Raw genomic sequence first — 59,500 nt, 5'->3', positions numbered from 1 at the left:
TGGCGCATCGGCGATGGCATGCACGCAACGGAAAATCGGGGAGCGTGGCCGAACGAAAACCCGACGGATTCGGAAAAACTGCCGCATTTAAAAAAAAAATGTGTTGCGAAAATTGCACTTACCTTCACTCAGCCCGGCTCGGTGTATTCCAGTGCGTTCCGATGCTCTTCAGCGCAGCAGCATCACCTGGTGGACGGTGGAGGAACTGCCTTAATAAATCCCGGCCGGACCCGAATCCACCGCAGAGAACGTGCCGCTGGATCGCGAATGGACCGGGTAAGTAAATCTGCCCCACTGTCCGGAACTCCCGCTGACCGTGTCAGGCATTCTTGCGCCTGTGCTGTCAGCATGTTTTGTGCTATGAGCACGGACATGCGCAGATTTAGCGGTGGCGGCTGCAAGGTCCCCATTCATCTGTGCATGCGCCACACTAAGTTGCCGACTCAGAGGCGCTTCCCGGCGCTGTCTTCATAGCTACTCCAAGTCGGCAACGTAGTGTGGCGCATGCGCAAATGAATGTGGGGACCACATTTCATTTTGATTAAAATCAGGTTGACGGGTTTGATACCCAGCAACCCCATCAGTTAGCTGTAGGAGACCACAACATTTGAATGAAGGCTGAAGCCTGGTCCCATTAAGTTATCCCCTATCAATCCCCGATAAAATTTATTGCAATTGCTAGGAAATAATTTCCCAATCCACTAACTCCATGACTTCCCTTCCCTCCGGTACCCCACCCTGTTCGCTCTCTTCCTATGAGCCAGTCTCATAGGAACAAGTGTCCAGGCTCCTTTCCTCTCCTCACCCCACCACCTGCATCAGTGACCCCGTCCCCTCACATCCCCACACAGAGCCTCTCTCCTACAGTCACTTCTCACCTCACTTCAATCTCTCTTCTGGTGTCTTTCCCTCTTCTTTCAAGCATGCTGATATTACCCTGTTACTAAAGAAACCTTCTCTGGACCCATCCAATGCTACCGACCAGTCTCTAATCTCTCTTTTATCTCCAAACTCCTGGAACACCTGATCTATTCTCGATTTTCCCATTTTCTCTTAGTTAACTCCCTACTTGACCCCCTACAATCTGGTTTCCGCTCTATGCACTCTACTGAAACTGCTCTTTGCAAAGTCTCCAATGACCTGCTTACTGCTAAATACAGATCTTAAAGTAATGATGGCCACTCCTTTTTCTTTACTAAATTGCTTTTTTCTAGTGATAATACAAATTCTAAAGGTCTATTCAGTGGGACTATCTGCTGTGTATCCATCTGACTTCTGCACAACACAACTGATGGTCCCAACCCCATTTATAAGGCGAGAAATCCCACTTATTAAACCTGGCAGGGCAATCCTGTGATGTGAACACCTTTTCTGGTGACTTCCTCTTGAAACTCACCAAGAGAATACCAAGAGTGTGTAAAGGTGGCTACTTTGAATAACCTAGAATATAAGACATATAAGTATATAATTCCACTTGTGTTAATTCATAGCTTTGATCCACAATTTTTAAAGTCATGAAAATACAGAAAGGTGTGTCCAAACTTTTGGTCTCGAGTTGTAAAGTGCTATGGAATACAATGACGATATATAAATAAATGTTATTATTATCAACAGCATGTAGATGATAACCTGCTGATCATTGAGGATCCAAATGTTGGGACCCCCATAGATCAAGAAAACTAAGATCTGCACATGCTCTGCCACAACATTTATTGACCATGAAGTAGTTGAATACTGAACTCGGGCATCTCTGTCAGCCCTCCTGCACACAATACTTTTTTTTCCTATTGGCTATGGCATGCAACAGTCAACCAGTGTATCTCTTGCTGAGCCACAAACACAGACAGAAATAAGACCTGCTCCTAGTTTTGTGGTTCGGGCAGTCGGCTAATACAAAGCCATGGAAACCACGGCAATTTTCATGTTTCATGTGCAACACCCCTGCCAATACATAGGCAGGCTGGTAGTTGCAAATAGCACCCTCTCCAGGTCAGAAGCTGTTAGGGGGAGTCACAAACCCTCTATGAAGGTTCTAGAACCTGGCCATTGTGTAATAGCAGCTGTAGACTCTACCTGGAAAGGCAATAGTTAAATGGGTGTTAGATGTTATACAATCAGTTGGTTGTATTGTAAACTGGAGTGTGATTGAAGAGGTGCTACCACTTGACCAGGGGGAGTATAAAACCCCTGTGCAGGGGGAGCACATGGTCTTAGTCTTACCACAGAGCAGAGGGTAAGACCTGCTGTCAGAATGAAGAGGGAGAGTTAGGAGCACACCTTTAGTGCTGTCAGATACCAATCCCAGGAGCTGAGTCTGGAGACTCTAATCCAGAGCTGCAGTTTCCAAAGTTTGGACACAGCTGCATCTCAATTATCCAAGCCTGCATATACCATCAGGCTGGCGCATTATTCCTGTGGACCACTCTCCACGACCACTCCACTACCAGAATATGAATCTGCTGTTTGACATTTGGTCCATTGCCTGCTACCTGTTGTTCAATAAAGAACCCTGAGTTGATTTGCACAACATTGCCTCCATCTGATTCCTGGATACAGCTGTCTACCAACATGGGCTTCCCATTCAATTACACAGGGACTTATCTTATGGACACTCAGGGGTTGCCCAGGGAGAAACAAGTACTTCAGCCTCTCCCTGCTTATTTCTTGCACACACCACCTGCTGGAAACCATCAATGAAGCCAGTAAGATCTTGTCATGTATCATGAGTGGTATGGACTCTCGGGATAGGGATTTAATATTACCACTGTACAAGGCATTGGTTCGGCCTCACCTGAAATATGCCATCCAGTTTTGGCATCAGTCCATAAAAAGGATGCCCTGAAGCTGGAGAGGGTTCAACGAAGAGCCACAAAAATGATAAGAGGTAAGGAGGGTCTCAGTTATGAGGAAAAATTAAAACAACTAGATTTATTTAGTCTGGAAAAGAGACAACTGCGAGGGGACATGATTAATTTATATAAATATATGTATGGTCCATAAAAAAATATGGTGGTAAGTTGTTTCAGATTAAATCAAATCAAAAGACGAGGGGGCACTGAGTGCGCCTGGAGAAAACAAGGTTTAATCACCAGAGGCGAAAGGGCTTTTTTACTGTGAGAACTGTCAATCTGTGGAATAGCCTGCCTCAGGCGCTGATCACAGCGGGGACAGCAGAGAGCTTGCAGAGAGACAGCAGAGGGACATGCACATGGTCAATTAGTCCAGTGCCAGAGGCAGCAAAGCAATCCCAAAACATCAGGGAACCTCCGCCATGTTTGACTGTAGGGACCGTGTTTTTTTTTTCTCCTGTAAACTCTTATGTTGATGCCTTTTCCCAAAAAGGTCCACTTAGGTCTCATCTGACCAGAGAACATTCTCCCAAAACGTTTTAGGCTTTCTCAGGTAAGTTTTGGCAAACTCCAGCCTGGCTTTTTTATGTTTCTGTGTAAGAAGTGGGGTCTTCCTGGGTATCCTACCATACAGTCCCTTTTCATTCAGAAGCCGACGGATAGTACGGGTTGACACTGTTGTACCCTCGGGCTGTATGAACTTGTTTGGATGTTAGTTGAGGTTCTTTATCCACCATCCACACAATCGTGTGTTGAAATCTCAGCAATTTTTCTTTTCCGTCCACAATTTAGGGAGGGTTAGCCACAGTGCCAGGGTCTTTACACTTCTTGATGACACTGCGAAACGGTAAGCACAGGAACATTCAGATCTTTGGAGATAGATTTGTAGCCTTGAGATTGCTGATGCTTCCTCACAAAGTTCTCAGACAGTTCTCTGGTCTTCTTTCTTTTCTTTTCATGCTCAAGGACACAGGACAGAGGTTGAATCAACTTTAATCCATTTACTAGCTGCAAGTGTGATTTAGTTATTGCCACCACCTGTTAGGTGCCACAGGTAAGTTACAGGTTCTGTTAATAACACAAATTAGAGAAGCATCACATGATTTTTCCAACAGTACCAATACTTTTGTCCATCCCCTTTTTATGTTTAGTGTGGCATTATATTAAATGTGGCTTTTTGACAATTCTTTTTGTGGTTTTCCATTGAAGACAAATTAAATGATGATAATAATACCAAAGAATTTCTGATTGCAATCATTTTTTGGAAAAAACTGAGTATTATATGACAGAATTGCAGGGGTGCCAATACTTTTGGCCACCACTGCATCTGAGGGCTGGATATGGTGGCGTTGGCATGATACAATATTGATAGTAAAATAAAAATGAATCGATTGTAGAAGGCATTGATGACAAACACAGACAACCTTGGTTATTAAAGGGGTTGGCTACTTATAGAAAACCCTAACACCTATATTATATACTTACCCCAATAAAGTTTCCTGGTCTCTTCTGAGAACTGTGGGTCACGTGATGATTGGGACTGGGCACATATCTTGATGTCCCATGTCTTGATTGCTCCGGTGGATGTAAACAGCCATGCATTCATTGCTGTCTGCATGCCTCCTCTCTCATAACTAGTTCCATATCAGGGGCGCTCCAAATCTTGTTGCCTGGGTCACATAACACCCACCGTCACACTGGAAACCATATCTGGGTAAGTATAATAAGGGTGCCCCTATTAGGGTCTTATAATTACTCTGTTAAAGTTTTTCTATGAGTGGCCAACCCCAGGTGTAAAACAGGTGGAGTAAGGGGATAAACAGAGTTTTTCAGTGCCTTTTGTCTTTGCCTATGCAAATTTTTATTATGAAAACATCTGAAAAAACACAATACCCAGAAAATGCTATAAAATCAAAGAGGGAAAAAATGCTTGATTGACAAAGATATATGCTGCTAAAGATAGAGGTCACTTGATGACGGTGGTGGGCACTGTGGAGCAGTACAGGGTATAGAGGTAGAAGTATTGAGCTTGTTCTTTATGCTGGGCTCTGTTTTGCATTTAAAAATGTATTATAATAGTATTTTATATGGAAACTGCTGTGGCTAGCTATGTTATGACAACTAAACTGTTGCACAATTGTCTAATTTCCTTAACATTTTATTAGATTAAAAATATAATGCAGCTCTTAGTTCTGTATCTTGGTTATAGGGAGTATGGAGGCGGAAATACCACAAAATTTACAACTGTTCTAAGTTTTCCACCACTGAGGCTTATGTTATGCCATGCAGTGCATTGCCGTAACAGCAGTATCAATCAGTATTACCTTCATCTAAAAAACAGATGAAATCCAGGGCTCCATTAAAAAGATGAAACCCAGGGTTGTTTATTGAGAATACAGCATACCCTACCACCCGACACGTTTCCATATTAAGAAACTGGTATTAAAACAACCTTGAAATTTTACTAGGCCATTTTACCATGCATACAAAGCCATACCTGACTACTTTTCTGATGAAGAAAGAGGGACAAAAGTTTTTATGCCATGGCCTCTCTTCCACCCCTAGGATTCTTTTCCTGTCCTCCTTAATAGTTTCTATTAATAGTATATTATTATTCATTATTATTCATGATATATTATTAACAATTATTCATTATTCATTCTCGATTCATAGTATATTGCACCCTTCCTGTGAAGCCCCACAACACATTGTCACTGCTGGTCCCGCGACCTATACCTCACCCGGGCCTCTCAGCCCACGCCAGCGCGCCGCAGGCGCAACTCACGGACCCCGGCCGGATCTTTGTGCTTAGTGCCCTAGAGAAAGCTTGTTTATGCCGTGTGCTATTTCTGTGTATTCCCGTTGTGACCCCGGTTTGACTTTGCTCCTTTGCCGCCTGCCTTGACCTATTGCTACGTCTCTGACTCCGATCCTGTGCTGCCTGTCCTGACCTCCAGCCTGTCCCTGACTACGAGACTGCCTGCCGTTTCTGTACCTCGACCTTGGCTGCCACTGCGGACAAGTCACGTCTGTGGAACCACCTGGTGGTACCACGCCGCAGCTTGTCTAACCCGCTTTGCGGCGGGCTCTGGTGAAAACCGGGTACCACTTAGACTCCGGTCCCAGGTAGTGGCTTGTGTCATCGTCCGCAGTGGTCCAGAGGATCCACAACCTTGAAGCCTGACACACATAGGGGCACATTTACTTACCCGGCCCATTCGCGATCCAGCGGCGCGTTCTCTGCACAGGATTCGGGTCCGGCTGGGATTTAAGATGGTAGTTCCTCCGCCGTCCACCAGGTGGCGCTGCAGCGCCGAAAATAATCTTAACGCCCCGGAATGCACCATCCCATAGAAGGTGAAGGTGAGCGCTCCCCAAGCGACACATTTTCGGTTTTTAAATGCGGCGGTTTTTCCGAATACGTCGGGTTTTCGTTCGGCCACGCCCCCCGATTTCTGTCGCGCGCATGCCGGCCCCGATGCGCCACAATCCGATCGCGTGCGCCAAAAACCCGGGGCAATTCATGTACAAGCGGCGCAAATCGGAAATATTCGGGTAACACGTCGGGAAAACGCGAATCGGGCCCTTAGTAAATGACCCCCATAGAGTCTGTCACGGGCGCACCCGTGTCCCTCCGTTTTCCCCCCGCTCTGATCGATGCCTCGGACTCACCTGTCCCGGCTCCAGTCTCCCTGCAGAATTCCGTGCATGTGCATCCCCGCCTCTTAGGGCGCACGCCGCTGTAGGAAATTTTTTGTATTAACTTTTTTATTAAAGTATTTCAGATTACAATCATAAGGGCAAACATTAGTATTAAAATTAACTTCTTGCTCTTATAGCAAATACTAAGCTATGTAGGCCAAGCGACGTGAGATTACGTCGAAGCCTTTTCAAATTTGAAGAAGTCCAGAGATGTTAGTGATAGATCATTCTGCCTCTGGATCTATAGTCCGGATCAGGTTCATATATTGTTGTGGGACTTCTTCATTTATGTTTGCCATTTCTCTTTCCAAGAAGATGGTATAATCAAAGAGATAAGAAATATAAACCAAGATAACAATACAACTAATATAACACAAGTAAAACAAAAAATTAACAACCTGTGAAAGTGGGTTGCCTGTTCCTTTCTTTAGTGGTAAATATGAGGGGAATATGTCTTCTCTGTTCCCAACCTCATGATTTGGCATGCATGTAATTATGTCTGGCATTTATATGTTGCATTAATTGGGCTATCAAGCTAGCACTTCCAAGAGTGGCTGTAGGAAATTTAAAGGGCTAGCGCACCGCTGATTGATGCGCTGGTTGAACGTTCTCCTTATAATCTGGCACCTCCCTTCCTGCCTCGCTGGATCTTTGTGTGCCTACGCCATTGTGAAAACTTCCCTGCGATTTTCCAGCTTTCCAGTGTTTTCCTCCTTCCATGTTCCAGTGTTGCTGTGTTCCTGTGTTACCAGAATCCCTCCATATTCCTGTGTTACCAGAGTCCCTCCATATTCCTATGTTACTAGAGTTCCTTTGTGTTGCTGTGTTCCTGCGTTGCTGTGTTCCTGTGTCCCGTGTGCCTGTGCCCCCGTTCCCATCTGCCTGGACCTCCCGCTGCTGACCCTGGATTTGGACTTGACCTTGCATCTTTGCCGCCTGCCCTGACCTTCTGCCTGGACCTGACCACGAGATTGTCATCCACTAAGGTACCTCGATCTCGGCTGCCACCGCGGACTAGTCGCACCTGTGGAACGACCTGGTGGTACCCTGTTGCAGCAAGTCCATCCCGCTTTGCGGCGGCTCTGGTGAAGACCAGGTGCCATTTAGACTCCGGTCCCAGGTGTCGGCTAGTACCAGCTCCCCCAGTGGTCCAGTGGATCCACGCATCCCAAATCCTGACAATGTCCCCTTTACTGTGGCCCTCCAACACTATATCATAAGATACCCACACACTTTATAATGCTTCCTTCCTGTGTCTGCTTTCATGGACCTCCTTCCTAAAAAACTTTCTCATTGAATTCCCCTCTTCATTTGAGTCCCCCCTTTTTTAAGACTAATGATATCCCCTTTTCTTTACGCCCCAGACATACAATGCCCCCTTTAATTTTGGTTCCTCAATTATAGTGAATCCTTTACTTTATCCCTCCCACCCCCTATTTAGAATGCCCTCCCCTCACATTATACCTCCCCACTAACACATCAAAACAAATACTCACCATTCCCCCACAGCAGCCCTGCTTCCACAGATAGATGCTGGGACATACCTCCTAAGGCAGTGGGATGAATCCTGAAATCTGGGAATTTCCTACTGGATCCATTTTGGTTGGGTGGTCTGTTTATCCAGCTTTCCCAATGGAAAAAATTAATGCAACTAAACTTAATGAAATTACAAACATCATATGTCATAAAAACACAGCGAAATCCTTATATGAAAAGCTGTTAGATTAAAAGCTGTAAAGATTTTGTCATTTATAGAAGAGGATATGAGAAAAAAATCTGAACAGTCCCTGATAAGTCCCTGTATCTCTTCATTACCTGACTTGAACCTCAGCAAAAGGAAGGTTCCTTTTAAAACATCCTGCACCTCATTTCTACTTAATCTCCTGACTTAATCTCCTGACTAGCCATGGCTCGTTGTTAGGGGCATCAATTTGCCGGACTGGCTGTTCAACCACCAATTCGGTAATAGGTCCAGGTCTTGCGCCAGAACCTGAACCCTTAACCAGAATGGGAACATCGGGTCTGTTCATCTATGTGGCATCACTATGTGTATTATTTCTGTACTGTGACATCACTGAGTGCATTAGCACTGTTTTGCTAATAGTGTCATGTAGTAGTGGGGGCCCCATACCAAGTTTTTCTGTTGTTATATGATTAAATCAGCCCTGACCTAAAGTAGTAATTGATGTTCACTACCATTTAGGTACATATGGCAACTAAAATGTTGGGGTGAAGTTGGAAAGTAAAAGGTTAATTGAACATTTGAACAGGCCCATTGTAACCACCTAACTCCCTCGCACATTTTGCCCTTCCCATCTCACATTGTGCCCTCCCTCACATTTTGAGTCCTCTCCTCCACATATTGAGGGGTATGTAACAGGGCTTTTATGCCAAGTCAGTGGTGTAGAAGCCCTGAAATAATTGCAAATGCTAGCTTATTGCTAGTACTTTTGCGATTATTTTGCGCCTTCATGCCAGGAGGCCATGGAGGGGCGTTAAGGGGCTTTCCAGAGCCCACGACTGCATATTCGCTGCAGCCGGTGAATTTTCGCATGTAAATATTCGCCGGGTGCATTTAGTTCTAGAGATAGACACTGCGCAGGCCCCAGACAGATACATCAAGAGGCCGGAGCCTGCTCCAGAGCAGCATCAGGGCTATCATACGCTGGTGCATGGAGCGCCGGCATATGATAAATAACCCCCATCGTGCTCAGTTTGTAACTGGAGTTGGCAAGCACAGTTCTAGTTTTGTCTACTACAAATGGACCCTTTAGATGTGAAGTTTGTGGCAACTGTTTTCTAAGGGTTAAAGAAAAAAATATGTGTATTCTTTTATAGATCTCTTCTCTGGAGACTGCAATAGAAATGTCTTCCACCCACAAGCTTAGCTGACAGAATCTGCTCAATTAATTGTGGCAACAAATTGTGGTATTTGCTGATTTTTGGGCCCTTTTTATTGCTTTACACATTTAAGAAAATATTTAAAGTTCTAAAATCATTTGTAATATTTACCAATGTCCAACTGCTGAATTTCAGTTGAACAGGAACTATGATAGTGTAGTGCTTCCAACACAGATTTGTCTGAACTGTTACAGGTATCTGTAGTGATCAGCAGCAACCAGATCAGCACTGCACCATGAACTCTGTTCTCTGTTTTCAAAATTTGTCCTCCTTGGTTTAGGGCAGTGATGGCGAACCTATGACACGTGTGTCAGTGCTGACACACGTAGCCATTTTCATTGACACGTGCCCGCCCGAGAGTTAAGTTTCATCCTCGGCTCCTACACAGCCAGGTGCAGTAGCCGGGAGGCTGAGAGATTCTCATGCACTGAGCTCCCAGCACTTCCTCCTCCTCCCCCGGGCTGGCCCGGTCCCCTGTGTGAGCTGTGCCTCGTGTCTCCACTCAGCCCAGGTATCAGCACCGGGCGCAGCCGGAGACGTGACCCGGCCATACACCGAGACTCCTCTGCAGCTCCTGATAGTTGTGGGTGGGGGGAGGGTGGCAGCACAGACAGAGGCTACATCACTGCTGCCTTGTGTGATGTCCCAGCAGCTGCCACCTCTACACTGACCATCTCCACAGCAGGGACCAGGGAGGACAACCACTCTCATCATACAGTGAGTAAGGTCAGTGACTGTATGATAGATATACATCTATGTGTGTCAGTTTTGTGACATACAAGCCCTGAAATAATCGCAACGCCTTGCAAATCGCCAGACATTGCTATTATTTTGCTCCTCATGAAGGATATGTAGACAGCGGCGCTTGCTCCCTTGCTATAACCTGTGAACTTTCATGATTGAAAGTTCACAGGTTACTAAGCATTTCCACACGTGTCTGATTGTAACCGATCTATTACAATGTGCGATTTGTACACAGTAATAGATGATGTGGAAAATCCCCACTGTAGTATGACAGTACATGGTAGGATCAATCAGACAACCTAGGGTTAAAGTACCCTAGAAGTTAAATAATTATACATATTTGTTATTTAAACTATAAATGTCACAAAATTCAGATTTTTTTGTCAAGGTGACACACCACCTGAGTTATGCTCGGTTTTTTGGCAAATTTTAACACACCAAGCTCAAAAGGTTGCCCATCACTGGTTTAGGGGAACAAGAGCAGGCACTCACCTCTCCCTTAGTTCCTTTACCTAAGACAAGTCACATGTTCTATGCTTTCTGTACATTAATGATGCTCCCTCTAGTGGCCATCAGTGGTATATGTAAAATGATTATATACCCTAAAAATATAATTTTCACGTTTTCCGAACCAGGGTAAAAATAAAATGCCCCCAAAATCCATGAATTAATAGATAGTACTGTAATTTTCATTAATACACTTTTTAAATATTGTTTTAAGATACAAAATAATTAAAGCAGTACCCTTGTCAGTTTACAGCCTTCTCTGCAGGAATAATTGAATGAAGTATAGTCTCCTTTGTCCTAATGTGCAAATCTGCTGCCCTTATTATCAGGATAGGAGATACCCCACTTGATCCTTATGTCAAAAATGTAGATGGAGCACTTACATTTTGATCAGAATTGAAAATATAATTTGGTCTTTAGTTTCTACAGTATTAGGGGTCTTGTAACCAGTTGGACTCTTGAAAACAAAGATATTTTCTTTAAGAAGAGAGAAGCTCAATTAGATAAGCAATGACTTTCTGGGATAAAGCAGAGAGCCTGTAAGAACGTAGATAAGAGTTCTACAGCCTCTCCCTTTCAATGTCAAAAGTTGTAAGATCTGTTAACAAAAATTAGTCTAGAGTTGTTTGAGTTTTAGGATACATAGCAAATCTAAAATCTAGATTATGACCCTTCTCATCGCTGTCACATTACCCTTTGTTCCTTTTCCCCTTCCTCCCTCCCATTTTCATTTGCTATGGGCATAATGTAGTTAACTTAGTGGTATGCGCATTCTCTGAAGGTGGGACTCCTGGTCGTTGAAATGCGGCGTAACACGGTTCCTTGTTCCTACATTTTGATGAAATATGTTGCATCATCATTAGTTTGCATCAGAGTGACATTCTTTGTGCAGTCATGGCCATAAGAGAATGAGAATGACAAATATTGTATTTTCACATGATCTGTTGCCTTCTGGTTTTTATGTGTTTGTCAGATGTTTTTATCACATACAGAAATATTATTCATATACTCATATATGAGTTAGAATGAGTTAAAGGGAACCTGTCACCAGGGACCTCATTTTCACTGAAGACAGATTGTAAAAGCCCATGACACCTGCAGTGCAGATATGCCTCTCTGCCTTTTCTAAGCATTTGCATTACAATATAAATGTGTGTTATAACTTACTCTTGCATCCTGACAAAATCCTGGGGTAGTCACAGGGGCTGGACTTTGGTTTGCATGCATTTCAAAAAAACAACATGTGACTTGTCTGAGCTGCAGGCTGTCTCCATTTTTGTTGCTCCTGTACAGCTTGTCCCTCCCCCACTGATGTCAGGTTGACCAGGCTGTGACCTCTGAGAAGAAGCAGGAGGTGGAGCTGTGTACAGGAGCACAAAGGTGGGGGCTAAGCTCTGAGGAGTGAGTAACACAGACAAGCCACATGTTGTTTTTTTGAAATGCATCCGAACCAAAGTCCATCCCCTGTGACTACCCCAGGATTTTGTCAGGGAGCAAGGTAAGTTATAACACACAATTATATTGTAATGCAAATGCTTAGAAAAGGCAGAAAGGCATATTTGCACTGCTGGTGTGAAGGGCTTCTGCAATGTGTCTTTAGTGAAAATGAGGTGACAGGTTCCCTTTAATGCAGCAAGTCAATATTTGCAGTGTTGACCCTTCTTCTTCAGGACCTCTGCAATTCTCCCTGGCAGCTCTCAATCAACTTCTGGACCAAATCCTGACTGATAGCCGTCCATTCTTGCATAATCAATGCTTGCATTTTGTCACAATTTGTTGGTTTTTGTTTGTCCACCCGTTTTTGATGATTGACCACAAGTTCTCAATGGGATTAAGATCTGGGGAGTTTCCAGGCCATGGGCCCAAAATCTCTATGTTTTGTTCCCTGAGCCATTTAGTTATCACCTTCGCTTTATGGCAAGCTGCTCCATCATGCTGGAAAAGGCATTGTTGATCACCAAACTGCTCTTGGACGGTTGGGAGAAGTTGCTCTTGTAGGACATTCTGGCACCATTCTTTATTCATGGATGTGTTTTTAGGCAAAACTGAGAGAACCGATTCCCTCGGCTGAGAAGCAACCCCACACATGAATGGTTGCAGGATGCTTTACAGTTGACATGAGACAAGACTGGTATCGCTCACCTTGTCTTCTCCGGACAAGCTGTTTTCCAGATGTTCCAAACAATCGGAAAGGGGATTCATCAGAGAAAATGACTTTACCCCAGTCCTCAGCAGTCCACTCCTTGTACCTTTTGCAGAATATCAGTCTGTCCCTGATGTTTTTTCTGGAGAGAAGTGGCTTCTTTGCTGCCCTCCTTGACACCAGGCCTTGCTCCAAGAGTCTGTACCTCACAGTTCGTGCAGATGCCCTCACACCTGCCTGCTGCCATTCCTGAGCAAGCTCTGCACTGCTGGTAGCCAGATCCCAAAGCTGAAACACTTTTAAGAGACAGTGCTGGCGCTTGCTGGTCCTTTGTAAAAATTAACATTTGTATAATTCTCAAAACTTATGGCCATGACTGTATGTATTTATTGTACTCGTAACACCACAGCTCTTTGTATTGAAGTATCAGGGCATATAAGAATGGAGGAAGACCAGGGTATAGTCTGATCTCATCACAGAACCTATTTGAACAGAAGCTAGCATATGCAAGGCTGCAATATGTCCATAGAAATAGTCAATACATATATGGGTACCATGAAGTGAAGAATACCATGATACAAGGAGTGATGCATCAATACTTGTGTATCTGTTTGCAACTGTTTCTATCCTGAGAAGCATGTAATAGTCTGTATGAGATGCAAAGCTGATCCATAGGAGTAGGCAGTTCAGCTTAAGCCAAGCAAATTTAATTTTTTTTTTACCGGCAGGAACTATAGCTGAAATCTTTGCCAGGTCAGACCTGGTCATTGAGCAGAGATACAGCTGTGAACGCTCACAGCAAAGTTTACGTTACGGGCGGGCGTAATGTCACGTGTTTCTCCTGTCTGTGGGCCACCCAGGAAAGACAGCAAGGAGAAGAAGAAAGAAGATGGAGAAGAAGCTGACGGATCGCCAATCAAGAACGGGACAACGCTGGCGAATTCCTAATAAAGTTAAGTTAGAACAATGTTGATAATCCTGCCCCCCTCCATGCTTCATTTTTATATTAAAGTGGCCAACCCCTTTAACAACATCTAGTAAAAATTTCATGTCCAATGGCACCTTTAGAAATGTATTTTGTAAAAAATTGGAGATTTATTCATTAATGATTTTACCTGCTGTCTTCTTCTTCACTAAAGTTGAAAACGTAATAGGGTTTAGGTTCGGTCCACTTGGCTTCTGTGTATGTATTGATTATAATGCATATTTAACCCTATTTGTTGTACATGTAAATTTTATTTATTGGAAATAACATAAATGTGATACTGTATTTGCTTTCCAATGCTTGATTTGTATTGAACTTATTGCTTTCTGATTTGCATAAATAAACTTTCTTTAATGTTGAAAATAAATGTGATATTTGACTGAACGTACAGTATGTTAGCAAGTGATAACTATTGTTGAAGGAGAGGGATGCCTAGAATCACCTTTGCACTAACTTTTGTCAGGGGATGGTAGTCAGGGGTTAAAAACTGGAACCAATAGCCAGTTCTGTTCTGCATTATCTCAGTAGATTTCATTTTGATACATCTGGCCACCATGCCTTAAAATGTCACAAAACTGCAGTATATTAACAAAGAGCCAGTATAAAACACATTTCAATGCTGCAGTGATCCGAAAATAGTTCTCTACCTGGTAGAACATTCCTGTAGTGTTAAAGATGCCGTAGGAAAATCAATCCAAAAAGCAGAAAAGGGCATTAGACTGGTTTGTTTGTTTTTATTAGAATCAGATTTCATTTTGCAGGGGGAAATATTAGAACCATGTCAAATCAATTTATTTTTGCTACATCGTTGAGCAATGTTTTAGAATTAAAATTAAACTTTAATACACACAATAAAAACCAGGCCAAATTTTGCTTATCCGGATATACTGTATCAGAGAACCATTCATTTTCACAGGTGCAAATCACTAAATCCTTTTCTTGATAGTAAGGTCCATGGTCATAGGACTGTCTTATTAAACATCATCTGCGAATAGAACAAAATGGAATAATTCTTGTATAATATCCCTTCATGCAGTCACACGGAGAAAATAAAAATGAAGAATGTGTCTTACTGTCATGGCAATTCAAAGGAATTTTTGTACGCCCCTCCTGTTACGGCAGAAACAACAAGAGGCCTATGTCTAGAGTTGCCCCGCCTCTTGGCAAAACAACACCAGGCCCGATTTAGCATAGTTTTGCGTAAAATCCTGCAAACATGACATAGTGGTGGCATGGCGGCAAAAATAATTGCAATACTGCACAAGAAATTGTGATTATTTTAGTGCTTTTATGCCTGAAATGCCCCCCATAATATCCGTCCTTGTTTTCCTATTCTGATCTAATAAGATCAGAATGAAAAAATAAAACTAAAGTTTTTCTAGCTTGTAATATACTTTAAAGGGGTTGGCCACTTATTTTGAACTTTAACAGGGTAAGTATAAAACCCTAAAAGGGTCACCCATATTATACTTAAAGGGGTATTTTCGTCTGGGCATTTACATTCAATTTCATTATTCGGCCATATATATACATTTCTTCAATTAGATTAGATTATTTAAAAAATGTTACCGGTGTGAAGATAATTTCTCATATATGTAGTCATATGGTCCCTTAGAAACAAGACTGTGTCCTTGGATACAGCCACCTCTGCTGGAGTGATTGCACAAAGATGCAAAATGTTTTTGTATATGAAATGTCCTGGAGTTACTGCAGGTCCCACAGCCGTCCTGTGGTTATGGTCGCAGAATCCGGGTGGTCAGGCAGGGCTCTATAGTGCATGTCTTGCCACTGCTACCAGAGTGCAGAGGTGGTCGTATCCAAGGAAGCTATCTGGTTTCTAAGGGACAATATGGCTACATTTATGAGAAATTATCTTCACACAGGAACTTTTTTTTTAATAACATCCAATTGAAGAAATGGAAAATGAATAAAATGAATAAATGTGAATGCCCATATGGGAATACCCCTTTAACCAGTTAGGGTACTTTTCCCAGATAGGGCCTTCTCAATGCTGCAGCCAAACATAGGCTTCAGCAGTGACCTTTGCACATGATTTCTGGTCACTACTGACTGATGACTTTTTTGTATTACTGTGCTCAGATGCAGCGTAAAGGTGGTGACTGATTACTTTTATATTGCCACCATTATCAGTACAATACTAGACATATCATGGTACAGTTATGACCATACTTGAAGACTTGTTATCATATTGTACACCTACCTGTTCTCCTCTCCATCCAGGATAGAGTGATATGCTGAGATTTCCTTCTCTAGTTGTATCTTGTGAGACAATAAATGTTCCCGGTCTCGTTGGTGCTGCTCTGTTTCACTTTTTATCTCCTCCAACTCTGCCTCCAGCTTAGTGATCACAGAACCCAAATTCTGCAGCTCAATGTCGTGCCAGTGTTTAGCATCATGCAGAGAGTTCTCCAGACCTCTTCTCTGCACACACAAAAGAATCTTCAATCTAAACATACTGTCCCATAGTCTGTAAGATCTCTACTCTAACACCTTGATTAGGACCACCTTATGTGAGCCAGGTTTGAGAGCCGTTTTGGTGTACCTGGGACATCTATGCATTGCATGGATGGCCAAGGATATGTCTAGCTTGTATTTTTCTTCTCATCCCATTACTGTAGACTTAGAGGATCACGGCCATTAGACAAGGATCAAGTGTTTACTCGCAACAGGGCGGTAGCTAATGAAGGTAACTTATGATAATATACTGGTCCCGGCTTGACTCTTGACCCCCATTGTTGGCTTTTATTCTGCCTTTATTTCCCAGTATACATATATGATATTATTGAACTATTTATTGGTTGTAAACCTATGGACCTACCAGTGTCCTTAGGGACTCAGTCTCAGCCTGCAGGCTCTGAATTTTGCAGGCTGTATCTTGGTACTCTTCTCTTAGACTCTCCACCACTTCTTCCTCTTGGCTCTGTAACGCTGGCAGTGCTGTTGATTGCTGTTTGACAAAATAGGTAGATAACTATAAGTATCATAAAAACCTGCAAGTACACACAGTTCTGTGATGATTGAATTTGTAATCATCTGTCCAAAAATTATTATAAATTATTATATCTAAAGGATATTTAACAATCTGTATGATGCTAAAAATCCCTTCATGCTCACAGGTTAAAACTCATCAACAGTTGGAATTGGGAAAGAGAATAAGTATTAAAAGAGTTGAATTAAGTTTGCAAGTTATCCCCTTTCCACAGCATAGGACACTGATGGCGAACCTTTTAGAGATCGAGTGCCCAATCTATATCCAAAATCCACTTATTTACAGCAAAATGCCAACATTGCATTTTAAGCAGTAACTTAGTGCTACCTGTTCTTCAACATCTTTCAATCCTATCGGCCCTCTGAGGCCAGCAATATAGTTGAAAAAAGGATGGCACGTTCAGGCAATCATTGTAGCCTCTCACCAGGGTCTCTCTGTACAGTAATAATGAAGGGTCCAGTAGGATGACCTCCACAGATAATGCAGTTCTATCAACACCTTCTCACTTTTCACGTAGTTCCAAACAGCCAATGAAGTGTCGCCTGACAGCAGAATATCTTATATTGCCTCAGACTGCAGAAAAATTTGGTGAAATTGGTCCTGTTTGGTGAACACTGTCTTGAGGTCGATGGCCTGAGTGCCCACAGAAAGGGCTCTGAGTGCCACCTCTGGCACCTATGACTCCTGGTACCCCCACGATCACGAGAACGGGGTCCTCTTCTCACTTAGGGGTGGATCAGCAGGATGAACGTGTGTCTTGTCACTCCATTCAGTGGTATGGAAGAAATAGCAGAGCAACTGGGAGCCGTTCTCGTGATCTATTGGAGTCCGAGCCGTTGTACTATTACTGATCAGTTTGTTATCCCCTATTCTGTTGCACAATTAAAATCTGTCCATTCCTTTCATAGAGCAGAGCTGCAATAAATAGGAGTTAGAGAGAGATAACCTTGCCATTTCGCCTATCTAGGCCTTCAGCAATACAATGCATCTACTATTAATCCCCTGTCCTCTCTTGACCCTGTCCTAGCCTATTTAACATAACTGACATGTGGACATCAGAAAACAGGGAATGCCTGTGTATTTTGATGGTCTAAAGCAGTGGTGGCCCTATGGCACGGGTGCCGGAGGTGGCACTCGGAGCCCTCTCTGTGGGCACCCAGGCCATCACCAGAGAGGACTCCAGGTATCTTCCTGCAGTCCCAGACAGCCCAGGACCTGCTGGGCATAGAGCTATTTTAAAGTGACAATGCTACCTTGGACTACTCGAGGAGTGGGAAGGTGTTGTGACTGAGCAGGGAGTATAAATAATAATAAAATTAAAATTTCTGTGTTGGCACTTTGCGATAAATAAGTGGGTCTTGGTTGTAGTTTGGGCACCCGGTCTCTAAAAGGTTCGCCATCACTGGTCTAAAGACTATCACAGCTTTAAGTAAACTCTATACATTATATGGAACAATTGTGTTTGAGACATTGGAGGTCATTTACTAAGGGCCCATTTGCGTTTTCCTGACGTGTTACCCAAATATTTCCGATTTGCGCCGATTTTTCCTGAATTGCCCCGGGATTTCGGTGCACGCAATCAGATTGTGGCGCATCGGCGCTGGCATGCACGAGACGAAAATCGGGGGGCATGGCCGTAAAAAACCCAGACGGATTCAGAAAAAACTCAGCATTTAAAAAAAGAAAGTGGCGCTCGACATGCACTTACCTTCGCCCACGATGGCTCGGTGAACTTCAGTGCATACCGATGGTCTTCAGTGCAGCAGCGACACCTGGTGGACGTCGGAGGAACTGCCTTAGTGAATCCCGGCCGGACCCGAATCCACCGCAGAGAACGCGCCGCTGGATCGCGGATGGACCGGGTAAGTAAATCTGCCCCATTTTTTTAGACTAAATTTGTAAATTTACCCTAAGAGTATATGTAGATGTCACAAATGAGTCACAATTAAACATTGATTTAAAGGGGTATTCCCATGAAGACAAGATTCTTAAATACTCAGGATAACAAAAGAACACATTCTGTACTTCACTGTTAATAACAAAAATACAGCTAAGATAATTTGAACCTGTCTCTATTAGTTCTGGTGTATACAGACCGGATTCTTCTCATGAATAGCTTATCCTGTCTGCAAGATGCAGTGTGATCTCTGCCCCTCCGCTCTCCATTACAAGATGAACTTACACACAGACACTTCCTGCCAACAAGCAGCTTGCACAGACTTACTCTACAAGCTACAGGCAACATAAAATCTTTATAGCAGGGGAAGGGGGCATATACAGTAGTAGAGCTAACAGTGTGTGTTATTGCTGAGATAGAGTATAGGTGATGGAGTGTGTTATAGGTGACTTAGCAGGGTGTCATTGTGTGCTATACCCCTCTCATGGAATTCTCATGGATTTCAACATCTCGCATCTCTCTTTTTCTATGTGTCAGATACTAGTGAACTAGTGTTGATAAACCCTGGACCCTGATAATCTAAGCACAAAGGGATTATAATGTGTCTGCTTAGAGAGTCCCTGCCCACACTTTGGAATTTTACAATAACCATCACTGAGTTATAGGAACTAAAACAGCAATAAAACTGAGTAAAATAGTAAAGTAAAAGGTTAATAATGATCTTTATTGTGTAAACATCTCTAGGGGATTACTATTTGACAACTTTCTTTAATGGTCAAATCCCTTTAACAGCATTCATGAACTTATCTTAAATGTGAAAGAAATAAACACAGAAATAGCATGGGTTCAAAAGCACATTGGTTATTTTTCACTTTAAATGAAAAAAAAATAGCAAAAAAAAAGTGCACTTTAAATCTAATGACCTATTAAAGGGGTTGTCCGAGAGTTATGGAAATACAGAAGGTGGCCGGCAGGGGCTGCTTAATACTATAAAGATGTACTTACCTTCCGACGCCCTCCTCGTGTCACATTCTGCTGTTGCTCCGGTCCGCGCACCATGTAAACAAACATGCTACTTGTGCTAGCCGCGCGAGATCTGGGCAGGTGCATGCACGGTGCTCATCATCCCCTGTCACGCCATCACATGCTATGCTAATATGCACACAAGACTTACACAGGTGAGTTCACCTCTCGGTATTTACTTTTTTGCATAAATAACATCTAGCACCATCACAACATATACTCCTGAGGAAGCCAACAGAGGCGGAACGCGTGGGGCATGACATCCCTTCCCCTAAATAATACTCAGTGATATCATTTCTTTGTTATACTGACAATATGTGATTGATTGTTTATGGCTTTGGATGCACATTCATCTCACCATGGGCACATGCCCCTTTATTTACAGATTAGCCATTGACATTGTATATAGATTAAGTAAGTACAGGATTTATCCATTCATCAGCATACACCGGTATAGGTCACATTTTGACCAACAGGGGGCTGGTTGCATAATGCGTTTATTGGACGTTTTCGTGTATTTTGGCTTGGCGCATGTTGCCATATGTTTTTAAATGTTTTTATTGTTAGTGCTACGTGCAATCAATAAGGTAAGATATATTTTTATACATTCATTGTAATCTTGTGTGGCAAATTTAGTCTTGTCATAAGGTTTACAATGTAAACAAACAAGGGCGCTGGAGCAGTTCTGGATTCAGCTTCCGGTCGGACCCGACAACCATCCGGCCCGCATACACAGTGCTGTGAATAGGGATGGGTGCAGGTGGCCGGCAACGGCCGGCTGGAAGCTGAATCAAGCACTGCTCCGGCGCCCATGTTTGTTTACATGGCAGGCGGACTGCAGCGACAGCAGAATGGGACATGAGGAGGGCATCGGAAGGTAAGTACATCTTTATTTTTTTAAGCAGCGCCCCTCCTTGAAAAAAAACGTTTGTTTTTTTCATAACTCTCGGACAACCTCTTGTCTAATATTACCTGATTCATGTGTTCCATTGCTAAATCCCTAGATGACGTGGCTACAGCTAATGCTTAGTTGTTGTAATGTGATATGCTGTTTGATGGTAGGTCACCGCAGTAGCCAATCACTGTCCAGAGTGATAACATAACACATAGGCTGTCACTGAATGATCTTGTCACTGCTAAGGCCTTTGATTGGCTGCAGTGGTGACCTGTCCTCCAATAGTATAGAGCTAGAGCTATGTGAAGTTAGCGCTGAAACAGATCAGGTGGGTGTATTTTACTTATTATTAACTTCTTTTGTATTTTACTTGTTAAAGGAAACCTATCATGAGGAATCTACTATCAAATGTAGATTCTGTAGATTCTGATGGTAGACTCCTCCTGCCGGCCTCTGCCCTAATCTGTAATTTAATAATCCTAACCTAAATTGCTAAAAACTTCATTTTAGTAGTATATAAATAAACTGCAGAGGCTACTGGAGCATATACAAACCTGGCCAGGCACTGGGAGCTAATGCTAGGACACACCCCAGTAGCCTCTGCAGTTAATTTACATATTACTAAAATAAAGTTTTTAACAAGTTAGGTTATGTTCCAGGATTATTAAATTACAGATTAGGGCAGAGGCAAACAGGAGGAACCTACCATCAGATCTACTTCTCATGGTAGATTCCTCATGGTGGGTTTCCTTTAAGGAATCTTTACTTTTGAGTTATACTGGCTCTTTTTTGATAAATCAGGAGGTAACAATACAGTGATATCAATAACTATCTACATGTTAAAAGCTGTAAATTATGTTTATTACTAAGAAAGTTGTTGCATTTTGAAGAAAGTTAGATATTGAGGGATTTAGAAAATAAATTCTACATGATTACATTCAAAGATTAGCTTCATGTGATTTCTAATTTCATGCCCAAGGCCCTAGAGATTAGGCATCTGAGAGTATTTCTTGGAACACCACCCACATTACTCCCACATGCTGAGTTATAATCACTCCATTGAATTAACAACAAATAATGTATTCCTATTAGGAGGATATATTAGAGGGTGGGACAAAAATGATGCAAAGTTCACTTACTTTAGCTTGAAGAAGAGCACCAGATTCGGCTCTGTTTTTCTCAATGTCTTTCTCCCAGTGAATTCTGATGGTTTCCAATATATCATCGAGTCCTGTGCCGATTGGAGCATCTATTTCTTCTAGCTGAGATCCTGCCAGCTGCTTGTATAGCATCTTCACATCCTGGAAAGTTACTTGATCATTTTAGAACATTTTAGATGACATATTGCTCCAAACTTTATATACCCTTCTTTGGTAGTTATACTAAGTACAGTCCTTCTATACCATATTCTTTTCAAAGGGAACCTGTCACCAGGGACCTAATTTTCACTAAAGACAGGTTGCAGAAGCTCATTACACCTGCAGTGCAAATCTGCCTTTCTGGCTTTTCTAAGCATTTACATTACACTATAATTGTGTGTTATAACTTACCTTGTACCCTGAAAAAATCCTGGGGTAGATATAGGAATGAGGTGGAGAGACAAGAGGAGACGGAGAGCGCTCCTATGGTGTATTACCCTTGATAATATGGATATCAGTGTTGTGGTATTCCACTCACCTCTGAGAGTTGTGCATCAAGGGCACAACTCCTTTTGATGCCTGTACCAATGCTCTAAGCCGCTGCACGGTCCCGATGTTCGCTCTCTTGTAAACAGTATACAGTATACAAGAGCATCCGAATGGGGTGCGTTGATGTTCTCCTCAAGTTTTGGGACATGAGACAGACGCTGACTTACTTGGAAGCTTTTCCTTAAAAAGGCTTTTTTTTATTTAAGCCATAAATGGCGATAAAACAATAAAAGGTTCTCACAATTAAAAATTGGAATCAAGTAAGTCAGCGCCTGTCTCATGTCCCAAAACTTGAGGAGAACATCAACGCACCCCATTCGGATGCTCTTAAATAAAATCCTGGGGTAGTCACAGGGGCTGGGCTTTGGTTTGGATCCATTTAAAAAAACAACATGTGCCTTGTCAGTATTACTCACTCCTCAGATCTTAGCCCCACCTTTGTGCTCCTGTACAGCTCCTCCTCCTGCTCCTTCTCAGATGTCACAGCCTGGTGAGATGACATCAGTGGGGGAGGGACAAGCTGTATAGGAGCACGAAGATGGAGGCAGCCTGCAGCCTAGACAAGTTACATGTTGTTGTTTTTTTTAAATGGATCCAAACCAAAGCCCAGCCCCTGTGACTACCCCAGGATTTTCTCAGGATGCCAGAGTAAGTTATAACACACACTTATATTATAATGCAAATGCTTATAAAAGGCAGAGAGGCATTTTTGCACTGCAGGTGTCATGGGCTTTTACAATCTGTCTTTAATGAAAATGAGGTCCCTTCAAATGGAACCTGTTACCAGGGACCTCATTTTCACTAAAGACAGGTTGCAAAAGCCCATTAAAGCTGTAAGCAAATATCCCTTTCTGCTTTTTCATTGCTGCATATTGCAGGAAAGCCTTACTGGTGACACCTGCGATCGCTGCCGGCAAAGCTGCCGGGGCCTTTAAAAAGACCTTGACAAGGATTGTCGCTCCCCGTGACGTCAGGAAGCGGTGATCCGTTGCCATGACCCGAGGCTGACTCGTGTTAACCCTATTATGACAATGTGCTATCAGCACCTTGTAATGAGTGAGGAGGAAAATGCCCATATACTTCCATACTGTAGTATGGCAGTTTATGTTAGGATCGATCAGACAATCTGGTTAAAGTACCCTATGGGGTCTGAAAAATAGTAAATATAAAAAAAGTTTTAAAAACATTATAATATAAAAAACCTAAAAATTCAAATCACCCCCCTTTCCCTAGAACTGATATAAATACTGTATAAATAAACAGTAAAAATCATAAAAATGCCCCTTCTATCAAAACATAATAATGGTTTTTCACTGCGTTTAACTCCGTAATGGAAAATAGCGCCCAAAGTCATCATCAAAAGTGCACAGTGAAAGCTGTAAAATCCAAGCCCACAAGAAAATGGTGCAAATTCACCATTTCCACTGCATTTGGAATTTATTTCCTGCTTCCCAGTACACGGCATTGAATATTAAATACTATCACTATAAAGTGTATTTGTTACGCAGAAAATAAGCCATCACAGAGCTCTTTACCTGTAAAAATCAAAAAAGTCATATATTTATGTAGGTGGGGAGTGAAAAATAGAATTGAAAAAACAAAAAAAGGCCAAGTAGTTAAGGGGTTAATTTCCTCCATTGGCTTACTGGTTATAGTCTACACTATAGCAAAGAGTTGCATTTACAGTTTTAATCATTGAGTGAATACCATACAATCTCTGTTGATTCTGCAGTGACCTTGTTATGAAGACTTGCATTCTGGAAATGGTGGTCCTAACAACAGGCACTGAGAAATAACGGAACCCCCATACATATGTTACAAATCCAGCGGTTAGAGCTGTGACAATATATCCAGAAGAATTGTAAGTACTGTACTCTAAATCTCAGGGGATCATCTGATCAGGGGTGTAGCTTTTATGGAAAGGGGTGCAGCTTGAAGTGCCACCATTTGTACTCGAAAACCATATTGCACTAGAAATTTAATGCAAATAAAGCTTTACACATTTTAGTATTTTTACCTCCTCATGATTTTTGGACAGTAAGGCAAGCTCCTCTTTCATGCTCTCTATCTGACTTTCCAAATCCATTTTTGTCAAGTTTGCATCATCAATCACTTTGTACAAAGAGCGTATTTCCTCCTCCACAGCTTTTCTAAAAGGTTGTTCATTCTCATATCTGCAAATTAGAAAACCCATTTACATCAGATAATCTTTAGTGTGGGAGGTAAAGAGTCACATTATGTTCTTAAAATAAGTTTTCTTTTTTTTTCCTGGAATACACAAGGAGAAAACAAACGAGTAACGGGTTAGGAGTCACCTCGCTGGGCTGCCATCATGCAAGAAAGTGTTTCTTTTAAAATCTTTTAAATAAAACTTGATTAAAGGGCATTTGGAGAAACAATGTACACAAGGGGCACAGTACATAGATGGTGGTCTCGCAGGACCCCGCATAAAGGAGAAGAAAATAAAGCCGGGAACAGCGTACAATTATACAGTATACATACTTGGTCTGCTACTATAAACGGATCGTCTCCATAGCAAAGAAAAAGAAAAGAACATACAGAGACATCCAGCATTGTCATAGTCATACATGTGCAGAGTGTGACATACAACAATGGGTTCAAATGAAGTGTCGCTCATGCCCTTATAACAAAAGTCAAATTTGAAACACAGTCTTCTAATGGTATGTCAAGATTAGGGCGAGAGAGACTCATGTCAACAACACAGAACGCTTTGAGTTTGAATCAACCTTATATACAGAAGCCATTATTCTCCCCATCCCTATTATTATATACAGTAGCCATTATTCCCCCCATACCCCATTATTATATACAGGAGCCATTATTCTCCCCACACCCCATTATTATATACAGGAGCTATTTCCCCCCACATCCCCTTATTAAATATATGGAGACATTATAACCCCCCCCCCCACACACACACACACACACCCTTACTATATGCCAGTACAAAATAACAAATATCTATACTCACCTCACCCTCTCCGTTGGAGCCGGCTTCTGTCTTCAGTGCAGGGAGTCACGTGGCCGACGCCCCACGCTCCTGCTGCAAAGAGTGATGGCTCTCAGCTGTATTGGAGGACAGCTCTGATACATCTGAAAGTTGTAACACCAGGGAACATGGCGGCTGCACAGATTTTAATCTGTGACAGCTGCAAGCGGCTGCTCTCCCCATCAGCTGTCACCAGCGGCTCCTACCAGCAGCTAAATCCAGCGGCCATCATATCTTTTACAGGAGGGCCCGGGCAGCGGATGTAATTGCTGTGGCCCGGGCCCTCCCCAGGGCCTGGTCATGCTCACACCCACTGTGACTGTGATCATTACGCCCCTGCAATTGATTGACTTCCAACACATCCATCTGTCTTCTGTGAACTGTCTACTGTGTTGTAATGGACAGAATCTCTCCTCATTCTTATTGGTGCCCTGTCTGATGTCCAATCATCTTCTGGACAGGGGCTCTGACATCTCATATAAGCTTTTGTGGACTAGTGATATTTGATTGCTGTAATTTTGTACTCAGCTTGCTAATGTTCATTCTGTCTGACCCTTTGCCTGATTCTTTGACTATCTGTTTGCTTAGTGATTTTGTACCGCATTGTCTTCTTGGTTCTGACCCTTATTTGGTGACTCCTTCTCTTTTGCTTTGTCTCTGTGTTTGCACTTTGGCACATTAAGGTCATGTCAACCATTTGTCTCCCACCAGCATAGGCTAGGTAGGAAAGGGGGTTCCTTGACCTTGCATTACACATCCTCTTTTTCACCTGTTATTAGATCCAAGCTCATAATATAATAAACTGCATATAATGATTCACCCAGCAGGAGTTGTCAGGGAAATAATATACTGAAACTAAAGGGCAAACAAACCCTATCAATCAACCCCTCCTAAAGTAGAAGCTTTATTAAATCAATTAAAACCAGTTGACCTGACTAATTCAGTATATAAACAAGATAAAAATGGCATTTACAAATATAAATGTACATTTTCTAAAAAGTAGTATAGTAGGGGATACTATGATATAGGGAGCTACTTATTGCAACACTATAGAAACATTATATATGCAATATAGGAAGGGGCGGATTAAAACTGCCATGGGCCCCGGACTGAATGAATATTAGTCTGGAATTCATCTCCTACATATGGTACTAGAATCCCCCTCTTGGGGATGGAGAATGCATCTCTTCTGCCTGCTTTCAACCTGTGGTTTCAGAACCTTTGGATGACCTTCAAAGGTACTGAAATGGCTCCTGTGTACATGTGTATTGAGAGCAGGAACAGATGCACAAGGATATCAAGGGCGAAGGTCCTGCTGAGTATGAAATTTGGTGGGTGATTTGGGTGGCCCAAAGCCCTCTAGAAGGTTTGGACCCCGGGGTTACCTCCCAAACCACCTGTATTTTAATCCACTATTGCATACAGGGCATCACAACCCCATGAAACAGTCTCACTATCATTGCAAAGAAAATTGAAACTGCAGATCCAATTAATAGATTATGGATTCATTTGGTTTGATTAATTTGTAGTGTAGATTACTTGAAGAATTCCTCCTAAAATCGGCTACTTGTATCTAAGAGAAAAGTGTTCTTGTGTTCTAGCACAAGGAGGCTTAGATTCAATCCAATTACATTTCATTACATTCCTGTGAGTGGGAATGTACTGTACTATTGATAGATGTGTTTTACATAAACATACTCACAGAAGGACATTCATAAAGTGAACATATAGAAGTTGAAGTGCATTCTGCATTCGATTCACTTTAAATATTCCAGTAGTTCACAGTGTGTACATGAGAAATTATTTCATTATGTGACTTGAATTGTAAAGATTCTAGCAGCTTTCCTTTCTGCAATCAGAAATATGGAGGTATACTCAAACCAGTTGGAAACCTAGCTGAGGTTACTCACTCTTCTCTCCTATGCATAGAACTTTTATGCATTGTAAAAGAGATTACTGAAAGAAAGTAAATTTTATCAGTTGGAGAGGAAGCATAAGAGCAGCCAAGATGAGCAAGATGTAGCACGAAATTACCCCCAAATCAGGATCTTTGAATTTGTTTCCAGTGAAAAGGCAAAAATGGCTAATGGCACTTGAAACTAGTGAGAATTGATCATGTGACCTCAAGTGGTGGCAGGGTGGGGATAATCCAGATAATTTGTAGCTGTGGTATCAGTGATGACTTACAGACAGTATAAAAGAGCTAACCTTGGAAACACAGGCATTTTGTGTGAGTGATACAGAGGGAAAAGTTCATGAAGTTCATGTCATCTCACTTTTGACTGTTTTATGGGAATTATTATGGGAATAGCCAAAAGAAGAAAATGAATATTAATTTAAATAGAGGGAAATATATTATGGAGATCTGTCAGATATCAGGCTTCTGTGCTTGAAAACCACACCATAGGCTGCCTTGATTGACAGCTTCCTTTCAGGAAAACTGGGTGTGAGTTTGTTTTGTGTGCAGCTGTGGCTTGAGTGATGGACAGCTTTTACCAATCACTCGGAATGGTGTCCATTACTGCCTTTATATTCTACCCAGTTCCTTCAGAGGGTTCTGGTTATTTAAGTCTTCTCTTTGCTATCTGCTTTGTTTGCTATTATGTGTACCTGATTTCAGCTACGTGTTATCGACCATTCTATTGCCAAACGATTCTGTACTTTTGCCATCTTGGTTTTGACCTGGTTCTGTCCGACTGCCCTTGTCTGTCTGTATCTGTTGTTTGTCGATCAGTGTCGTGTATCTCCCAGTTTTATCCCCCATTTCCATGTCTCAGACTTGTTTGTTTTTGGCTTGAAACTTTTTTTGTGTCCTTGTGTTAAGTCTGGTCTAGCTCTGATTTCCTGTTACTTGTCTGCTCCACTATCCTGCGGCTGCCAGATGAAGTATGTTTTTCCGTGTCATCTTCTGGGGTTATTAGGGTTATGTTAGGTTCCTGAGAGTGCCCTTGTCAGGGGAGTTTATCTGCTGTGGGCAGGGACCATCGCCTGCAGGGATGTCGCAGGGTTAGTTCACCACCACTTACCCAATGTGACAACTTGTGCCAGGTCTAGTTGTGGTTGCGATGTTGCAGGGTCATGACATATACAGTGAATGTTATAGGGAAGTGAGATTGAATTAAAGGAAACTTGTCAACAGGTTTTACTCCACAAAACCAGGGGTTTAAACAGATATGGTATGAAAGATAATTTTTTAGAATTCACCCTTATGGGAAATGTCATTAATTTACCTATAAAATAATTACCCCAAAGTCACTCAAATATGGATCTTCTTTCACATGAGATGATTCAAGTTTAGAGGTGAGACGAGCGGTATTAAGGTGAGAGATAGGGGACAGTTCAGCATCGTAACTTCACTGTTTTGCGCAGAAGAATAAGAGCCAACAGCAGCGGACATTACATTGTCAGTCAGTAACACACCGTACAATCAGACTCTTTGAACATCATTGTTGCTGCATAATTTAAGTGCTGTTGTTCTATTGTAAAGTAATTGTATTCCTGACTGTTAAATACATTTTTTTAAGTATAGTGTTTAGGAAATCTTTGAGACATAGCGTTTTAGTGATTTATTTTTCTTTGCCCAAATAGCAGTTCATGTCTCCTGTTGGCTGTCCTGGGCGGTAAGCTAGTCTAAGGGTTTAAGCTATGGATGGTTTCACTCTGCTATTTTCTGGAAACTTATATAATTAGCCCTAAATATACCTCTTACCTGTGACCCACTGCCAGTAATTCTTAGTTCCTATTTCTGTGTATAAACTGCTGATCTGGAGTCTAGTAACCTGAGTTCTGTTTGGTACCCCAAGTATTATGTTATGTTATCGATGAGACCCTGGTTTGTATTCTGACTGCTTTACAGATATTGATTTTGTTCTCACATATTCACCTGGTTCTGACTTGGTTTTTATGTGTTTTTTGTCTTCCCATTATCTATCCTTCATTTGTCCAGTACAGTGAACATTACCCAGTTGGAGAGAATCATTGTTGGCAGTAATCAGTTAGGCAGGCATAGTTGGGGTGATTAGTAGTGGGGCTCTCTTGCCCCATGGCCCCCACTTTACATGAACATAGTGGCAAAGGATTTGTAATATCTAATATTGTTAGATAATCTGGCAGTATGAATGTGGGTGACAATAGCACAAATATCATTAGCAGCAGCACTGTCGGCACCGGTTTTCTAACCAATATGAGTAATAGAACACTGCAGCTGCCCATCCATTTAGCAGATTTCAGTCCCTTCATGTTAAATGTCACATGTCTAAACATGGAGCCTCAATAATAGCCAGCAACATACATGACTTTCTTGCTTCCTTTTGACAGTATTTAGCTCAATATTTAGCACAAATATCTGACAACTGTTCTGAGCCCTCGGCTGCAAGCAGAGCCAGCACTGGGTGTGGCAAACTGGGCATTTGCCCAAGGCCCCCTGTCGTAAAGGCCCCCCCCCCCCCGCACGTGGACTTTTAATGGCAGAGGATACAGTGCTCCTTTAATACCCCTTTTATCTATTTTCTATCATCTAACTATCTAAATATAATCTACTTTATATTTCTGCATATATAAATCTATCTATAAATCTAAATCATCTTTCATACTTATCTTCTATCATTATCATCTGTTTATCTTCTATAAAATGTTTATATAGTTCCATATTAGAGATTTCCTTCCTAAACTACAGTTTGTAAACTTCAAAGTGTTATGATTACTGTGCAGGGCTAAGGGAACATCTTAGTGACTGTGACTATTCATAAAATAGTTTTATTTTGGGACCCAACATTTAGTTTTGCCCTGGGCCCCACTTTGTCTAAAACCGGCTTTGGCTTCAAGTCTAACCAGAAGGCCCTCTTGACTCCCTATAAAGTCACCTCTCTACTGCTAATCTTTTCCAAATTTGTACCTAAAATTTAATTCATTTTTTTCAAAACTGTACTGCTGTGGATGCCGCAGATTCCGCTAGCCCTATCACATGCTCCACCACACGAAAACACATGCTTTGTTCATCTTGCTTTATAGAAAATAGTGAAACCATTTAATTAAACCAGGGTCTGCATCACATTTTCAACCATTTTTGTAGGCCTTACTGTAGGCCTTATTTCTTAAAAACTAAGGATATCACAGTTGTAAGAACTCTTTAAGTCGCCTTGGTTAATTTCTGCAAGCAATTACTGGCTGACAATTTCATCTAATTACTGATTCTAGGAGATCAAATAATTTTAGGATTAAGTAATTTAAGGTTCAAGTACATTGTCAAGCATATGCAGCCACCATATAATTATACATTAAACTGTTATTTCTAGTTAAAAGAAAAAAGATGCAGCTTTGCAGTATAAGAAGTATGTAATAAGAGCAAATGCTTTTTTAGGCTTTTCACTCTGAACAGTCCCCTTTATTCCCCATCTGCACTAATCTTCCTATACAAACATTGTTCGGCTTTCCATTAAGGGGTAATGATGCGAACTTTGGAGTGGTAAAAAGATTATATGAAATATTTCATGATACTGTATTTTCCTGGTGATAAGGCGCACCGGACTATAAGGCGCATTACTAATAAAGGCCTTATATATGGAATAATTCCATATATAAGGTGCACCGGACTATAAGGCGCAGGGTCCGGGAGCGTGGAGGAGGTCTGGGGGCGTGGTTTGAAAACCGAGCGGAGAGGTCGCAACCAGCGACTCTCCACAGACCCGGCAAGAGGTGAGCGGTCTCCCCAGGGAGATGGGGAAGGAAGTCCGTTCAGGTGGAGGAGGGCAGCGGACCCTACTTACATAGGTCCCCGCTACCGGAGACAGCAGATCTCCAGCGGGAACTGCAGACCACGCGGCAGAAGTTGGTTCGCGCTATGGCGCCTGTTATCCGTGGTGTGCAGTTCCCGCTGGAGATCTGCGGTCTCCGGTCTCCAGTAGCGGGGACCTATGTAGGTAGGGTCCGCTGCCCTCCTCCATACATAAGGCGCACCGGACTATAGGGCGCACTTTGGATTTCTAAGGAAATCTTAGGTTTTTATGTGTGCATTATAGTTCGGAAAATACGGGTAACTAATAATCTTATTGTAACCAACAGCTAGATTAACATCCGTCTTTACCCCTACATATTGCCAACCTTACTAGATTCTGTCAGTAAGAACTACCAGACTATAATGAGGCAACATAACTTTCAGATAATACTACATAGGGTTTATTGTCATGGAAGCATATTTGCCTGTAGGCACAGAACAATGGGGCATTTTTAGCTAAGACAATATTCAGATTTACCTTATTAAAAATATTAGACAAAAATAAAAGCAGGTTGTAAACGTTATAACGAGTCCATAGGCCTTAAGTTCTTTAAATCTTTAAACTACCAATGATATTACCCCTTTATTACCCTAAGCAATCAATAATTTTATACACTTACAGTAAAAAAATCTTTTATGCCCATCTTTCAGGAAAAAGATTTTGATGTATTAAAACCTACCTATACCTTGTTCTTCACCACATAGGAGGTGGGAATGAATCCCTTCACATCATAGGCCACAAGGTAAGTTGCCTTTAATCATTTCACTTGTAGCTACTAAATGTAATCACGTAAACAATGATAATTATCATTAGCAATTACCACGGGAAATCCATTGTTTCCCTGAATTAATATGGATCTTGGTATCAATCCTTTTATTACCATAGACAACCAAAGTTATATCATAAATCCATTTTACCTCCTTAGACCAACAGAAAGGCAGAGCTATTTTGTCAAGGAGAGACAGAAATGCTTTGTGTTGCCCTTATTCTAGTCCAGAACACTTTCCAGAAATATACCTTTCTTTGAAGTCTTCTGCACATGCTTGTATATTCTCTGTCTGCAGCATAAGTCTTGCATTCACCAAAACAGCATCTCCCACCTGTAAAAATTAAAAAAAAAAAGTCCTGTTAATTCTGTGATACATGGGCTACTTCTAGATAACTGTTTAACTAATATTACACATACTGTATTTTCAGTCGGTCTAACCTAAGGTCTGCACAGGCCCCCCATGCAGGGAAGAGCAGTGCCCTAGCTGTCATTTGACAGCGGGGACCCTGCTCTAACAGTCCCCATCCAGCTGTTAACCCATTCGATCCCACAGTCAATGTTGTGACCACAGGATCGATGTACCTTCAGAGGGAGGGAGCTTCCTCTCTCTCCTCCCGGGGTGCCGTCTTCAATGCCGGGCAGCTGGGGACCTAATGAAGGTCCCCGGGTCTGCTATTGACACATGCCTACTCAGTCTAGTCCCTGGTTGGACTGAGTAACTGCCTGTCAGCCTATGCAGATGCATAGCCTGACACTTGTAATGCACTGCAATACATGGTTATTGCAGTGCATTAGTATGAACTAGTTATGATCACTAGTTCATATGATAGTAATGTGAAAATAGAAAAAAGGAAAAATAAATAAATAAATAAAAAAATTAATAAAAATGATAAATGAAATTAATAAAATTGTCCCAAAAGCCCCTAACACATATAAAACAATACATTATAAAAAAAAGTGGAAAAATGTAAAAAAAAACCACAGCTGGATCACCGCATCCCAAAATGCAGAATCGATAAAGATATAACAACGGTTATTCCCGGCGGTGAACCCCGTAAAGGAAAAATGCGCACAAATGTTCAAATTGACTTTTTTGCAGTTTTGCAACACATAAAAAAACATGATAAAAATTGATCTAAAGGTCGCACAGTCCCCAAAATGGTAACAATGAAAATGTCAGGTCGTCCCAGAATAAAATGACACCATAGACAACTCCATACTCCAACACCAAGTAGATGCATTTTCTACTTTTATTCAGATTATGTGCAGCTAAATGAATATTAGTGAATTCCAAATCAAACCTTCATTTTGTTTGAATGTCTGTAAAATACATAAAGGGTTAATAAGCTTCCTACCTCCTGTTTTGAATAGTTTGAGGGGTGATATGTGGGTTTCTATTAACAGAACTTCCAAAACCCCTATAGAAATGAAATGGCCCCTAAAATAATTGATTCTAAAATTTTCTACAAAGCTGAGATATGGTAAATGTTTGTTAGTAACTAATTTGGGTAGTAATACTATCAGTTTGAACATTTTGAAGTTTGAAAATAGCTAATTTTTTTCAAAATGTTTATCAAATTCACCTTTTTTCATAAATAAATGTTAAATATATCAACCAAAATTTCCCGCTATTTTGAAGTACAAAATGTAACGGAAAAACAAACTCAAAAACACTTGGGAAAGATAAAGCCTTCTAAAGTTATAACCGGATAAAGTGACACATGCTGGTTTTGAAAAATAAAAGGTCTTGGTCATCAGGGTGAAAATGAGCTTGGTCACTAAGGGGTTAACATAAACCCATTTACAGAAACAGGTGCATACACAACATGGAGGCTGTTTCACCATCTTACAGTAGCTGAATTAGGTAATGTTGAATAAACCTCTAAAATGAACACAGGGCAAGCTACAGGATCATGTGGGCCCATGAGTAAGAGTCATAGTGCGACATTTAGAATGAGTACATATGCAACCTAAAATTCCACCCTGAATCTCTGTGAGGCTGGAACTAATAAGCTTCCATAGTTGGCCGACACGGAGGTCTTATTCATGGCACACCGAGTCCAGATCCACATCCAGAGAAGTTTGTAACCCAGCAAATGGGTTAAAGGGTCAAATACAATGGGTCACTTGAATAACACCCTATTGAGTGGCCCAAACCAGTTTTGTGAAACAGTATTGATTGCATGATTGATTATCATTGCCATCTAGTTGTCACTCATAATCCATAAAAAAGGAATGACAAATTTTGCCAATAATATGTAAAAGGTCTTAGGTGTAGTAAAGCTTATAATATGTGTCTACAGGAATGAGTGTAGTAATCATATATATTAATGGGGTTGTCTCCAGGAATTAAAAAAATCTATTTATGGCTGTGGGGGGCTATAAAACAATAAACATCCTATACTCACTTTCTCTGGTGCAGTCTGTTTGTATGTAGCTGCCAGTGGCACTCGAGCTGTGCGCCTGCTATTGCCTGAAACTCCTGCTGTAGAAGGCGCAAGGCTGTGGTCTTAAGGCAAATTGCAAAAATAGTGCAGAAAACTTTGTACAGTAATATAATAAATAGCCTCAAGATAAGTTTACAACCCAGTTTACAACCAAATGTAGAGGGGACATGAGTGGGTTTTTATGGGGTGTTTCTGTGCTATTCTTGTACATTTATACATAGCCTAAAAACTCTGGTATTGAAAGTATCCATTTATGCATGGTTCCAAATGTAAAAAAAAACATACTGGGGTGAGATTATGAGGGTACAGGCGTATATACACTTTCATGTGGCTTCTGACATTGTACTAACACACTGACACATAGAAAGAGAGCTGAGACAGATCAGAGATGTTGAGATGCATGATGCCTATTACACAGAGGCTGAAAGACTTTTACACTGTTACACTGTGAGCTCTTCTACATCTCACAGATATGTGCCTGCCTCTCCCTCCCCCGGATCACTTATCTCCTTGTAGCTTGCAGTTTTCAGCTTTCTCCCTCCTCAGGCAGGAAATGAATTAGTAAGTGTGAGCTCTGTGCAGGGGGTGGGGCTACAGGCTCAGAGCAGACACAGAAACTTGGCAAGCACGGCTGTCACACAGAAATCCAAGATGGCGGCCCGACCCTAGAGTCAGAAGTTACAGGGTCGTGTCTAGGGGCAACTGAAATTGTGTACAGCAAGACTGATAGAGACAGGTTTGAAATATATCTGTGAAATGCTGTATTTTCGTTAATAACGGTGAATTAGAGAATGTGTACATATAAGAAACTTGTCTTCGTGGGCATACTTCATAAGTTGGCGTTTTGTGCTTCATGCTGGGTGTGCATGCATCGTAGTCCTCTGCTCGCTCAGGATTTTCCGACTGGTATTCCTGGACTGTGTGTGCGATGTCCGTCCTCTGATGACATGTCCGGAGTTTGGACATGCTTGATGTAGTTCAAGATGCCAGAAGTGGGGCATCGCGATACCGAAAATGGGGAAGAATTGCATGCGCTGTGAAGGCCGTGAAATCTTCTTATTGGCACATAAAAGATCGGCCCCCAGCATGTGTTTTAAGCCCCCTGAAGAACCCGGGTAGTGCAAAACGCGTGTTGGGATGTCTGACTGGTGGTATCAACATTATGGGTAAGACTTTTTAGTCTTCATAGACAATTTTGTTACTATAACACTTGGGTTATATGAAGGATTTTGATGGCTTTGGAATAGTAATTTGCACTTTATTTAGGCTGCCAAAACTTTTTGCCTTGTATTTAAAAGGTGTTTTAAAAGACCTTTTTTGTATAAAAAAATACCATGTGTGTTGACCCCTAGGCAGACTATATGCATGAAATTATCTGGAATCCTTCAGTGAAAATATGTAAATGTACTTGTGTTTTATTGATTTTTCTTTCAATAAACAGGACAGGTCATTCATATCAGACATCTGACCACACATTCTGCCGAAATGTCAGTTCTCAGTAGCTGCAAGAACTGAAAATACACCAAGGATGGGGCTGGGATTATCAGCCCCTATAAACTTGTATAATATAGCATAATACATAACATTGCTAAATTATGCAATAGCAATATTTTATGCATCTGCCGCCCTCTTGTGGCCACATCTAGAAATGTGCATGCAGGTTTTAAATTGTTAGTAGTTTTAATACACTCAAAAACTAAACTACCAGATGATAAATGAAATGTCCCTTATAAACACGACGCATTTGCATCATCACATTCAGAAAATAACGCCGACTGTGTCACAAAACCACAAGAAACGTATTTTCAGCTGTATATCCTCACTGATTTGCATCTGATAGGTGGCAGTCATTTAATTCATCATGGAAAGCAGACCACAGGTTGGTGTAAAAACCTGGTATTTTATTTTTAAGGGCACTATTGTTTTGGGAGCACAGTATGGGAGGCATTGTTATAATTTAGATACCATGGGGGCATTTTTATTTCAGGACCTTTATGGGGAAACTGCTGTTTTGCAGGGGCACTAAATGACACTTTGGGGCTCATTTAGTTACCCGGTCCTGGCAAGATCCCACAATTCATTGTCCAACGAGGATTCAGGTTCTGCCAGGATTCACTAAGGTCGTGCGCCCGATATCCAGTAGGTGTCGCTGCTGCGCCGAGGTCCGCCGGAGTTCACCTTCTTCTCCCTGGTGCATGTGAGTGCTTGATCTTGCGACACATTTTGTTTTTTAATTTCCGCGGTTTTTGCACATGGCAAAATGTGATTGTGTGCGCCAAAATCTTGGCGGAATTCGGCGCAAAACGGAAAAATTTTGGGAAACCCGACGAAATTGTGGCCGTGGAACCCCTAGCAAATGAGCTCCTTTGTGTTTGGAGGCACTGCCACTATTTATACATTGCGGGCACTATTACTATATATTAATATTTTGACAGCATTGTTATTATTTGAGGGAACAGTGTATTGATAATTGGCACTTTTATCAGTTAGGACACTGTTACTGTTACTCAGGGGGAACTATTGTTTAGGGGTACTATAGAGGCACAATTTTGTTTAGGGGCACTGTGAAGAGACACTGTTAATTTTTATGGCCACTGTGGAGGCACTAATATTGTTTTGGTGCTTTATAGTTTGATACAGAATTTATTTTAGGAGCTTATATGGATTAAGCATGGTTCTAGTGCTGTATATATGTAATGAAGTTGGCTCTAGTACTTTTTTATGTACTGTCTCTTGTGTTTCTATTTATGTTATAAACTCAGTTCTTTTGCTTAGTTCTTATGACATCGGTTCGGGTGCTGTAATATTCTTGTAAACTTTTTCAATTCAAAACATAATAATTTTCACTGCAGTAAACTACTTGTCTGCTTAAACTTGAAGTAGTCCCTGTTTTGGTGACAGCTAATTTGTGTGATACATGGAGTACCATTGCAAGGCACAGATGGCACAGGCTTGGAATATGGCAAGGCAGCATGTAAAGAATACAATACATTACATATATGAAGTTACATACAGGGAATGTACAGATAAACATCCAAGCTCAAAGAAGGAAAATTAACAAGTAGTAGTAGATTAATAAGTTCCTGTAGTAGAATCTGATTCATCTATCCCTTAAGTGCATGACAGAAGCTATGAAGAGAAAGCAGAGTTTATAGATTGTTAATTTGCTAAGAAAACATTGCAGCTGGCTAGAGCACCGAACCAGTGTTACAGACGCTAAATACACTGATACTAGGCTTTACATTTCTAGAATGATTGAACTAAGTTGCTGTGTGTTTGTGAGAAGGGCCACTATTATTCTCAAGTTAAAGGTAATGGGGCTTATTTACTAAGGGTCTGCGGATCGCACTTTTGTTGGATTTTCTGACATTTTCAAGATTTGCGCTGCTGTGACTTTAACTGGGGATTCGAACTGAACGTGGGATTTAACTTTAAAATTGTATGCCAAGATCAAGCCCTTACATACACTAGGAAGAAGAAGGTGAACTCCAGTGGACCTGAGCGGGGAAGTGACACATGCAGGATATCGGGCGCATTCCGGTTGCACAATGCACTTTCGGGCATCGTGACAGGACCGGTAAGTAAATGTGGCCCAATAACTTTCACTGCAGTTCATTAACCATAAAAATATAATTTATTTTACATCACAGTTGAATCCATTGCTCTATAAGCACACACAAAACACTTACCTGATGGTATATATTTTCCCAGTTGTCTCTGAGGGATCCCCAGCTGCTTACAGTTGACACTTTTTTGTCCAGATAAACTCGGATGTGTTCTTCCAACTCACGATTCACCTGTTCTAAGGCTCTTACTTTATCTATGTATTCCACCAAGCAGCCATTTAACGACTCAAATGTGGGGGGTCTTCCTCTCTCTAAGCTTTGGGTGACAGGAACTGGGGGGCCAGAGCTGCGTAGTCCCTGCATAAAAACACTGCTGATGCCCAGGGCACGTCGAGATACCCGAGTGCCAAGACTACTTACACCTCCAGTTGGGACACTTCCTACATACACGCCTGGTGGCCTTGGGAGGTTGCTTGCACTGCCAATGCTGACCCTACGATTGGTAACCCCAGAACACTCAGCAGAAGGGGGCTGTTGCCCTAAGATAGATGACCTACGCCTTGGTAGTGGCATTGCTGCAGAAGACTCTCACCACACTGTCCCTGCTCTCACACAGTTTAGGTTCCCTTCTCAATGCTAGGTTGTTTTTTTGTTGTTGTTAAAATTTTGGGATTACATTTTAACATTTGCAGTTCTGGAACATGGTGTTTGTACTATTTGTCATGCAGAGTGTCATTGTTCTACAGCTTCCACTGTCAGCAACTCATTTCAGGATTAATCTGATTGTTACAAATAAAGCTCCAATGTAAAGCAGTGACAGAGAATAAAGCAGGGACAGTACAAAGCAGGTTTGAGAACATATTTATAAGCTGGTAGTTAGGGCCGGTTTTAAACAAATTGGAACCCTGGGCAGAACTAAAAGTGGAACTATTAATAAAATAGAACTATTTTATGAACAGTTACAGTCAGTAAGATGCCCCTTTAGCCCTGCACAACAATAAGACTTTGTAGGTTACAAACAGTAGTACGGTAAGGAAATCTGTAATATGGGACATAGGAGAATTTTATAGAAGAGAGACAGATGATAGGGAGACTGATGATGGAAGATAAATATGAAAGATTATATAGATTTATAGATGCATAAATATACGTAGGTTATATATATATAGATAGCTGGATAGATGATAGAAGATAGATATGATAGATGCAGTAGAAGAGAGACAGAAGATAGATGGATAGATAATAGATAGGGGATACATAGAAGATGTATAGATAAATAAATGGTTAGACAGATATATAGATATGAAAAAGACAAATCATAGGAGATAGATAACTAGAAAGATAGATCGTAGATATATAGACAGAAAAAAGATGATAAGCATCTTCACCAGGGAATTTGAGGGGCAATGCATCCTCTGCCCACAAAAGTCCACATGCAGGAGGCCCTTTAGTACAGTTTGCCTCTCCCTAATGCCAGTCCTGCTGTTAGCAACACTTCATGTGTAAATACGTTATATGTCTTGTCCATGGTTAGGTGAAATCGGTGTGTCATTTATGTTTCCATTAGAGAATACTTAGTTAGATGTAGATTGACCCTTAGCCAATGGCAGAATTCAACTAACCATTTAATATTTTACTTTCTTAGAGCCACTATGTTAAAGTAAAGTACAGTCATACCATACCAATAAAAAGTGACCCTAAGTCTTTGCTGTGCTCTTAAAAAGGTAATAGGATGAAGCTGGCCCTGCCAGTATAATGTATGACTTTACAACACATTAACCAAAAAGTAGCAAGGGCACTAACATCTAAACAAAAATGATAAGCTAAAGAACATATCTTGGAAGCTATTTTACATGCTGTGAAGGTCAGATTCATATACAGGCGGTCCCCTACTTAAGGACACCCGACTTACAGACAACTCATAGTTACAGACGGACCCCTCTGCCCACTGTGACCTCTGGTGAAGCTTTCTGAATGCTTTACTATAGCCCCAGACTGCAGTGATCAGCTGTAAGGTGTCTGTAATGAAGCTTTATTGATAATCCTTGGTCCAATTACAGCAAAAATTTTGAAACTCCAATTGTCACTGGGACAAAAGAAAAAAATTTGTCTAGAACTTCAATTATAAAATATACAGTTTCGACTTACATACAAATTCAACTTAAGAACAAACCTCCAGACCCTATCTTGTATGTAACCCGGGGACTGCCTGTAGATTGTGAACCCTCACAGGCAGGGTCCTATCTCCACTTGATTTAGATCCCTGTAGTTTTTGTATTGTATTGTATTTGTACTAGCATTCGTCTTAAAGGGAACATGTCAGCAGCGAGATCACTGAAAGTGGAGATATTATTGATAAAAGATAAAATATAACTTTTATTAAGTGCTAATAAAATAGGACTCAAAATTGCAGACAAACAAACATGAAACAAGTATGAATCTCTTTTTGGACATAAAGGGTGGGTGCTTGCATAGTTTCATGCACGCAAGCCATGCGGTATAAACCCCCCTCTCTAGTTATAATTGGGGAACTTACTAATAGCTAGTATGTCCTGAGATTAGAGTAAAACACTGTATTGGTGTGGCTATTAAAGTTTAGTACGCCACCTCAATACTGTAGAGTAGTAGGTAGTGTGCAAAATAATCACTAGAGGGATGGCATACTCGTTGAACGCTAATGCACTGTCGTTCCCGTTCTCCAGTGGAACTTGTCGCTGTGCCTGTGTCACTGGAACAAGTAGTTGTGCCTGTGCCTACACCTATCCCAATAGCAAGCCTGATTGCTGCCTAAGATTGTAGCAGTTGACTAGCAGCTTATATGCTGTAAAGCTGCCAGAACAGTGACAGTCAAGATCGCCAATGTTGTTGGCACTCTGTTGCTGACACGATAAGGTTAGCAGATGACTGGCAGCTTATATGCTGTAAAGCTGCTAAGTCAGTGACAGTCAGATCGCCAGTGTTGTTGGCACTCTGTTACTGACACTATAGGGTTTACAAACGACTAGCAGCTTATATGCTGTAAAGCTGCCAAGTCAGTGACAGTCAGATCGCCAGTGTTGTTGGCACTCTGTTACTGACACTATAGGGTTTGCAGATGACTAGCAGCTTATATGCTGTAAAGCTGCCAAGTCAGTGACAGTCAGATCGCCAGTGTTGTTGGCATTCTGTTACTGACACTCTAAGGTTAACATATAAGGAGCTGTATATATGTCTGCTAGCAGCAGTACACCTATCCCAATGAACAGGCCTGATTGCTGCCTTCAATAGCAGCGGATGACTAGCAGCTTATGTACTGTAAAGCTGCCAGGTCAGTGACAGTCAGATCGCCAGTGTTGTTGGCAGTCTGTTACTGACACTGTGAGGTTAGCAGAAAAAGAGCTGAATATGTATCTGCTAGCAGCGGTACCGCCTGTCTCGCTGGTTGCGGAACATATCTAACAGCTCCAGCTTAACTTTTATGTCTCCTATGGACTCTCCTCGCTGAGTACAGAATTCAGGCTAAAACACTTCACCTACTCCTGCTAAAACGTATAAACCCTAAGACCCAACGCGTTTCGTCCGCCTAAACTCATCAGGGGTCATTCATTGCGGCATTACTATTAGGGGTATGTGTCACATAATAGTAATAGTAATGCCGCAATGAATGACCCCTGATGAGTTTAGGCGGACGAAACGCGTTGGGTCTTAGGGTGCATACGTTTTAGCAGGAGTAGGTGAAGTGTTTTAGCCTGAATTCTGTACTCAGCGAGGAGAGTCCATAGGAGACATAAAAGTTAAGCTGGAGCTGTTAGATATGTTTCGCAACCAGCGAGACAGGCGGTACCGCTGCTAGCAGATACATATTCAGCTCTTTTTCTGCTAACCTCACAGTGTCAGTAACAGACTGCCAACAACACTGGCGATCTGACTGTCACTGACCTGGCAGCTTTACAGTACATAAGCTGCTAGTCATCCGCTGCTATTGAAGGCAGCAATCAGGCCTGTTCATTGGGATAGGTGTACTGCTGCTAGCAGACATATATACAGCTCCTTATATGTTAACCTTAGAGTGTCAGTAACAGAATGCCAACAACACTGGCGATCTGACTGTCACTGACTTGGCAGCTTTACAGCATATAAGCTGCTAGTCATCTGCAAACCCTATAGTGTCAGTAACAGAGTGCCAACAACACTGGCGATCTGACTGTCACTGACTTGGCAGCTTTACAGCATATAAGCTGCTAGTCGTTTGTAAACCCTATAGTGTCAGTAACAGAGTGCCAACAACACTGGCGATCTGACTGTCACTGACTTAGCAGCTTTACAGCATATAAGCTGCCAGTCATCTGCTAACCTTATCGTGTCAGCAACAGAGTGCCAACAACATTGGCGATCTTGACTGTCACTGTTCTGGCAGCTTTACAGCATATAAGCTGCTAGTCAACTGCTACAATCTTAGGCAGCAATCAGGCTTGCTATTGGGATAGGTGTAGGCACAGGCACAACTACTTGTTCCAGTGACACAGGCACAGCGACAAGTTCCACTGGAGAACGGGAACGACAGTGCATTAGCGTTCAACGAGTATGCCATCCCTCTAGTGATTATTTTGCACACTACCTACTACTCTACAGTATTGAGGTGGCGTACTAAACTTTAATAGCCACACCAATACAGTGTTTTACTGTAATCTCAGGACATACTAGCTATTAGTAAGTTCCCCAATTATAACTAGAGAGGGGGGTTTATACCGCATGGCTTGCGTGCATGAAACTATGCAAGCACCCACCCTTTATGTCCAAAAAGAGATTCATACTTGTTTCATGTTTGTTTGTTTGCAATTTTGAGTCCTATTTTATTAGCACTTAATAAAAGTTATATTTTATCTTTTATCAATAATATCTCCACTTTCAGTGATCTCGATACCCCAGTGGAGTTATTCTATATAATTACACCGCATGTAATCTCAGTGATACAACATGTCAGCAGCAACTCCAAGACAAACCAAACACAATACCTTTGAGATGTCTTTATACACGTTTCACTGATGGCCTTTATCCATGGGATTAGAGGCACTAGTCTTTTAAAAAGACTTTTATTGATGCCCTCTGTTACTAAAGATCCAGTCATGGAGGCAGTGGGATTTCCAGTTTACAGTCAAGGTATTCTAACTGGGTCCACCTAAGGAATGAGGAAGTTGAGACAGACATTGCTGTCTCACATTGTCTAAAGACAATTCCTAAGGGAGAGGGGATTGGAGGTGTTCAGAGAGATGCTGGCTGTGTGTGACTCACTGAAGAAAATTCTTGTGGAAGGGGAAATGAGGGGTTCAAGAATTCTCTTCATGGAGTCCCACACAGCCATCCTCTCTCTCAACTGCCTCATTCTTGAGGGGGGCTTGTATCAGGAGTGGCAAGAACAGTTAGGAGGCAGAGTAACTTGACTGTATGCTAGAGCTCCCTCTGCCTCCATGACTGGATCATTAGTAACACAGGGCATCAATAAAAGTTATTTTAGAAGAATGGTGGCACTAATCCAATGGATAGAGGCTTGTATAATAACATATAAAAGGCACTGTATGTGATTTATGGGGAGTGTCATTGGTGACAGGTTCCCTTTATTCTAATGTATGTGACCCCCTTATTACATTAATTAATTAATAAATAACAATAATAATAATTAGCATCAGGGATCAGGATTAATTCTTTTGTGTTTAAAAAATGATTGTAATTGACAGCTGCCTGTAAGGATCTATATGGAATGAGTAACAGATGGCCGAGCCAGTCTGCTGCTGGTGGTGGCGTCCAGGAACTCCTTTATATATCTGACCAGTCCAGGTTTCTGGTTGTTGAAGCCTTCTGACACACACTGTCCATTTCTCTTGCCTTTTGCTACTGTTTTGCTATACTGTGTATCTGACCCTTGCTATGTTATTTGACTATTCCTTTGCAATTCGATAATCTGCCTAAATTAATCACATTATGACAGATTAGCATTATTTTTCTGTGTAATCCATGTGGAAGCTGTGACAAAAACCACAGCAGGAACAGGAAAGTGTAAACTTGACATTCTTCTGTGGACCTGGATGAGGGCAGTGATAAAGAAATACAGAGGTGTTAAATAGATTCTAGGTCAAGGACTTTAGGAGGTCTCCTTATCCTCCAAAGAAACGCATCTGTGAACTGTGTCCTATAAATCGACCAATTGAGACCGTTTTTAGTTTTATCAGGTTTTACTTCTTTCAAATATATACATGTATTTTACATCATTTCATTTCATATTCTTCTTATATACAAAGTTAATTCCTCGGCTAGTAAATGTACAACCAAGTGAATGTGCTATCACTTTTAAATAATGGAAGAGTTTCACCTTGTTTGGCGTTCAAGCAGTTCAGGCAGTTCAGGCAGTTTTTTGCAGCACTCACGTGTTCAAAGGCTCCAGGGCTGAGACTCTGACTGTTGGACAGAATGGTATCGTCCACCTGTGACGTTTCGAGGTGACGTCACAGGTGGACGATACCATTCTGTCCAACAGGTATCGTCCACCTGTGACGTTTCGAGGTGACGTCACAGGTGGACGATACCATTCTGTCCAACAGTCAGAGTCTCAGCCCTGGAGCCTTTGAACACGTGAGTGCTGCAAAAAACTGCCTGAACTGCCTGAACTGCTTGAACGCCAAACAAGGTGAAACTCTTCCATTATTTAAAAGTGATAGCACACTCACTAGGTTGTACATTTACTAGCCGAGGAATTAACTTTGTATGTAAGAAGAATATGAAATGAAATGATGTAAAATACATGTATATATTTGAAAGAAGTAAAACCTGATAAAACTAAAAACGGTCTCAATTGGTCGATTTATAGGACATTCTTCTGTGGACTCCATGATGCAACTTTTGGAGCATAATTTTAGACAAATTTTCTGCTGCAGACACAACCTGTGTATCCCCATCCTGAAAGGACTTTGCATGCAGACTATGGTTAACAATAGGGTTTAGCATATCTACAACATCTCAGATGCCATCTACAGCAAAGTACATGCAATTTTGCTTTGACAATTTGAATTTGTAAAGTTGATTAAATATTTTTCTGACTATGTTTCTACCTTTTAAAACCTTGTGTTCGTTCCTGATACAAATATACTAAACATTTCCCAGTTACTTATTGTAATAGAGTCACTCTTTTAGGTAACATATAAAAACACTGTGTGTAGCAGTTTGCTCTAGCTTACTAAGCATATAAAGATTGCTCTTCATACATACATTTACATTTTTACATAATTGCATGGGGATCTGTGTGGGGGACATTACAGGGGGATCTGTGTGGGGCACATTACAGGGGATCTGTATGGGGCACATTGCAGGGGGATCTGTGTGGGCACATTACAGGGGGATCTGTATGGGGCACATTACAGGGGGATCTGTGGGAGGCACATTACAGGGGGATCTGTGGGAGGCACATTACAGGGGGATCTGTGTGGGGCACATTACAGGGGGATCTGTGTGGGCACATTACAGGGAGATCTGTGTGGGGCACATTACAGGGGAATCTGTGAGTGGGGCCCATTGCAGGGGGATCTGTGTGGGGCACATTACAGGGGGATCTGTATGGGGCACATTACAGGGGGATGTGTGTGGGGCACATAACAGGGGGATCTATATGGGCACATTAGAGGTGGATCTGTGTGGGGCACATTACAGGGGGATGTGTGTGGGGCACATTACAGGGGGATGTGTGTGGGGCACATTACAGGCGGATCTGTGTGGGGCACATTACAGGGGGATCTGTATGGGGCACATTACAGGGGAATGTGTGTGGGGTACATAACAGGGGGATCTATATGGGCACATTACAGGTGGATCTGTGTGGGGCACATTACAGGGGGATCTGTGTGGGCACATTACAGGGGGATCTGTATATGAGGCACATTACAGTGGGATCTGTGTGGGGCACATTACAGGGGGATCTGTGTGGGGCACATTACAGGGGGATCTGTGTGGGGCACATTACAGGGGGATCTGTGTGGGCACATTACAGGGGGATCTGTGTGTGGGGCACATTACTGGGGGAGCTGTGTGGGGCAGATTGAAGGGGGATCTGTGTGGGGCACATTACAGGGAGATCTGTGTGGGGCACATGACAGGGGGATGTGTATGGGGCACATTACAAGGGAATCTGTGGGAGGCACATTACAGGGGGATCTGTGTGGGGCACATTACTGGGAGCTGTTTGGGTGACATTACTGGGAGGACAGTGTGGGGGACATTACTTTGCGGGGGGACATTACTGGGAGGACTATGTGGGGGACATTACTGGGAGGACTGTGTGGGGGACATTACTGGGGGCTGTGTGGAGGACATTACTGGCGGGCTGTGGGGACATTTCTTGGGGCGTGTTCATACGTGGCAGTAGGAAGCGCCTAGGTTTGCTCATACATGAGTTTCCAGTGATGGTTATGTGATGGATAAGAGCGCCTGGTGTCTTGTATTTGTTTAGATGCAAACCTGTGAGCGCAGCCTTACAGTATTTTGGGAGAGTGTTAGGGGCAGCAGCAGGACAACACTGAAGGTGCGGTCACACGTTGCAGTTACAACTGCATCACAATCAGCTTTGAGGTGGTTTTAGGTGCAGTTTTGTTACTTTAACAAGTGAAAGACATGAACTGAATGAGTGAATTTGAGATTAAAGGGGAAACCTGCTCCACAAATATCATTCACTTGTTATAATAACAAAACTGCACCTAAAACCTTCTCAAAACTGATTGTGATGCAGTTGTAACTGCAACATGGGAACGCAACTACAGAGAACCAAGATTTCGGGACAATGAAGGACATAAGATGTCTGTGCGGTGAACTCCACAGGAAGGAGACATGGTGATGCCGGGCCTAAGGGTGGCGGCACATGTGGCGTTTTGATCCAGGTTTTAGTCAGTTTTTTGAAAACGCATCCGTTTTTGTCCGTTTTTAATTAAGATAATTGGGAAAACCGGACAAAAATGTATGCGTTTTTTAACAGACTGAAAATGCTTGAGAAAAAACGGGTTCAAAAGGTCATGTGTGCCACCACCCTAATAGTGAAGTGGACCCGCAGTCACTGGATGTAAGTCAGGATTTCTCCTGTGTTTCTGTAGCTGTATACACCCTCAGTAAAGTTGTTATTGGCACAACCACGTGTGAGGGGGTTATGTACAAGAGGGGGCATTACTGAAAGTCTGATACACATGCATTGGGGCCCGTGCAACGGATCTTTTCCCACCCTAGCAACGCCCCTGCATATAATATCATTTTGCATCTAGAGAAACAAGAACTTTATATACTGAGCTGATGATAACTGAGCAATGTGACATATAACATGTGTAACAGCCACACACGCCAGACCACGATGGGCTAGCAGGGGCGAGTTCTTTTAGGATCCTGAGGGTGTTTAGTTCAGGGGATATAAGGCCCAGATAGATAAGCACATGTTCCACAGTCTCTTTGAACAGTTTATTCTCAGCAGTATGAACACTTCAGACAGCAATCACAGTAATAATATCCAAGACAAGTTCTAGGGGCCGGGGCAGTGACTTCAGTACCTGATATATGAGGCTGAGGGGTCTCTGTGCTCCAGTGCCCTCCCTCTGCACATGTCTCTGGATCCTCTGTAGCTTCTGCAGTTACATATATTCTTTCTCTCTGTCCTGTACAGAAATATCTTGTGCTTCCAACTCTTTCTAATGTGCGATTAATGTGCAATCTCTTCCCAGCTTTGCTGAGGTGTTTGCTCCTGCAGGTTGCTGCACTACAACAACTCAGACACTGAATCTGCACTGCACTACCACACAGACACTGGACCTGCTCTGCAAAATGTAACAATATTGTGTGATGTCACTACAGCAGCTTTGTTTAGTTAACTCTATAGTTGCTGTGTAGTAGTGTGATACACAGGTGTATGTGCACAGTTTAGCTGCGTTTGTGAGGCAGGGATCTAGAGATGATGATACCCCTGTTTTCACTGGGCTACACTCTTCCCCTCTGAATTTAATGTCGTCCTCGACATCAGTGAGTTACACTGGTGAAGACAGGGTTGGTTGGAACTAGTCTTCCCAGTTTTGTTCCTGGTATAGGGTTGTTACCCCTGGTAAGGTTTCCTCTGGGTAGTGGACGTCTACACTTCCAGTGGTCCAGTTGGTAAACTGGTTTAAGGCATGTGAACCAGATTTCCACCGTGGTAGGTGTATATTGCTTGACCTGTCCTTTTTGTGAGGTGACAAGGGAGGTGATGACCTGACATATTATGTAGGTTTAAACAGGTTACAGCAAAAACAATAACATCCTATTTTATAAATTCTAACTAACATTCTCGAAGAATCTCCTGCTTAAAGGAGAAAAAGAATGTTAAAGATGAATTAAACATTGCATAAATATATATAAACAGTTTCTTGAGATCTTGTTGGGTTGGTCTGTTGTTCCTTGAAGCTTGAAACCTAAGCTAACACTAACTAAGTGATAGAACATTTGTATGTCCTTAGTCCATCAAAAAAAAATATGAGAGAAAGGATTCAAAAATCATTGTTCAAAAAGGTGCGGAAAAACAAGTGGTTGGTAGGTACCACTCAGGTTGTAATTCCTCGGTAACAGTTAATGAAACTTGTTTTAATTGAACAGTTCTTGGTACAGCACTTGGTTCACCCAATGTGTCATAGGTTAAAGTAAGAGGTCTTCTTCTTTCTCTTGTAGAAGATCTGATTACAGTCTCAGGTATTGGATCATCAGCAACTTCCGGAATTGGTTCAAGTTCAGGTTCCTGATCTGTTTCAGCTTCTGGTTCAACTGTAGTTGGCTCTGGTATGATTTCAGTACTTCCAGGAGTTTCTTCACAAGATGTTTGTGGTGTAAACTCTGAGGCTTCAGGGTTTAATGTATTTCTGTTTTGAGGATAACTGCTCCTAGTAGGCATTCTCAAGATGTAAGTATTATCTACTTCATCTGAGCTGTCTAAGTAATTTTCTTCAGGTTCTTCAAGTTGAGGTCTTCTTGAAGGTTTAGGTTGATTCCTTAATTCAAGATTGAATTTATCTGGTGGTAGGTAGTCACAAGGCAATAACAAGTTTCAGTGTAAGATTCTTGTTTTATTGTTGTTTCCCGCTTCTTGCTTCACTTCATATACAGGACTATCTTTACTCCTTCTTCTGACAACAATGTAGATTTTGTCTTCCCAGTAAGAACGGAGTTTACCAGGTCCACCTTTTTCAAGTAGATTTCGCACTAACACTCTGTTTCCAGGTAACAATTCAGCGCCATGACATTTCCTATCATAGTGGTCTTTGTTTTTGTGTTGTCCTTCAGTGGCAACTTTAGAAGCTATTTTATAGGCTTCAGTCATGCGTTGTTTCCAAGCATGAACATAGTCAGGGTAGGTCTTGTAAGTGTCTGAAACTGGTGTATCAAACATTAGGTCTATTGGAAGACAGGGTGATCTGCCAAATAGGAGATAAAGGGTGAATATCCTGTGGCTTCACTTTTGGTACAATTGTAGGCATGCACCATCTTAGACAGTGAATTTTTCCAATCTCTTTTCTCTTCTGAGGTAAGAGTTCTCAACATGGATAGTAGAGTTCTGTTGAATCTTTCCACTTGGCCATTTCCTTCTGGATGATATGGAGTGGTATGTGATTTCTGAATTCTACAGTATCTTCCAAGGTGATGAAGAGCTGGTTTTCAAACTCTCTGCCTTGATCATGGTGGAGCTTGGTTGGAAAGCCAAACTTGAGGGCAAAATCATTGAAGATTTTCTCAGCAGCTGTTCTCCCAGACTTATTAGTAGTTGCATAAGCCTGTGCAAACTTAGTGAAATGATCCATGACAACAAGAATGTATTCATAACCTCCTTTACATTGTTCTAGATGTAAGAAGTCAATGGACACCATCTCAAACGGGTAAGTTGTTGTGATGTTTCCCATGGGTGCTCTGATAGGTTTATGAGGGCGTTTGTCTTTTAAACAACCACATTCCTTAGTCACATATCTTTCAATGTCTTTCTGCATATAAGGCCAAAAGAATCTTTCTCGAATTAGGTTAGTTGTTCTTTCAACTCCTAAATGACCCATGTCTTCATGGAGTTCTCTGAACACTGTATGGTGGTAGACTCTTGGTAACACAAGTTGTGAATGGGGTCCTCTCTTTCGATGTAGAATCCCATCTGAAGTCAAATAGAGCTTAGGCCACTCCTTCAATAAAGTATTGATAGCAGGTGACTCAGCTTCTCTCGCTCTTTTGCTTGGAAGTCTATCTTGACTTAGATAGTGCAGTACTCTTCCAATAACTCTGTCTTCTTTCTGAGCCTTTCTAATTGTCTCTTTGGACAACTGGCGAATAGAAACAGTAGAGTCCAATTGCTGATCCTTTACAGTTATTTCCACGGCAAGAGGACACCATGTAGGCATGTATTCCTCTTGTTGTATTTGAATGGCTTGGACAGTACTCACAATGTCTTCCATTCCCACTTCTTCTGAACATTGTTGCATGTAGTCATCTGGTTCAAGTGGCATTCTTGACAAGACATCTGCATCTGTGTTAGACTTGCCTGGACGATATTTAATACTGAAATTAAAGTCTGCTAGTTCCGCAACCCATCTTTGACCAGTTGCATTTAGTTTTGCTGTGGTTAGGACATAAGTCAAAGGATTGTTGTCTGTGTAGACCACAAATTCTGGACTGTAGTATGAGTAGTCTCTGAATCTTTCACAGATGGCCCACTTCATAGCTAGGAATTCTAACTTCCCAGAATGTAAATGGTAGTTTTTCTCAGCTGGTGTTAAAGTTCTTGACCCATAACCAATAACTCTTTGTTTTCCATCTTGTCTTTGGTACAGGACGGCTCCAAGTCCTACTTGAGAAGCATCACAATGTAGGATAAATGAAGTGTTAAAGTCAGGGTATCCCATAACTGGTGGTTGGATCAAACAGTCAACTAGTTCCTCTAGCACTTCTTGGTGATGAGAAGTCCAGTTGATAGGTTGTTGGGCAGAAGCTGATCTTTTAATCCTTGCAGCACCTTTTGTGGGGATGACAGGTCCTCTTCAGACACCAAACCCTCATCTGAGTTACTGGTTCCCAGGCTTGTAATAAATTGGGCTAGTCTCTGCAAGAACACAATCACAGTCTCTGATTCTTCACTCTCCTCAGCTTCATCTAGGGTGCTATTAATGGCTGTGATAAGATGTCTGCGGGTGCGGGCTTGATTAATTCTGTCTTCTGGCACCTTGGCTTGTTTGGCCATTGACACCAGTTCTGCATGGGTTAATGGCAGGAGAGACCCACTGATGGCATCTAACTGTTGCTGTATATCCATGGCTATTGTTAGTACAGCAAGGCACTTTCTCTTTATACACAGTTCTGAGATTCACTAGCGGTGTACTGTATCTTTAAGAGACTCTGGGGCATCCCAAATCCACTCAAAATCCCCGTACGGGCCACCAATGTAACAGCCACACACGCCAGACCACGATGGGCTAGCAGGGGCGAGTTCTTTTAGGATCCTGAGGGTGTGTAGTTTAGGGGATATTAGGCCCAGATAGATAAGCACATGTTCCACAGTCTCTTTGAACAGTTTATTCTCAGCAGTATGAACACTTCAGTCAGCAATCACAGTAATAATATCCAAGACAAGTTCTAGGGGCCGGGGCAGTGACTTCAGTACCTGATATATGAGGCTGAGGGATCTCTGTGCTCCAGTGTCCTCCCTCTGGAGTCTGCACATGTCTCTGGATCCTCTGTAGCTTCTGCAGTTACATATATTCTTTCTCTCTGTCCTGTACAGAAATATCTTGTGCTTCCAACCAGGGGCGGACTGGGAATTTAAAGTGGCCCTGGAAAAAACTGTAAAAGTTGCCCCATTCGGTGGGCGGGGTCAAAACAAGTAGGCGTGGCCTTGTGATGTGGGTGGAGTTACTAAACTCCATGCAAACTGTTAATAGATGGTCTAAATCAACATGTACACCGCAGAGAAAGAGACTCATACTGCCTCTTTGTAAAGGAATAACACTTCTATTTTAAGAGCACACAACTTAATACTGCCATATATGTACACTAAAAACATACTACAATACCTTCTCCAATAAACAAGAATGTAACTAGTATAATACTACTGCCCCTAAGTAAAATATATTGTAATACTGCCCCCTATCTACAAGAATATACCTACTATAATACTGCGTCCTATGTACAGGAATATAACTACTATAATACTGCCCCCTATGTACAAGAATATAACTACTATAATACTGCCCCCTATGTACAAGAATATAACTACTATAATACTGCCCCCTATCTACAAGAATATACCTACTATAATACTGCGTCCTATGTACAGGAATATAACTACTATAATACTGTCCCTATGTACAAGAATATAACTACTATAATACTGCCCCCTATGTACAAGAATATAACTACTATAATACTGCTCCCTATGTACAGGAATATAACTACTATAATACTGCCCCCTATGTACAAGAATATAACTACTATAATACTGCCCCCTATGTACAAGAATATAACTACTATAATACTGCCCCCTATGTACAAGAATATAACTACTATAATACTGCCCCCTATGTACAAGAATATAACTACTATAATACTGCCCCCCATGTACAAGAATATAACTACTATAATACTGCCCCCCTATGTACAAGAATATAACTACTATAATACTGCCCCCTATGTACAGAAATATAACTACTATAATACTGCCCCCTATGTACAGGAATATAACTACTATAATACTGCCCCCTATGTACAAGAATATAACTACTATAATACTGCTCCCTATGTACAGGAATATAACTACTATAATACTGCCCCCTATGTACAAGAATATAACTACTATAATACTGCCCCCTATGTACAAGAATATAACTACTATAATACTGCCGCTATGTACAAGAATATAACTACTATAATACTGCCCCCTATGTACAAGAATATAACTACTATAATACTGCCCCTATGTACAAGAATATAACTACTATAATACTGCCCCCTATGTACAAGAATATAACTACTATAATACTGCTCCCTATGTACAGGAATATAACTACTATAATACTGCCCCCTATGTACAAGAATATAACTACTATAATACTGCCCCCTATGTACAAGAATATAACTACTATAATACTGCCCCCTATGTACAAGAATATAACTACTATAATACTGCCCCCTATGTACAAGAATATAACTACTATAATACTGCCCCTATGTACAAGAATATAACTGCTATAATACTGCCGCTATGTACAAGAATATAACTACTATAATACTGCCCCCTATGTACAGGAATATAACTACTATAATACTGCCCCCTATGTACAAGAATATAACTACTATAATACTGCCCCCTATGTACAAGAATATAACTACTATAATACTGCCCCCTATGTACAAGAATATAACTACTATAATACTGCCCCCTATGTACAGGAATATAACTACTATAATACTGCCCCCTATGTACAAGAATATAACTACTATAATACTGCCCCCTATGTACAAGAATATAGCTACTATTACTAGTAGCCATTATGCAGCCAGACAGCCCCAGTAAACAGCCAGACAGCCCCAGTAAACAGCCAGACAGCCCCAGTATACAGCCCCTGCCCCAGTATTACAGCCCGTAGCCCCAGTATACAGCCAGAAAGCCCCAGTATATAGCCCCTGCCCCAGTATACAGCCAGAAAGCCCCAGTATACAGCCCCTGAGCCCCTGCCCCAGTATTACAGCCCCTGAGCCCCTGCCCCAGTATTACAGCCCCTGCCCCAGTATTACAGCCCCAGTATTACAGCCCCTGCCCCAGTATTACAGCCCCAGTATTACAGCCCCTGCCCCAGTATTACAGCCCCTGAGCCCCTGCCCCAGTATTACAGCCTCTGAGCCCCTGCCCCAGCATTACAGCCCCTGAGCCCCAGCATTACAGCCCCTGAGCCCCAGCATTACAGCCCCTGAGCCCCAGCATTACAGCCCCTGAGCCCCAGCATTACAGCCCCTGAGCCCCAGTATTACAGCCCCTGAGCCCCAGTATTACAGCCCCTGAGCCCCAGTATTACAGCCCTGAGCCCCAGTATTACAGCCCTGAGCCCCAGTGTACAGCGCCAGCCTCTGATATACAGCCCATAGCCCCAGTATTACAGCCCATAGCCCCAGTATTACAGCCCATAGCCCCAGTATTACAGCCTATAGCCCCAGTATTACAGCCCATAGCCCCAGTATTACAGCCAGCCCATAGCCCTGTATACAGCCAGCCCATAGCCCTGTATACAGCCAAAAGCCCCTGGTGTACAGCCCATAGCCCTAGTATTGCAGCCCATAGCCCCAGTATTGCAGCCCATAGCCCCAGTATTGCAGCCCATAGCCCCAGTATTGCACCCTGCTCCCGCTATACAGCACCAGCCCCTGGTATACAGCGCCAGCCGCAGGCGTACAGCATCAGCCCCTGGTATACTAGCCTGCCCCTGGTATACAGCCACCCCCACGCCAGTACATAAAAACAATAACACATGAACTCACCTCTCCGACGCCCCGACGCTGCTCCCCTGCTTGAACCCAGTCCGGCCGCGGTGACAGCTCCGTACGGGGCGGCGTCGCACAGACCATGACGTCAGCCGCTTGCCGACGTCACGGTCTATGCGACGCCGGCCCGTACGGAGCTGTCACCGCGGCCGGACTGGGATCAAGCAGGGCAGCAGCGGCGGGGCGTTGGAGAGGTGAGTTTCATGTGTTATTGTTTTTACACCGGCCCCAGCAGTCCAGGACCGGCCCCAAACCAATCGGCCCACCGGGATTTCTCCCGGTGGGTCTTATGGCCAGTCCGCCCCTGCTTCCAACTCTTTCTATTGTGCGATTAATGTGCAATCTCTTCCCAGCTTTGCTGAGGTGTTTGCTCCTGCAGGTTGCTGCACTACAACAACTCAGACACTGAATCTGCACTGCACTACCACACAGACACTGGACCTGCTCTGCAAAATGTAACAATATTGTGTGATGTCACTACAGCAGCTTTGTTTAGTTAACTCTATAGTTGCTGTGTAGTAGTGTGATACACAGGTGTATGTGCACAGTTTAGCTGCGTTTGTGAAAATATGGAAGAAGCAAAAGTTTTTTTTGGAGCTATGTGTGGGTGCGCTATTAACCAAAATTAGGAGATGAAGAATAATAGGTAAGTAATGAATAGATACAAGCTGAAAGATGAGAAAAATTATGTGTAATTATATTTTTATTTTTAATACAGCAAGTCCATTGGACTTTCCTACTGCTGTATTAAAAATAAAAATATAATTACACATAATCTTTCTCATCTTTCAGCTTGTATCTATTCATTACCTACCTATTATTCTTCATCTCCTAATTTTGGTTAATAGCGCACCCACACATAGCTCCAAAAAAAACTTTTGCTTCTTCCATATTTACATTACTACGGTTTCCTTTTGGATTCCGGTGTTTGGAGCAAGTGGGAGCTGCTGGAGTAACCAATATCGGAGCCCCAAAAAAAGGGGTGGATATTATCCCCCCTTATTCTGGCTTTTTAACAGCACTTATACAAGTGCCCACCAGGTGAGCACCTTTTTAATATCTACCTGCCACTACTATCTCTACGATATCACGCGAGGCGCCGTCCTCCTTGTTGTCCCTTTTGTTCTCCATATTTCGTTATAGCTGCGTTTGTGAGGCAGGGATCTAGAGATGATGATACCCCTGTTTTCACTGGGCTACACATGAGATTTCCAGGTTAATTAACTATGGCAAATATAGTTACAAGAATGACATAATACAACAACATTCAGCTTGATAAAGGCTGGATGTTTACTCAAGCTGTAGTTAGAAAACAAAAGTCATGAGAGCTTCCATGTAGTAGCTTTTCTTTGTGAAGTCAAAAATGTATTCCAGTGTATTGCATAGAAACTAGATTTAACTTTTGGTGACTATCTACTCTATATAAATTCATTATGTGTCTTGGTTAACAAATTTATCATCATATATCATTGTACAAGATATATATATATATATATATATATATATATATATATATATATATATATATATATATATATAAATGGGTCATTCGGCACCTGTTTCACCTTTCTTATTATTCAAAAATACATGTGCCGTATATACTCGAGTATAAGCCGACCCGAGTATAAGCCGAGACCCCTAATTTCAACACAAAAAAACTGGGAAAACCTATTGACTCGAGTATAAGCTGAGGGTGGGAAATGCATTGGTTACAGCCTCCCAGTATATAGTCTGCCAGCCCCTGTAGCATACAGCCTGCCCAGCCCCTGTAGCATACAGCCTACCCAACCCCTGTAGTAGGAAAAAAAATAACACTGTACTCATCTTTCAGACGTCCCCCATAGGTCCTCTTCTGTCTCAGACTGTCTCAGACAGAAGAGGACCTATGGGTGACGTCAGAAACGTGAGTTTTGTCTTTATGTTTTTAGTTGACTCGAGTATAAGCCGAGTTAGGGTTTTTGAGCACAAATTTTGTGCTGAAAAACTAGGCTTATACTCGAGTATATAAGGTAATCAAAATTCATGTTATTTTATTCTGCATATTTGTGTAAGTAAGAGCCTGTGAGTCTCTTTCGCTGCTTGGTGAATATGTTTCCAGACATTTTTCATGCTGTCTTAGACATTGGGGAGCTTAGGGCACAGGCAGCTGGAGAAGATCTGTTATTACTATAATGTCACTGCAGGTGTTTATGCTCCATAATAATCTCTTCATGGAAGAAGACAGAACTAGCACTTATGAGAACATGTGCCACATAATGACTTCCAAGACATTACTGAGCACTTCTGGGGCAGCAATTTATTTACTTAGACTTTTTATAGAAAACTGCTGAATGCTAAGTAACAGGAATTTGTAATTTTAGCGGCATACAGTAACGTGAGTTAGATACTGCAACAGCCCTTTTACACATCAGTATAGTCTTTTGCAGAGGCACAGTATGAGGTTACAGGCAGTCCCCGGGTTACATACAAGATAGGGTCTGTAGGTTTGTTCTTAAGTTGAATTTGTATGTAAGTCGGAACTGTATATTTTATCATTGTAATCCCAGCCAGAACCTTTTTGGTCTCTGTGACAATTGGATTTTAAAAATGTTGGGTTGTCATAAGAACCAGGATTAACTATAAAGCTTCATTACAGACACCTGTGATAACTGTTACAGCTGTTTATTGTAGCCTAGATCTAAAGTACAATAAATTACCAATATCCAGAGGTCCGTTTGTAACTAGGGGTCGTATGTAAGTCGAGTGTTCTTAAGTAGGGGACCGCCTGTACTGCTTTAAATCTGTAACTTCAGGGTATAGGTGCAAAATCATAATTAATAGTGTCAATTAAAACAAACAACACCCCCTTACAACACCTCAACACTAGGAGGGGATTGGGGAAGAGTGGGCCTTGCCAGAGCACACAGGGGCCCGGGTGGGCACACCCTGTGCTAGCGCAATCCCCCAGTTCCTGGAGCAGGTCATTGCGTGATTCTATGCTAGACATGGCCTGCCATAGAATGATTCATCGTGTGCCAGATATACTCAGATGCCGGAAGCAGGAAACGCATTTGGATTTACTCACCTGTTTATATGTACTTTAACCCCTTAAGAATGCAGCCATTTTTCGCGCCCCATATTCAAAAATATACAGCTTTGTGCACATAAAAATGAAAAAGATGTACAAGGGCTTATTTTCTGCATAACAAATTGTACTTCTTCCTCCACTGTTATGTATGTTGTAGCTGCTTCCATAGGCAGAAATTTGTATTAGAACACTTACAGTATATCTATTTTGAAGACTCCTTTATGTTTCATCAGGTTTTTATTGTATACCTCATAAAAATTAATTACCAAGAGATACAAATCAGCACAATAATGGGGTCTTCTTATAAACTAGGGAAATGTACTGGTTTCTCATTCACACAGAGGTATCAGATTAAGGCTACATCCACACACATATATACGGCCGACGTATGTACGGCCGATATACGTCCCCCATACACTTCTATGGGCTCACGGCCCTGTACGGGAGCGGTACGGTGCAGCCCTCGTGCGGCACCGTACCGCTCCGTAGCCCAGGAAAAGATAGGACATGTCCTAACTTTTCCCGTGATGCGTCGCCGTGCGCTGTATCTTCCTATGGAAAGGGGCGGGGGTGAGCAGCGCTCACGGCTGGCATACATCGTGTGAATATTGTATCCAGATGTTTATCTGTTGAGAGGATGTTTGAGAGGAAGGGGGAAAGTAAAACAAGAAAGACACGGTTTGCTATCTAATCCCAAGTGTTATAGTAACCTCAGTACTGATCAATGTTTTTCTATAATGTCCTCCACAAAAGATTTAAAGGAAATCTACAGTATAAAACCTACGTACTGAAGCAGCTCCAGTGGTAGATTCCTCAGGGCATCATGATGCAGGAATTTTATCCATTTCACACTTTTTACACTGTCCTTTATATGAAAAACAGAGTTTTAAAAATACTGAGCATTGATTACATTCCCCTGCCCATTTTTACTTCCTATCGCAGCTTATGCTACGGTACAGGCCGGCTGGTTTGAGCTCCCATGTCTGCGCAGTAGCTCCCTTGCTCTGTCAGTTTTACTGAAGCCAGTAGGGTGTGTGTAATAAATGCTCCAGGGGGCGAGTAACTGCGTTGTCAGAGCCCAGAGGAGCTCTGGTGCTGCCCCCAAAGCACTTGAGGTTCATTTACATATTTTTAAAACTTTTGTTTTTTTTTCACAAAAGTGACATTTTATGGACCGTTCCTGTATCAAGATGCTTTGAAGAAACTCCTGTTGGCTCTGCTTTAGTGGGTTCCAGTAGATTTACTTTAAGGAACAGAATATTTGTGCTTTCTATAAGAACAAAAATAGTGTAACTTCTCATGGAGGCACAATAAAATTGTATTAAAAAATCTAAAAAATGTAGGCAAACTTGGAGTGCATAAAAAATGATAAGGCACCACTTAACTTGATAGGCCTAAGATTCATCCCTTGACCATGAAATTTGGGATGATTTTCAAACATATTGCCGCCAGCGCATCTCACCCGTCCCGGCTCCTGGCTCGCTCCCCTCCGCTGTGCGCGCGGCACCTTCTCCAAATTTAAAGGGCCAGCGCGCCATTAATTGGCGCTGGCCATATTGCCCAATTCTTCATAAGCCTGCCTCTTCCTGTTACCCTTGCTGGATCTTTGTGCCTCATAGCCTAAGAGAAAGCTTCCAAGCGATTATTCCTGCGTTCCTGTGTATTCCTGCGTTCCTGTATATTCCTGCGTTCCTGTGTATTCCTGTGTGTTCCTGCTCCTGAGTCCTGTGTTGCCGTGTTACCCGAGTTCCTCCGTGTTGCTGTGTTCTGTGTGCCTGTGTTCCCGCTCCCACCTGCCTGGACCTCCCAATGCTGACCTCGGACTTGGACTTGACGTTGCATCTCTGCCGCCTGCCCTACCCTGTGCCTGGACCTGACTACGAGACTGTCATCCGCTAAGGTACCTCGACCTCGGCTGCCACCGCGGGCTGGTCGCACCTGTGGAACGACCTGGTGGTATCCTGCCGCAGCAAGTCCAACCCGCTTTGCGGCGGGC

General features: G+C 42.1%; 1 protein-coding gene across 1 annotated transcript; it reads right to left on the bottom strand.

Moving 5' to 3' along the window:
• Positions 1-14,545: 14,545 nt before the first annotated feature.
• BFSP2 (beaded filament structural protein 2) lies at positions 14,546-38,578 on the bottom strand. The gene is made up of 7 exons (XM_072153466.1): positions 38,034-38,578; positions 32,146-32,228; positions 24,362-24,518; positions 21,796-21,957; positions 16,671-16,799; positions 16,053-16,273; positions 14,546-14,816 (listed from the first exon to the last, which is right to left on the bottom strand). Exons 1-7 carry the CDS (start codon positions 38,481-38,483, stop codon positions 14,813-14,815), a joined length of 1,206 nt encoding a protein of 401 aa, XP_072009567.1. The 5' UTR covers positions 38,484-38,578; the 3' UTR covers positions 14,546-14,812.
• Between the last annotated feature and the right edge of the window lie 20,922 nt (positions 38,579-59,500).

Source organism: Engystomops pustulosus, chromosome 5 (genome assembly GCF_040894005.1).
Source record: "Engystomops pustulosus chromosome 5, aEngPut4.maternal, whole genome shotgun sequence".
NCBI lineage: Eukaryota > Metazoa > Chordata > Amphibia > Anura > Leptodactylidae > Engystomops > Engystomops pustulosus.
The sequence above is the reverse complement of the archived record's forward strand: the minus strand, read 5'-3'. Positions and strand labels throughout refer to the sequence as shown.

Bases quoted from the DNA above. Each gene is read 5' to 3' on its own strand.
- BFSP2 (XM_072153466.1), bottom strand. From the start codon at position 38,483: ATGCCACTACCAAGGCGTAGGTCATCTATCTTAGGGCAACAGCCCCCT. The intron at 32,229-38,033 runs GTAAGTGTTTTG...TAATTTTTACAG, and splicing joins GGGAAAATATATACCATCAG to GTGGGAGATGCTGTTTTGGT. The intron at 21,958-24,361 runs GTAAAAATACTA...GTAACTTTCCAG, and splicing joins TGTCCAAAAATCATGAGGAG to GATGTGAAGATGCTATACAA.